The 72,089-nt window shown below is 36.3% G+C and overlaps 2 protein-coding genes across 2 annotated transcripts; both read left to right on the forward strand.

The window, feature by feature from the left end:
* The first annotated feature begins 9,754 nt into the window (after window positions 1–9,754).
* Window positions 9,755–14,750, forward strand: LOC130070985 (cytochrome P450 2K1-like). The gene is made up of 9 exons (XM_056235588.1): window positions 9,755–9,994; window positions 10,069–10,231; window positions 12,381–12,530; window positions 12,618–12,778; window positions 12,875–13,054; window positions 13,623–13,764; window positions 13,886–14,070; window positions 14,149–14,290; window positions 14,538–14,750. Exons 1-9 carry the CDS (start codon window positions 9,791–9,793, stop codon window positions 14,723–14,725), a joined length of 1,515 nt encoding a protein of 504 aa, XP_056091563.1. The 5' UTR covers window positions 9,755–9,790; the 3' UTR covers window positions 14,726–14,750.
* Window positions 14,751–21,169: 6,419 nt separating this feature from the next.
* Window positions 21,170–53,433, forward strand: LOC130070987 (cytochrome P450 2K1-like). The gene is made up of 9 exons (XM_056235590.1): window positions 21,170–21,369; window positions 44,073–44,235; window positions 44,966–45,115; window positions 45,258–45,418; window positions 45,523–45,702; window positions 45,789–45,930; window positions 46,932–47,116; window positions 47,279–47,420; window positions 53,192–53,433. The coding sequence occupies exons 1-9, from the start codon at window positions 21,172–21,174 to the stop codon at window positions 53,377–53,379; spliced, it is 1,509 nt and encodes a 502-aa protein (XP_056091565.1). The 5' UTR covers window positions 21,170–21,171; the 3' UTR covers window positions 53,380–53,433.
* The last annotated feature ends 18,656 nt before the right edge of the window (window positions 53,434–72,089 follow it).

Here is a 72,089-nt window from a genome sequence, read left to right on the forward strand (position 1 = left end):
GGTGATGAACAGAATATTCAATTAGGAAAAGTAAATCACATAGACAATTCAGATCATAATTTATTCATACCGCAATGCATGATGGGAGCTATTAATGAGTTGTGATTGGTGGCAACAATGATTATTATTGTCACCACGGTTGAGATTCACAGGCTGATTATTAATGTCTGCGTTTCTAAATAAATGCATTTGAAAGTGATTTGATCAGAACAATTTTTAATTAAATGGTTTGGAATTTAAGAAACATACGATTATCATATGCCGTAGGACCACTAAACTGTTGCTATCAAATTAAACAAGATCATCTGAATGAGTTTCATTTTTCAGATCACAGCATGATTATGTCAAAACATAACCAACACTATCAGATCACACTTGTTTTTGTTCATTTGACTGTTAGAAATCAATAACAGCAGACAAACAAAATTTAAACTCAAAGTATAAGGATCAAGAGCCCAACTAAAGCAAACACTGATCGCCATAACGGTGGCTTACAATTTTAGATTTTCTCCTTCAGTGATTCTGCTTGTTAACATCAGGTGTCTTCAATAATGCTCAATGATCACTAAATTAATCACTTAATTATCTCATTAACTTTAACACTCATATCTGCATCATATCTTCCATCTGAAAGCAGGTGAAGGCGATTTACTACTAATCAAAGAACCGGCTTTACTGAAGAGACGCGCATAACAATATCGTGCGATATATCGCCCAGCCCTAGTCTAAACCTCTGTCACCTTTTAATAAGACCTTCTGTAGAAGTCTGACAGAAATAAAGTCTGTCTGGTTAGTATTAAGTGAAGCTGGTAATGCTGTTTGTGGAGTTGTTTAATCCTCTGCTGAGATCTTTTGCTAAGATTTAATGTCTTTTATCTTGATTTCATCTTTTTTTCTGTTCTTCTTGTTCCTCTTTCCTTCAGTGATTCTGATTGTTAACAGCAGGTGTTCATCAGGGTCTCAATTAACTTAGAGAAAATTTACTGAATTATTCCCTCAGTCAATTGGACTATATTAGAGAACTAATGTAGGGAATAGTGAATGAGGGTATAGGGTGTGATTGGGAACACAGCCTCTGAGTGTCGACTTTAAGCGCTGGTAATTCACAGTATATTCCTGTAGGCTACTTTCTCGAAAATGACAAATATCACCACGAATGCATTTTTTTCTACGGTATATTACTGTTTTAATGGAAAACAGCATGTTACTGTAAAATTTGGCTGTTTTTTTACAGCAATTTTTTACAGTGCACCTTAGTTTTTCTGGCTTTCTTTGCAACAAATTATGTGTTTTGGTAAACACTGTTACAAAGACCACAAACTCACGTTAAAAGCCAAGTCAAACTGCCCAACTAGGAAACACTGTTCACCTTAATTGTGACCAAACAGAAGAACTTCTGCAGAGATCTTGAGTGATTTTTTTGTCTTATTTTATTTGCTGTTGATTTCAGGCTGTGTGGCTTTAAGTCAGTTGTAGTAGTCTCATTTTCTGAGAGTGCAACCATGACGTTGTTGAACCAACATCACATTGGTAGCTTTGATTCAATGCAATTTTCCATTGATTTTTGGCTGACATTTAAAAAAAAAAAATCAACATTAATTGCAGGTGCAAAAGTGATGTTAATTCAATGCAGTTAACGTTGACACATTAACATTGATTTAAAATTGTTTTGATGGTGGCTTGCTATCTGGGTAGTTTAATTAGGGCATTTAACCCTCTGGGGACGGATTGGGCGGTACCGCCCAAAATGGCATACCTTTACAAATGTGTAATTATCTTAAAAACTATTAATGATAGAGAGCTGCGGTCTTGTTTACCGTCTTCCTCAGATTCCGCTGAAAACAGTGATACCCGGCTTTGTAAATATACACACTTCCTTGTTGCGCAATACCACTATGTAAAAGGCCAATGAAATCGATGTTGTTTGGCAGATTCCGCGAACAACAACCAATGGAAAAATTGCCGATGGAGAAATATTTTTCTTACCCAATCAGAGGAAGGTTACCATGACCTTTCTAGCAAATCAGAGGACTCTGTAGCTTTGCAAGGGGTGATAATATAGTTAGGGATATGACGCAAACAGCGTTGAATGGAGAGAAGGAGAGAGAGAGCGAACGGAGGCTTACGGAGCGGATTATCAGAGATTTATATGAGAGAGAGAGAGACAGAACAATTATAATATATATTTATATACACATACATACAATTATAGCATTATTTATTGTTTTAGCACTTTTATGATGGCAAGCAGTAAACGATTTACGGTGGAACAAGCTCTGGAACATTTACTGGAGAGTGACGAGGAGAAAGCATTGCTTAGAAAATTCTAAGCATTCCTAAGAAAAACGCATGGGACTATTTGTAAATAAAGTTACATTTTTCATTGTTCTTTACACATTTTATTTAACAATTACACATGTCTGTCAAGCAAAGGCTTTGACAAATATAATTTTTGTTCAAAAACTGTTCACTATTTGTGTGTGATGTGTGATTTTCAGAAATAAATGAGAAAAATCTAATTTCCGTTTTTGAAATTCTCTAATTTATAGTACATTTTTCACTCATACTTCCTTTATAAACACATTACATGCATGCTTATGTTATCTTAGGGTCTTCTGAATCCATAGATACCAAACACATAGTGATCCATCTCCATTACATATGGTTTATAAGCCCAAATGTAAAAATAGAGAAAACGGACCAAAAAGGACTTAGTCCCCAGAGGGTTAAGTAGATTTTATAAACATGCCTTACATTACCGATGTGCATCTTGAGACAAAACAATGACAGTGACACATTTTAAGATGTGTCAGTGCAAGTAGCTTTCAGTTAAAACAGCTCAAACATGCATTTTAGTCTGCGACTAGGCTTAAGCCTTGTCTCTGAAACTGGGGGACAGTGTTGAAGGACAATGCCCTTCAGACTAAATTCTAAATAGGGCCTTTTCTCTTTTCCCTTATTGCTTAATTACTACATGTGCCAAGTAGATTTTTACTGGCAAGCTTACTGTGTTTAAAAATGACAAAATATAGGTCACCTAGTTCTCAAAATCACTAGGGTAAGAGTCGGTGGTAATGTTTGAGCAGGGAGACAGTCGTCATGCCAGACGGAATTTATGCACAAAAAAGAGCTGATGCCAATAGATAGATAAACAGTGAGAAAAACAGATAAACAGATTCTGTGCTCATTCAAAGGTCACTGTTCCCACTAGGCTAATAGTTATGGGTAATGTGAGACCAGTTATGGCTGATGCCAGTGGATAGATATGGATGGATAGATAGATTCAATAGCCATTTATGGCTTTAATCTTTTCTCTCTTGCAGCTGTCAAAACAATATGGGTCAGTTTACACAGTGCACTTGGGCCCCAAAAAAAGTGGTTATATTGTCAGGATACAAGACCATCAAACATGCACTAGTGAACCTTTCCGAGGAGTTTGGAGACCGAGATATTACAACCATTTTCCATGATTTCAACCATGGACATGGTAAGGTTCACACTGTATTTTTAGTTTAATTGTAGGTTATGATTTACGGTAATCTTGTAATTACACTTTTTTTTTTTTAAATGGCGGGTGTTGGTGTTTCGTGTGTGTTCGGCCAATCAGCATACACTAACGTCACTGGTAGTTTCCTACAGTGCTATTTTAGACCCTACTCTGAAGTAGGAGCTAAATTAGTTCCTCCAAAAGGAGTTCCTAGTACTAAAATTGTTCCTAGTTCCTGCGGTGCGAACACACCAAACTTTCCAGGTACTTTCGCCAATAGTTCTAGGAACTATGAAAAGGTTCCTCCAGTGCGAAAGCCCCATAGTGAGATGATTATTTTAGGGGCTTTTGCACCGGGTAGTTCTAGGAACTTAGTTCTAGGAACTAACCACCAGGATGGTTCCCCGAGAACTAATGGTTCCCCTAGGAACGTTTTCTGGTTGCATTCGCACCGCCAGTAGGAACTCTGAAGTGACTTAAGCCGCGCTTGTTATTGTGACTTTTATTTTGACTGCGCGGCGGACCTTTATTTTGATGGCGCTGAGAAACGCCAGAGCCTGAGCAAACAAACAATGCTTGCATTCTCCGTGTTCATTAGTATACGATCTGTCTAACAGTCCTGTCCCAGCTAGCAGGGAACGTTCTCAGAACATTGGCTAACATTCCCTATTTGGTTAATGTTTTTAACGTTTTAACTGTAACATTATGAGGATGTTTTGGGAAAGCTGTTGAGATAAAAGATTATATAATGTTCCATAATAACAAAGGAGGAACATTATCAAATCAACGTTCGCAAAATGTTTTGAGGATATCATTGAGGCCTGAGATGACGGAGTGTATTTTATAAAACGTTCTTGTAATGTGACGTGTTAAAGCAAGAATGTTATCCTACACAGCAAAAACTCCAGTGTTAAATTAACTCTCCTGGGAGTTTATTTGACTCCACACTCAAAGAGTTAAAGTGTTCAAATATGAGTGTTAAATGAACACTGAAGAGTGTTAAAATTAATTTGATAATTATGTTATTAATTGTGTGATGATTGACCATTATTGAAGACACCTGATGTTAACAAGCAGAATCACTAATGGAGAAAATCTAATTTTAAGTCACCATTATGGTGATCAGTGTTTGTTTTACTTGGGCTGTTGACCCTTAAATTATTAACTTTAGATTTTGTTTGGCTGTTATAACTGAGTTGTAACTGCCACATGAACAAAGAGAATGGTGTTCAGGTGGTGATGGTTATGTTTAGCCATATTCATCAATGGACTTGAATCACTAAACATCATTTACATTTAGCAGATGCTTTTACCCAAAGTGATATACAACAGAGGACAGCTAGAAATGTTTTGTTCTAAAAACGTTCTGGGAACATTACCAAGAAGTTCTAATAATGTTTTCAGCGGGTAGTTTTATTTTGGTTCCCAGAATGTTTTCCTAAAAGGAACACAGCAAAAACTCCAGTGATAAAAGTTAATGAGATAATTAAGTGATTAATTGAGTGATGATTGAGCATTATTGAAGACACCTGATGTTAACAAGCAGAATCACTGAAGGAGAAAATCACTATTTTTAAGCCACCATTATGGTGATCAGTGTGTGCTTTAGTTGGGCTCTTGACCCTTACATTTTTAACTTTAGATTTTGTTTGATTGTTGTAACTGAGTTATAACTGCCAGATAAACAAAGAGAAAAGGTGATCTGAAATTGTTGGTTATGTTTTGACATAATCATAATTTTACCTGAATCACAAAACTAATTTAGAGCCTAATCTCTGACTTATATTTATATTGTCGATTGCAGCATCACATTGATGCTACAGCATAAGAGCCAGAATTTTCAATATATTCCAAAGGATTCCTTAAAACTTGTTCTGATTAAAATTTAAAAAAAAAATTGTGTAAGTACAAACAGACATCAAGCATGAGTGTATGATTCTCAACAACGGTGACAAATGAAATATTTAATTAGGAAAAGGACAGTTCAGATAATAATTTATTCATACTGCAATGCATGATGGGAGCCATGAATTATTTTTGATTGGTGGCACCCAGAATGCACTGCAACATGGTTTATTATCGTCACCACTGTTGAGATTCACAGGCTGAATCTTGATGTCTGTGTGTCTTAATAAAACAAATCTAAATCTTTTGAACAGAAATATTAATAATATATAGGGTTCTATAGAAAATGCTACAAATTGTATGCTGTAGAATCACCAGGCTGCTTGAAATCAACAAGGTAAACCTAATTGTATAAATTGTAGTCCTCTGTTGTATATCACTTTGGGTAAAAGCATCTGCTAAATGTAAATGATGTTTAGTGATTCAAGTCCATTGATGAATATGGCTAAACATAACCATCACCACCTGAACACCATTCTCTTTGTTCATGTGGCAGTTACAACTCAGTTATAACAGCCAAACAAAATCTAAAGTTAATAATTTAAGGGTCAACAGCCCAAGTAAAACAAACACTGATCACCATAATGGTGACTTAAAATTAGATTTTCTCCATTAGTGATTCTGCTTGTTAACATCAGGTGTCTTCAATAATGGTCAATCATCACACAATTAATAACATAATTATCAAATTAATTTTAACACTCTTCAGTGTTCATTTAACACTCATATTTGAACACTTTAACTCTTTGAGTGTGGAGTCAAATAAACTCCCAGGAGAGTTAATTTAACACTGGAGTTTTTGCTGTGTAGGATAACATTCTTGCTTTAACACGTCACATTACAAGAACGTTTTATAAAATACACTCCGTCATCTCAGGCCTCAATGATATCCTCAAAACATTTTGCGAACGTTGATTTGATAATGTTCCTCCTTTGTTATTATGGAACATTATATAATCTTTTATCTCAACAGCTTTCCCAAAACATCCTCATAATGTTACAGTTAAAACGTTAAAAACATTAACCAAATAGGGAATGTTAGCCAATGTTCTGAGAACGTTCCCTGCTAGCTGGGAGCTGTATTGGCTCAATTACAAACTTTTCTGTCAAACAATTCAATCAATGAAGTTTTTCAATCTGGCTTTAAAGTTTTACATAACACCGAATCTGCTCTTTTAAAAGTCTTAAATGATATATATCTTATCACAGATTCTGGTAAACCTTTGGCTCTGGTCCTCTTAGATCAGGGGTGGGGAACGTTGATCCTGGAGGGCCATTGTCCTGCAGAGTTTAGCTCGAACCCTAATTAAACACACCTGAAGCTAATCAAGGTCTTCAGGATTGCTAAAGTTACAGGCAGGTGAGTGTTTTTTTCAGGGTTGGAGCTAAACTCTGCAGGACAATGGCCCTCCAGGATCAACGTTCCCCACCCGTCTTAGATCTAAGTGCTGCTTTTGACTTAGTTGACCACAACATTCTTTTGTCACGCCTGGAGTCTTGTGTAGGACTTTGTGGGTCTGTCTTACAGTGGTTTCACTCTTATCTGTCAGATAGATGTTTTACTGTACAGTTAGGACAATATTCATCCTCCAATAAGCATTGGTTGTGGTGTCCCTCAGGGATCAATCCTTGGGCCGGTGTTATTTTCTTTATATTTGCTCCCTCTGGCTGCTATTTTTAAAAAACATGGTGTCTCGTTTCATTTTTATGCTGACTATACCCAACTTTACCTTCCCTTGCAACGCAATAATGAATCTTCTCTTCAGCCGCTGTTAGATTGCCTGAATGATCTTAAGTCATGGCTGTCAAACAATTTTCTACACTTAAATGAAAACAAATCGGAGTTTATGTTGTTCGGCCCCAATGAAAACTGTGTTTTTGACTTTGATCTTGGCCCTCTCACCCCGTACAAAACAAAGTGTGCCAGAAATCTGGGCTTCCTATTTGACTCTAGTTTAAAATTTGATAAACAGATTTGTGCTGTTGTTAAGTCATGCTTTTATCAACTGCGCCTTCTCAGTAAAGTAAAGTCCATTCTATCAAGAAGTAATTTAGAAATAGCTATTCATGCGTTCGTTACTTCTAGGCTTGACTACTGTAATTCTTTGTATTATGGCATTTCTCAGGCATCAATCTCCCGTCTGCAGATGGTTCAAAACGCAGCTTCTCGACTGCTTGAAGGGAAGCGTAAGTTCGATCACATAACTCCTATTTTAATGTCTCTGCACTGGCTTCCGGTTAAGTATAGGATAGAGTTCAAAATTTTATTATTCGTCTACAAAGCTTTTAACAATATAGCACCGCAATACCTATCTGATCTCTTGGTACCATACCCCATCTAGAAACCTGAGATCCATTGACCATGGCCTTCTAACTGTCCCTAAAGTAAAATTTAAAAAAACGTGGTGACCGCGCCTTTGTCACTGCTGGACCGAGGCTGTGGAACAGCCTTCCTCTGTCGATTAGGCACGCTCCATCTATCTCCACTTTTAAAACTCAGCTTAAGACTTATTTGTTCTCTTTAGCTTTTAACACTATATAGCTACCTTCTGTTTAAAAATGAATTTTTATTGATTACCTATTTTTGTTTGTATTCATAAATGCTAGGTCTGTGTGTCTTTTATTCAGTGTAAAGCACTTTGGTCAACCTTGGTTGTGTCGTAAATGTGCTCTATAAATAAATGATTGATTGATTGATTGATTGATTGATTGATGCGATATGGCTCAGCTTGTCAGTTTACTACGGCTCTTTGTACACAGCAAAAACACCAGTCTTAAAATAACACTCCTGGGAGTGTATATGAGTCCACACTCAAGATTGTTAAAGTTAATGAGATAATTAAGTGATTAATTGAGTGATGATTGAGCATCTAAAGAAGGAGAAAATCTAAAATTGTAAGCCACCGTTATGGCGATCATTGTTTGCTTTAGTTGGGCTCTTGACCCTTAGGTCAATAACTTTAGATTTTGTTTGGCTGTTGTATTTGAGTTATAACTGCCAGATCAACAAAGAAAAAAATGATCTGATTATGTCGGTTATATTATGACAATCATCATTTGATCAACAAAGAAAAAAAATGATCTGATTATGTCGGTTATATTATGAAAATCATCATTTGATCTTTACGTTTGTGATTTATGCTGTTGATTACAGCATAACTGTGATTCTGCATACATTTCCAGAACCTTCGATGTAATGTAAAGGATTTCTTAAGAGTTGTTTAAAAAAAAAAATTATTTCTTTTAGGCACACACAGACGTCAAGATTCAGTCAATGCATCTCAACAATGGTGACGAGCAGAATATTCAATTAGGAAAAGTAAATTACATAGACAATTCAGATCATAATTTATTCATACCGCAATGCATGATGGGAGCCATTAATGAGTTGTGATTGGTGTCACCATTGTTGAGATTCACAGGCTGATTATTGATGTCTGTGTTTCTAAATAAATTCATTTGAAACTGTTTTGATCAGAATAATGTTTATTAAATATTTTGGTTTATAAGAAAAATACTGATAATAATATACTGTAGAATCACAAAGCTGTTACTAATGATTTAAACCAAACTATCTCAATAAGTTTCATTTTTCAGATCACAGCATGATTATGCCAAAACATAACCAACACTATCAGAACACACTTTTCTGTGTTCATTTGACTGTTATAAATCAATAACAGAAGACAAAGAAAATTTAAAGATGAAAGTATAAGGGTCAGAGTCCAACTAAACCAAACACTGATCGCCATAACGGTGGCTTACAATTTGTGATTTTCTCCTTCAGTGATTCTGCTTGTTAACATCAGGTGTCTTCAATAATGCTCAATCATCACTAAATTAATCACTTAATTATCTCATTACCTTTAACACTCTTTAGTGTTAATTTAACACTCATATCTGCATCATATCTTCCATCTGAAAGCAGGTGAAGGTGATTTACTACTAATCAAGGAACCGGCTTTACTGAAGAGATGCGCATAACATATCATGCGATATATCGCCCAGCCCTACTTTTAAGTGTTAATTTAACACCAGGGATTTTGCTGTGTACCAATAAGAGTATGCCTAGCCCAGTAAATCACAATATCTTTCTATATATAATACAAATCAAAAATGTTATTTGAATTAGCTCTGATGTTGAAGGCTAGTGTTTTAAATAATGTATATTATTCTTTAACACTTGCTGCTTCTGTGGCTTTAGTACTTGAATGTATTGTTCATTTATTCATTGAAGGGTATCATGTATCTGTATGCTGTAGCAACCATAACAGCTCTGTATTCTCATGGCTACCTTGTTTTGAATGATAAATTCTCCATGGATTAATTTGAGGTTCCTCCCATATGTATGCATCACAAGGGTTTGGATGCAGCAGAACGTTTGTGCAGCCTTGAAACATGGTTGTTGTTGAATCTATGCTGAGTCTTTCCACCACAGTTACATTACTGGGTGCTTTTCTTTTGTTACTGGTTTTATATCGACTTTCCTGTGACTCGAGATCTCAGAAAGAGGGGAAAGAGCCACCGGGACCCAAACCTCTGCCGCTGCTGGGGAACCTGCTGACCCTTGACCTCAAGAGACCCTTTGACACCCTTTGTGAGGTGAGAACTTGACATAGACACATTTCAACAATAATAGCAACATTTTAACAGATGTTTTTTTCTGTGTCCTCCAGCTGTCCAGAAACTACGGGAATGTTTTCCAAGTGTTTTTGGGTCCTAAAAAAGTTGTGGTACTAGCTGGACATAAAACCGTCAAAGAAGCTCTCGTGAACTACGCAGAAGAGTTTGGGGAGCGAGATATTACACCTGCTTTTAGGATAATTACCGATGGTCATGGTAAGAAAAACTGATTGCTGTGTTTGCATTTAAATCAGTTCTTAATTTACCATCCAAGGGTCAGACTTATTAACAGCTTGCGGCAGCGCAATCCCCTTTTTTGGCATTAAAAAAATACTGTCAGGATTAACTAAAGACACACAGTGAAAAATTTGCGCTGAAAATGCGTGGGCACAGTTATTTTTGCAGCTGACCTTATTGCATATCCATTTGTAGGAGTATTTAAATGAATCATGCAAGATGATTTACTAAAGTTTGAACTAGTCAATTTACTGATTGTGCCATTTTTTACCACCCAAAAATAGCATGTCTTTAACCATTTGCACTGCTCTTGGTAGATTGCGTTGGTCATTATGGAAATGATCCGGCTGTGTCTGTATTCTTCAATGTGTGCGTCATCAGTAGATTACATGCAGAACTTTCCACTCCCATCTGTGCTTTTTTGGAATTGCGTTCTCATGCTAATTTGCCCTGTTTAGTAAATCTGGCCCCAAGTGTGTTGAGTTCTGTACTGTTTGTTATGTAGCATAAATGAAAGCTGTGCAGGCTCCTCATTGTGTTGGTTAGTTTTTAGGGGCCAAGCACCAAAGGTGATCGTTGGCGTTCGTATTTTTCTTCTTCCACTCTGGAAGTCTATGGTAGCACATAGAACTGCTTGTGGGAAAGTTAAGAAATTTGGCACACAAATAGAGGACAGTCTGTACTGTCACCATAGCAAGTTTGGTGTCTCAAACTCAATCCCTCTAGCGCCACCAACTGTCCAAATTTGCACTCATGTTTATGCTACTAACATTGAACAGTAAGGGCTAGAAACAAAATCCGCAATTTAAAATTTTCCGAAACATTTTGGCACAATTTTGGCGCAGTGCCTCCTAGTGGTATGAAAGTAGATATGAAGATATGAAGTATATATGAAAAATGCTCATATTTTTGTTTATAACTTCTGAACTCTTTGGCCAAAACTCTCTTTAGATTAGGTGCAGCATGAATCAGCAGCAATTTTCCCAGCATATTCCAAAAAATGCTAATAACTTTTGATTGCATTAGCCTATTGTAATGAAATCAGACCCAATGATTCCGTGGGTCATGCGAGAACATAAATGCCAATTTTGCCATATTGGCAAACTTCCTGTCTGCCATTTAGATTTTTTTTTTTCAAAACCTACTTTTTCAAACTCTTCTTAGACCGTTTGTCTGATTTCCTCCACATTCTAGTCAGATCATCTTCAGATTGTGCCAACATTTTTTTTATAGATTTCGGGTCGATAGACAAAACCGTTTTCGTATATGTAATGCCAAACCAGCAGAGGGAGCTGCTATTTAACCAGAGACCATTCTTATACTTATTGCAAAATATTGCCAGTTTACCTGCCTTGCCAAGCGTAATTTCCTGTTGATCCTGCCTGTCTACTGTGTATGATTCTGCCTGGTTATCTGTTTTTGGATTTTCTGGATTATCCCCTTTGTTTTTGTTGCCTGATCGGACTGATGTTTTTGCTTGGACCTTTTGCCTGCCTACTCACTCTTGCCTTTTGGAATTCCCCTTTGTATGTTGAAAGATCTAACTGCTACCTTGGTTTTGACCCTCTGCCTGCCTTATCGTATTTGTTTGTGGAAACTGTCTTCAATAAACTTCCGCACATGGATTCTCACTCAGCCTCAGCGTCCTCGTTACAGTATAACGCATCAACAAATTTATGGCATGATGCCAAAATGACTCAAAACGGCTGTATCTCTGCAATGCTTTGGCACTTTGACACCAAACTTGGGATGTGTTATTGCCACCTTATTCTGACCACACAATAATTTAGTCACAGCACCACCTATTGGTCAAACGTGATAAACCATTAAATAAAATGATTGTACTTGTGATTTTTCAGCCATTTTGCCTAAAATGGTCTTAATATGTCTTTAATTGCTCATTGTTGTAGTTGGTCTGATGCTCCCAGCCATGTTGGCATGACTTATCGTGTTCATTGCTCTTGGTCCTGATAATTGCCTCTTTGTAGCTATATTCTGCTTATTGTTGCTCTACTTCCATTGGAGTTTAGTGCAGCCAAATGCATAGAAAGAAAATGTCTGGTTGGGAATTTCCCAGACTTTCTAATTTCTAGACTTGTGAAGGGTTGGTTCTTTCTGTGTTGATCAGGAATCCTCTTTTCCAATGGAGAGAACTGGAGAGAGATGCGACGCTTCGCTCTCAGTAACCTGCGGGACTTCGGGATGGGCAAGAGAGGAAGTGAAGAGAAAATCATAGAGGAAATTCAGTATCTGAAAGGAGAGTTTGATAAGTTTGAAGGTACACGCTGAAACACATTTAAAGACATCTGCAATCATGCTCTTAGTTTAAAGGATTCGTTGAGAGACATTTGTTTTCTCTTCACAGGGAAACCCTTCGACACAACACAGCCTGTGAACTACGCTGTGTCAAACATCATCTCATCTATTGTGTACGGCAGCAGATTTGAATACACAGACCCTCAATTCACAGAAATGGTCGACAGGGCAAATGAAAATGTTCGAGTTAGTGGATCGGCCTCTATGATGGTATGGAAATATGTTTTACTATATGTTTTTGGTGACTTCATTTTTTTATTTTTTTATCATTAATACATGCATTTTTTTCTCTGTGTTTACTTGCAGCTTTATAATATATTTCCGTGGTTGGGTCCATTCATCAACAACAAAAGGATTATTGTAAGAAATGTGTTGAAAAATAAAGCAGAAATGACGAGGTTGATCACTGGACTGCTGGAGACTCTGAATCCACACGACCGCAGAGGGTTTGTCGACTCCTTTCTCATCCGCAAACAGAGCGACGAGGTACAGAAATCACCTTGTTCCATAGAAATACAGCAGGAACTAAAAAGTAATCATCAGCTTGTTTATAAAACTATAAACTATAAAAATAATAATAGTTTATAAAACAAATTTTTTTATTTTTTTTATTATCGAACTTAGCTATTAAATTAAATATGAATATATTTGGGAACACTAAGATTCCAGATTTTTTACCATTAGTTAACTACATTATTTATCATAAACTAACAATGAAAAATACTTCTAAAGCATTTAATTAATCGTAGATGTTGTTTTCCATATTCACTCTGTTAAAATTAAAAGATAACTGCTGATATTATTTAATAGACCCAAGTTAACACGATGGTTCTTCAAAGTTTGCACGCCTGTAACTCAAGAAATATTAAAGATATCTTAATATCTTTCACCTTTCGTTCTTAAACTACACCTAAATGATTTTCACTATTTTCTAATTTATTTAGTTTTGAATGTATTTTGAATGTATTATAATCAATCAAGAACTTTGTAATATTTTTTCCTTAGTATTTTATAAAAAGTATAAATCTGGGCTTTGTGGATTTGTACTTATCAGCAATCCTGCAAGAAGGACACATACTTTCACCAGGAGAATCTTCTTTTGACGGTGGGAAATCTGTTTGCTGCTGGTACTGACACAACAGGAACGACTCTGCGCTGGGGTTTGATGCTCATGGCCAAATACCCTCATATACAGGGTAAAAACACAGTAGTTTGAAGTGTTTGTTCCCATGCTGATATTTATTTGTGAAGTGTTTTTTTTTTCACATCAGCTGAATTAATTTGATTCGTAAAACACAAAAATATGCCATAATGCAGATCGAGTTCATGAGGAGATTGACCGAGTGATCGGTGGATGTCAGCCAGTGGTGGAAAATAGAAAGAAATTACCGTATACAGACGCTGTGATTCATGAAACGCAGAGACTGGCCAACATAGTGCCAATGAATCTCCCTCATAAGACCAGCAGTGATGTTCACTTCAATGGATACTTCATCAAGAAGGTCAGGCAGAAGAATACATATTTAGGCTAGAAACGAGACCATGTGCATCTTGAACATTGTCTTTTCTCCATTTTCTAGGGTACCACTGTAGTTCCTCTGCTGACGTCTGTTTTGAAGGATCCAAGCGAATGGGAGAAACCGAAGAGCTTTTACCCAGAACACTTCCTAGATGAGAAGGGCCAGTTTGTCAAGAGAGATGCTTTCATGCCCTTTTCTGCAGGTATACGCTCAACTCTAAACACCCAGTGTTTTGAAGAAATAAACATTTGATTTGGAATTAAAAACAGTCTCTTTCTTTCTTTCTTTCTTTCTTTCTTTCTTTCTTTCTTTCTTTCTTTCTTTCTTTCTTTCTTTCTTTCTTTCTTTCTTTCTCTCTCTCTCTCTCTCTCTCTCTCTCTCTCTCTCTCTCTCTCTCTCTCTCTCTCTCTCTCTCTCTCTCTCTCTCTCTCTCTCTCTCTCTCTCTCAGGCCGAAGGGCTTGTTTGGGAGAGAGTTTGGCCCGAATGGAGCTCTTCCTGTTCTTCACTTCCCTCCTTCAGAGCTACAGCTTCACAACTCCACCTGGAGTGTCTGGAGATGATCTGGATCTCAAAGGAATAGTCGGAATCACGTTGAATCCGTCCCCTCACAAGCTGTGTGCGATCAGACGCTCCTGACACTGGACAATCAAAACAGAAACAAGATATTTTACATCATTTTAAATAAGAACTGGTATATGATTTTACTTGTTCTGAGTAAATTAAAAAATTGAAGTATGCGAATAACTCCACAAACCTGATGAGAAATGTGTAAAATCACTTCTGACTTTTGCATTGCATGAAACTCGATCCTTGAGAAGCAGGTGCATGTTTAGTGTTTGTTCATTTTTTAATGTTAAAATTTTATAGTAAAACATTTGTAATAAAAATGTATGTTGTTTTTGTCATAGCGTTCAGTTTTCTTGTTTTCATTCATGACATGTTCCCTTTATTCTGGTTTCCCGCCACTCGTCAGTCACCACGGACACTACCTTCATCGGTAACACTTTATTTCGATAGTCCACTTTAGACATTCTATTAACTATAAGTAACTTTGCAGCTAGATGTCAACTAACTGTCATTAGAGGATTAGTAGACTGTCTGCTTAATATTTTCTAACACTTTATTTTGTTGGTCTTCCAACAGATATTCTACTGACTATAAGTAACTTGGCAACTACAAGTCAACTTATTCTCCTAACCCGAACCCTAACGCCTATCCATAACCTTACAGTCTACTGACAGTTTACTACAGTCTACTAATACTGTAATGAGAGTTAGTTGACATTTAGTTGCAAAGTTACTTATAGTTAGTAGAATGTCTAAAGTGGACTATCGAAATAAAGAGCAACCCATTCATCACAGCTGTTCGTCGTTTAGCTGTTTCATCACATGTGTTCTTTTGAGTTGTCCGGTATTGTTTGTGCATAGCACACTGTCACACGTTAAGTATCTTATTCTGTGTTGTTTAAATAAACCCTGTGTTAATACCTCATCTTCTTCTTCATCTTCCTTGGATTATCGCGTTACAGAATACTAGACCAAAAACAGTACAAGAGCGCAATTTATTGCAGCGGCTCAGGAGAGCCATGATTTTTCCTCTTTTGTCAAGAACTTTTGTTGTTTCGCCGTCTCCAGCCCCCTCGACGATGAGACCCTGAAGACATTGTTATGGATTGGGGCAACCTTCCACCACCCTATCGACCTCCAAGACACCAATGGATTGGCCTGGAGGGAGACTGTCATTAGATGCTTGCTTGGAGATCGTTGTGTCCCGATCCAGGACAAAGCCAGACCCAGAGCCCGATTTACCACCTTCGACCGCAGAGAACTTGTGTGTGCCCCCAGCAGACGGAGAACTACCACCCGCCGTGACGCGTCAGCCAGAGCCCGAGGAGATGAAGACAGAGCTGACCCTTGCCCCAGAAGAGGAGCTCCAGCATGAGTCTTACCAGGGGTGTGACCCCGCGATACCAGCGGGCAAGGGAATCGTAACTACGGAGAATGAGGACTGGCTGATCAACTTCGAGGAAGAAATATCAACTCTCACCCTATCCCACCCGGTACCTTCATCATCGCTGGTTTTGGAAATTACCAATGACTGTGTGAACTATGATTTCGTCATTGCATCGAAAATGTTGTGCTATTAAAAATTTTCTGAATTGTTGTGTGGCACCGCGAAGCTCAGCCAGTCCTCCAGCCCCACCGCTGGCGGATGCCTGCAGCCCTGTGGCGTCTTCGAGGAGTCCCTGTGACGTCGAGCTCCGCCTCCGGCCTCTGTTCTCTTTGCTCCATCTCGGCCTGTCGGCTCCGTCTTGGCTCCTCCCTCCTTCGGCTCCACCGGAGACCCTCGGCCTTGCGGTTCCACCTGGTTCCCTCATCCACACCTGCAAAACAATCGCTGTTTTCTTGGTCAATTGGGTCATTTACGTGAATCGCATAGAACCGAGAGTTTTTTTTTTTTGGGGGGGGGGGGGGTAATTATTGGATAATTCTTATAATTGACATTTCTCTGGGCCAATCGGAATCTTAGCACTTTTTCTCTTGGCCAATCGGAATCTTAGTACTTGCATCAGAATCTTGAAGCACACAGCGTCAGCTGAGCTCGCCATTGGATGAGACACCTGGCTACCACGTGAGTCTGATGGAAACTCATAACGTGAAGGAATCTTATGTGAAATTCGAGGTAAGTCAAGCTTTTTGGAGCAAAAACAACAGCTATTTGTTTGCTTGATTCTATTAACGTTAGCTACCGCTTTTTTATGTGATATAATTTACAATAATATTATATTGTCGTCATACCTACACTGTAAAAAAAAAAATCCTAATTTTACAGAAAATAACTGTGATTTTTTGACGATCATTTTCTTTCATTTTAAATTGTACTCAAAACACTGTAAAATTACAAATAATATCTGTAAAATAAAAATTCAGCTGTTATTTTAGGTATTGTGACATTAATGACAAATTGCAGTAATTCACATTTTTTATACAGGAAATTGATTGTATTTTTCATACAGTATTTTTTCTGTTTTCTTAAATTACATAAAAATGTATGTAAAATTACAAATATAATCTGTAATTAAACAGTAACAAAACAGTTAAATGATAAAACGGTCAAATGACTGGCAGACCCCCAAAAACTGTAACATTAAAGTAAAAAATCCTAAATTAAATAAACTGAAAAACACTGTGATAATTCAGGATATACCTGTAAAATAACAATCATATACCTTCAGTGAAAAAAAAATCGTAAAAAAAGGGTCAAATGACTGACTACGGCTGCCAAACAAAAACCATAAAATTAAAGTAAAATCTTATAATTCAAATAAAACAAAAAAACACTGTTATTTCACAGGTATTTCCTGCATTATTATGATCATATACCTTCATTGTAAAAAAAATCGTAAAAAAAAGGGTCAAATGACTGGCAGCTATGGCTGCCAAACAAAAACCATATAATTAAAGTAAAATATCCTAATTTAAATAAAGTGCAAAAAACTTTAATAGAAATGTGATGTCACCATGATTGAGATCAGTGTTTGCTTTAGTAGGGCTCATGACTCTTGTGTTTCAACATTATATTTTCTCTGGCTGCCTTAACTGTGTTTTGATGCACATTTATTATGGCAATATTTGCAAGAGAAAATATAAGATGATTTTATAGTCATCATATGATGATCTGATTCATTGGTATGACAGTCAAATCTCTATTAGCTGTGAATACATTATATGTAGATAGACTTTAGTGTAATACAAAGGCAATTATTATCATACTTTTTTCACATGATTTGTTGAAATATTGTGGGATCAGTATTATTGCAATCTCAAAAAAAAAATACATATATATTCTACATACATTTTTTTGAGTTGGTTTATTTTGTTAGGAGTATAGAGACATCAAGAATCAACATATGAATCTCAACAATGGTGACAATCAACAAAGCCTTTTTGTGACTTTATAATAGGTCAGATTTTTTTTATTGTCACCATTGTTGAGATTCATATGCTAATTCTTGATGTCTGAGTGAGTCTGTATGATCCTGTCAAAACATTGTTTGCATAATGACTTCATAAAATCTTATATAACAGCATTGTAGGATATTCTATAGCAATACTGCCATTCAAAATTAACAATTAACATTTTACAACTTAATCAGTCATTAAAAAGTCATACCAATCAGGTGGTTTCAATACAGCAGACAACTGCTTGATGAATATTATCACTATTAAGTGACCAACATCGTCTGATCTGAGTTTCTCTTGATTTCCTACACTAACAAATATGCATCAAAGACACACAGTTAAAGCAGCCAGAGAAAAACTAACGTCAATATCTGAAGGGTCAAGAGCCCAACTAAAGCCAACACTGACCTCTATCATGGTGACATCAAACTTTATTATTTTCAATAAAATATCAACTTCTAAACCTCTGTTATTTCTCAATAAGAATGTTAGTATGAAAAAAGGATTGTAATAAGTGAAGATGCTGAGATTTTGACAGATCTGTTAGTGTTTAATGTTCTGTTGGGATGTAAAGTGTTTCTGTATGGTGTGTTTTGTGTCTGTCACCATTGTGTTGAAGAGTAGAGCCTGTGATTCAGTCCAGGATGAGCAGAGTAACACTGATGAAATGCTGTGTGTTGCTTTATTTAACCGACAGTAACTGTGTAGTTGCTGATGACGTATAATCACAGTAAATCATGCATGTAGTTTATAGCAAGATATTTACTTTTTACAGTGAATATGTTTTTTGGTAAAAATTCAGTAAATATATATATATATATGTGAAATAACTGTGTTTCTGTTAAAAAGCTTAATGAAGAATTCTGCAATAGTATTTATTATTTAAATTAGGATATTTTACATTCATTTTATGTTTTTTTGTATGGCAGCCATTGCTGACAGTCATTTGACCTTTTTTTCACAGTGAAGGTGTTTGATCATAATAATTTAGGAAATAACTGTAAAATAACAGTGTTTTTCTGTAAAACATTTAAGGACAAAGTTTGGAAAAGTTTTTTGCACTCAATTTAAATTAGGATATTTTACTTTATTTTTACGGTTTTTGTTTGGCAGCCGTAGCTGCCAGTCATTGACCGTTTTTTTACGATTTTATTTTTTACAGTGTATGAATTACTAGCCTGGATGCCAGCCCGAACCCCGCCCACAACATTTTTGGTCGGGAAATTCGGTCTGGACTTGATCCGTTGAGGAGTAATTATGATCGGTTCAGAATTAGTTGGGCCAATCAAATTGCCAGGGCGGGCTTTATACGATGATGGACAGATGATCTGCTGTTACGTAATCATCACGTTATCAAAGAGCGCTTGGGTTGAACTGGTTTCCCTCAAAGTTGACTGCAGCTGGAGAATTGAGATGTATAGATTCCGCTATTGCGTCTGTTGTAAAAGAAATCGACAGCGAATTCATTTTAAAAGACGAACAGAGAACTGCAATCAAGGCATTTGTCGATCGGAAAGATGTGTTTGCCGTCCTTCCTACGGGATTCGGCAAAAGTTTAATTTATCAGCTGGCTCCGATGGTCTCTAAGAAGATGGGACGCAATGAAAACCCTGTCGTTGTGGTTTCTCCTTTGGTCGCACTCATGGAGGACCAAGTAAAAGAAGCAACACTCATTATTTTACTACTTCTTCTAGCGTGCGTGTTGTTGAGTTCTGTTGACAACTTTGCGTAGCTCATAAAAAAACACTTACTGCGTTGTTCTGATTGGTTGTAGGTCTATCCAATTGAGTGCAGAGTTTTTTTTTTTTTCCTGGTTCGGTTAAGACACGCCTCATAATCAAAGCCCTATGGAGCAGTATCAGACTCACATTCTGACTAGAATATGAGTATGACAAAGTCAGGCTAATGAATTACGTTAAGCTATGCTAAAAGTGGTACCGCCAGACCCGGAGATCGGCTGAATGGTTTCCAAAACGGTAAAAAACAATTGTTTTACTCGAGGGGAGGTGGAAAATGAGCTTAATTCCCCAAATGGTGGAATATCCCTGTAACGTTAGCTAGGCTTATCGTTAGCTGGGTGCTCTGCCCTGAGTTCCGAGATATACGGCTACTACTCTAATTCTGAGCTACCCTGAATATTAGGCTGTCGTGAGCGCTCACGCGTTAGGCAGTCATTCATGATGTGGGTAAGTTAAATGTGAGTGTACACAACAGCTGATGCGAGAGTAAGTGTAAAGTGTAACTCTTTAAGCCTCAAGGATGTTTTGACATTGATTTTTGATAAGTATGCTGATTTTTGTTAATTCACGCTCAGAAATGTGTCATTTGCATATTAAAATCACAAAAAATCAAGCTGGGGGCAGCTTCATCACAGCTGTTCGTCATTTATTTAATCGTCACTGTGTATTTAGTTCATGACATCTGCTGTTCTGCTGAGTTGTCCGGGTATTGTTTGTGCATAGCACACTGTCTGGCACTGCATTGTTTAAATAAACCCTGTTAATACCTAATTTTCTTCTTCTTCTTCCTTGGATTACAGCCTTACAGTTTTCACACAAAATGAACCTCTCTTAACAAAATTACTTAAGAAGCACAACTATGTAAGATAAGATTCAAAGTTAAGTTTGAAATAAAAAAAGACAAACTTCAAGATATGTTTTTTGAAAATAAACTTTTTGCTTCATATATTTTTGTTTCTCACTTATCTCATCTATGCAATTTTTTTTAGTTTTGACATAACTAAGCCATGCTAACCAGCCTGCTGAAAATTAACCTGTTTAGTGATAGATCAATATTTATCATTGTTTCTGATATGCTGGAACAAAACGCAATGTCTTGCAAGATGAAATGCTGTTAATCTTTGCAATTTGCCAGATCTAAAGCAATTATTCCACATAAATGACAACATATTTGATGTACAAAAGCTTTGTAAATGATTCTTGTTTTTTCTGTACCTATTAGTTCAATAATAAAAAATAGTATACTTGAAAAAATATAACTGTTGCTTTAACTGTAATCTACTGTGCATTTACACCATGATTTACACCAACAACATTGGATTGTGTCCTAGTTTTTAAGTCTCCACCTTCAAGACCAGACGTAGCCACTCCCTCTGTCAACATGGCTTTCATGGAAGCATTTCTTCAGGTTTCCAGCACAGGAACATTAATATGTTGCTTGCTTCTGCTCTTGGTTGTTTATCTCCTATTCTTCAGGTCTCAGAGAGATGAAAATGAACCTCCAGGGCCAAAACCATTGCCACTTTTGGGAAATCTGCTAATGTTGGATATCAACAAACCACACTTGAGCCTATGTGAGGTAAGTATGAATGGTATCAGCCCTATTGGGCAACCGCTTCAGCTTTGTTTCCAGTGTTCAATCAGCAGAGAGCCTCGAAGTGTTGATAAACTGGCCTGGTGAGTTTTTACGGAGAACAATTGCCCAATGGGGCGGCAGTGGCTCAGTGGTTCATGTAGGTTGTCTACAAACCGGAAGGTTGGTGGTTCAATCCCTGGTTCCACCTGACCAAGTGTCGAGGTGTCCATGAGCAAGACACCAAACCCTAGCTGCTCCCGACGAGCTGGATGGCGCCTTGCATGGCTGACACCGCCGTCGGTGTATGAGTGAGTGAGTGAGTGAGTGAGTGAATGGGTGAATGGGTGAATGTGAGGCAAATTGTAAAGCGCTTTGGTGGCCATTGGGTCTGTGAAAGCGCTATATAAATACAGTCCATTTACCATTTATATATATATTTATAACAATTCTGTTTTTTTCCACAGAGAAAAAATTCAATAGATTAGTTAGTTAGTTAATTAGTTAAAGTTTATTTCGGTCAACTTCAAAAGAAAAGGCAAAAAAGAAAAACAATTTACAAACATTCATGGAAACATAAATTAAATTACAATGTAAACAATTGTAAGAAAAAATAAAGTGGACGTCGAAGATCTCAAAAATGAAGTTTATTACAGCATAGCAGTGGCAAGGCACACGAAGCACCTTGGGTTCACCGGCGTCAGAATGAACCCCGAAATAATCTCAGCTCAAACATTTTATACAGTATTCCATTCGTCTTCCCCCTCAGCATGTAAATGAAGTACAAGAGTCAGCCCATTTCCACAGTCCTGATCTTATCAACATAACAGTCTCATTCACATCTTGATGATAATCCAATCAGCCCAACTGATTCTTTTAACTTACAATAGGGAGAACAGGACTGGCAGAACTCTCATGCTTAACAGGGGACATCATCATCACAACTCCAAAGTGCAAAACACAATGTACATCACTTCTATGTAGAACGGTCAAATGTTAAGGTGATAACTTTTATTTGAACTCCCTGTAATCAAGATGGTTCTTGATTGCCTGCTGTCGCCCCCATGCTATAGGTGATAACCGTGACTCTGTGCATATTACTGAGATTGGAATGAATTGTCTCTATGATAAATAAGCTCTTTTAGTGAAGGAACATTTACATATATATATTGGAGTGGAAGTTGGATCGGAGCAGACTATAATTTCTTACAGTCCCCCCTTTGATGCTCTTGGCCCATAAGAAGCATCACATCCACTCCCTTTTCATAGATAACACCTCCCTTCCCTGGTGGGCAGGTGCCCAGTGGCGGTGCACTCAAAAAAATGATATGTTGGCTTTACTTAACTTTTTTTTGTAAACAGGTTCCACCGGTTCCACATAACTATGTTTCGTTAAACAAACATAATATGTTCATGTAACTTCAACATCATGGAATTTGGTCATTTTAAGCGACCCAATTAAACTCTGAGCTAATGAGTTAATTAAGTGAATAATTGAGTGATGATTGAGCATTATTGAAGACACCTGATGTTAACAAGCAGAATCTCTGAAGGAGAAAACCGGAATGTTTAAGTCACCATTATGGAGATAAGTATTCGTTTTAGTTGGGCGCTTGACCATTAACTTATTAACTTTAGATTTTGTTTGGTTGCTGTACATGAGTTATAACAGCCGGATGAACAATAAACAAAGGTCATCTGTTGGTGTTGGTTGTGTTTTAACATAATCATTATTTTATATTCATTTGACCTGAGTTACTGAACTTATATTAAACCGAATTTCTGAGTTAAGTTTACGGATAATAGCAGCACTGTCATTGTACAGCATACTATTTTTTTTACTTTTCAATGAAATTCAAATGATCAAATCAATAAATAAAAAAGAAACTTCCTAAAAAATATTTTCAGTAGACACACACAGACATCAAGAATCAGCCTGTAAATCTCACCGATGGTGACAATTATAAAGCATGTTGTTGTGCATTCTGGGTGCCACCAATCAAAACTCATTCATGGCTCCCATCATGCATTGCTGCATGAATAAATAATGAGCTTATGATCTGTTTGTCACCATTGCTGAGATTCATATGCTGATTCTTGATGTCTGTGTGTGCCTATTCTAAATATTTTTTGGAAAGTTTATTTTTTATTTCTTGATTTGGTCATTTGAATTTCATTGAAAAATCAAAAAATAGTATGCTCTACAATGACAGTGCTGTTATTATCCATAAGGTAAACTTAACTCAGAAATTCGGTTTAATATAAGTTCAGTGACTCAGGTCAAATGATTGTGAAATAATTATTATGTTAAAACACAACCAATACCATCAGATGACCTTTGTTTATTGTTCATCCGGCTGTTGTAACTCATGCACAGCAACCAAACAAAATCTAAAGTTAATAAGTTAATGGTCAAGAGCCCAACTAAAACACACACTTATCTCCATAATGGTGACTTAAACATTCCGGTTTTCTCCTTCAGAGATTCTGCTTGTTAACATCAGGTGTCTTCAATAATGCTCAATCATCACTCGGTTATTCACTTAATTAACTCATTAGCTCAGAGTTTAATTGGGTCGCTTAAAATGACCAAATTCCATGATGTTGAAGTTACATGAACTTATTATGTTTGTTTAACGAAACATAGTTATGTGGAACCGGTGGAACCTGTTTACAAAAAAAAGTTAAGTAAAGCCAACATATCATTTTTTTGAGTGTGAAGCCCTGGCTTAGGTTGTCCCCCTATGGCCATCGGAGAATCTTACCCGTCGTTGGGTCGACACCTCATGCACACTGGTTACAGCTCTACTTCACTTGAGCAGAACTATCATAGTTTGCGTTGTTAAGAAATTATTATTATTTTTTTTTTTTTTAGGGTTTGAAAGAGGTAATCAAGAACCATCACATCCAACGGGAATGTCCAATATTCAGTTCAGTTCAACTGAAGTTCAATTCAGTTCAGAGTTCAGAGTTCAATTCAGTTCAGTTCAGGACAGACTGCTGTCCAATATTGATCATAGAATTATCTTCAATCTGACGTTTCAACATGGAACACGTACAGCATAACAATGCACTGACCGATTATAAAAATGATACACAAACAGCAGTTTTAAAGGTCATGCATTTGTTATTTGCATAACTCAAACAATCAATAGACAGTATAATGTGTGTGTGTGTGTGTGTGGTTTTTCATTTTGTCATGTGTTTTGTGTCCATTTTCTCAGTGTGGACATCCTTTATCCACTTGTTTTTCCTCTATGTGGAAAGACTGCTGTCCGTAGTCTCTGCAATGGTTTGTTTCTGAAATCTCCTCTTATTTCTCTTCTCATTGTCCATTCTTTTCCACTTGGATCATAAGTCCTTCTAGAAGAAGCAGTCACTGCACTGTAAAAAATATTTTAGCAATTTAGTTATTTCAACTTATTTTTTTGAGTAGAGATAACTAGATTGTCCAGACAACAAGAAATTTTAAGTTTTCTTGTTCTCAACTAGACTGAAAGTTGAATGAACAAATCAAATTGTTATTTTAACTAAAAAATGTATGTTTAAACAACTGCACTAGATTTTCTGTTGAATTAACAAATATACTTGTTATTTTAACTTATAAATGTAAGTTGAAACAACTTCACTACATTTTCTGCAGGTTTTACTTCAATTATACTCTAATGCTTTGATATTAAACTAAAGTTAATTTATCTATCTATCTTGCTGTCTGGTAGACTGTATGGTCTTAAAACCTAAACTTCAAGCTTTTAAAACCGCTTCAAAAATAAATCCTCAACTTCAACAATGTTTTTACAATATGAGCACAGATTCATTAAATTACACAAAAAAAATTCTAGCCGCTTTAGTTTTTATTCATGGTCAGATTTAATCCATAATGGGCGGATTTGAGCGATTCGTTAAAATGAACCGCTCAAGATGATTCGCTGAATCATTTTTTTCTCTGAGAATTTTCGAGAGAAGCCAGTGGAAACATTTTCCATGTTGGACCTTACATGTGTCTTCAGAAGAAATACACTGATACAGAGTAAGTGTGACATTTTATATTGTGAAAGTGATTGTTACGAGTTTTTAGTTCGTAATAAGCGTTTATAGTCTTGTGTTAACAAATAATATAAAAATAAATCATTCATTAAATTCATAAGTGCAAATGAACATTAGTAAAATAAATTTTTTCAGAATTATTCACAGCAAAAACTCCAGTGTTAAATTAACTCTCCTGGGAGTGTATATGGCTTGTTAAAGTTGGGAGTGTTAAAGTTAAAGAGCTAATTAAGTGATCCATTGATGATTGACCATTATTGAAGACACCTGATGTTAACAAGCAGAATCACCAAAGGAGAAAATCTATTTTACAAGCCACCATTATGGCGATTAGTGTTTGCTTTAGTTGGTCTCGTGAGCCTTAAACTGTTAACATTATATTTTGTTTTGGTTGTTGTACTTGAGTTATAACTGCCAGATGATCGAAGAGAAAAGATGATCTGACGGTGTTGGTTATGTTTTGACATAATCATCACTTGACTTGCATCACAAAACTCATTTAGAGCCTAATCTCTGACTTTAAATGTATAATGTTGATTACAACATCACAGTGATTCTACAGTACAAAATCTAGAAATTTCTACACAATCCAAAAGATTTCTTAAAAGTTGTTTTAATAAAAAAAAAAGAAAACATTTTGTGCCTAAAAAAACTTTTTTTTTTTTAGGCACAGACATAAAGAATCAGTGTATTAATCTCAACAATGGTGACAAACTGAATATTTAATTAGAAAAAGGATATTACTAAGACATTTCAGATCATAATTTATTCATACCGCAATGTATGATGGGAGCCATGAGTGAGTTTTGATTGGTGGCACCCAAAATACACTGCAACATGCTTTATTATTGTCACCATTGTTGAGATTCACAGGCTGATTATTGATGTCAGTGTGTCTAAATAAAATGATTTTTCAGAGTGTTTTGATCAGAAAAACTTTTAAGAAATATTTGGACTATATTGAAAATGCTGAAAAACGTTTGCTATAGAATCACAAAAAAATTTTCAAGTGATGATTATGTCAAAATATATCCAACACCATCGGAATCACCTTTTCTCTTTGATCATCTGCCAGTTATAACTCAGAAACAACTCCCAAATAAAATCTAATGTCAACAGTTTAAGGGTCACGAGCCCAACTAAAGCAAACACTCATCACCATAATGGTGGCTTAAAATTTGATTTTCAAAAAACCACTTTAGTTGGCTGAACTTATTGGATGTAGTTTAGAAAACTTAACTTTAGTTGGCCGAACTTAGATTCAAAGTTTACTTAACTAAATTAAATCAGTTCATTGTACTTTATAATTTGTCAGGTAAACCTTTTCAAATTTGTCAGGTACACTTTTCGAAATAAGTTAGTTAAACTAAAAAACAACCATGCAAAAAGATAACACAAAATAATGAGTTCCGTCAACAAACATTTTTTTACAGTGTGGTGTTGTTCGAGTCTGTGCCTCTTCAGTTCCAGTTCCATCCATCCCATGGTGGGTCTCAGGGTCTTGCAGATCTGTAAATCTCTGTATTCTGTTCTTTTTCTTGAGAAAATCCCCTGGCTCCACTGGTTCTACTTCCTTCTCGTCCTTCAAACGACCATGCCATCTTTCTCCAGGAGGTTACACGTTTCAGACAAAACATCTCGATGCTTATCTGAAACAATTATCAAAAGAAGAGGTTGCCCCCCTTTCCCCCACAATCATCTTTTCACATTCAAATATCAAAGTCACAGAAGTTTAATCTCAAAACATCAAACATCTGTAATGTTTTTTAAAAATTATTTCTAAACATAATGCCATCAAAACATTTATTATAAATTACAACTACATAGCAATGCTAATAAAACATGTTTACAACTACATAGCAATGCTAATAAAACATGTTCCATAAATTATAAAGAATCACCCCCCTTTTGATAGTAAACCCTTTTCTAAAATGTGTTACTATCATAAAACTAATTCTAATTTGCATCAGCATCTGCTTGTGAATGAGCTACAGTCTTGTTGCTCATGCGGTGATATGTTTGACAAGGTGTGAAACGCTTCTTTATTTCCTTGCAACAGTTCCAACTGGGTTTCTAAATTGCCTATTTTCTTAAGCAAACCACGATAGCCCATCTTTCTTTTGTGTGAAAAGTGACACTGTCTTGCCTTGTGCCCCATCATTCCACAAGCAAAACAAACAACTTCCTGATCTTCCTTTCTTTTCTCCAAACAGTGCCTTGCAATGTGACCATCCTTTCCACATGCATGACAGCCAAAGCTTTGAAGAGGTCTCTCATTGTCTTGACAATGTCTAGCAATGTGACCAGCTTTTCCACATGCATAGCAAAGAATAACACCTTCTGAATTTATTCTTGCAAATCTCCTTGGTCTATGATGGAAACCATTAGACAATGTACACTGTAAAACCTAACAGTTGTTTGGACTAAATTAAATTGAGTTTACTGGCCTCAAATATTACCGAAAGCTATGTGGACACAAAGACTGAAACATAACTCAAACGTTTTGAGTTATGGAACATTCTTGATCCCAGAATGATAATTGAATGATAATTGTATAGTTAAGTTACTAATTAAGAGATGATTGAGCATTAGTGATGAACACCTGCTGTTATTAAGCAGAATCACTGAAGGAAAGAGAAACAAGGTTTAAGGTCACCATGATGGAGATCAGCGTTTGCTTTAGTTGGTCTCTTGACGCTTGACATTTGCACATATGCTTTTCTTTGGCTGCTGTAATTCATTTTTTATAAACACATGTGTTATGGCAGAGTGGTCAAGGAAAAGTATGATAAGGTGATGTTGGTTAAGGAATGATGATGATGATCATCATTTAGTGACTTGGCTGACTGATCTCAATCAGAGTCTAAGCTCTGATTAAAGGGGTAAAATTCTTAGTTTAATTCTAAACTGTGATGCATAAGAGAACACCATGTTATAGATCATGTGGAGGATTTTACAGATGGTTTGCACACAAAAAAAAAACAAAAAAAATATTGCATTACAATGCATAACACAGACATCAAGAATCAGGATATGAATCTCAAGAATGGTGACCATTTGAAAAAACAATTCATGCTGCAATGCATGCTGGGTACTACCATAATACACAACGCATACACGGCTTCCAGCATTCATTGCAGCATGAATCGTTTTTGAAAGGTCACCACTGTTGAGATTCATATACTGATTCTTGATGTCTAAGTCAGCATGATACCAAAGAGGTTTTTAAAATCTGATTGTCACAACATTTGGCCTTACAGCAGAATCACAGTAACTTATTAAGAGTAATACAAGTAATGCATCACCTTTTTAACCAGAGATTAGTACAGACATCAGATAATCAAGATACTAAATGATGATTCATAATTTCATAAATCATTGTCAAAACACAACCACATGCTCACATTGGCTTTTGTGCCATAACAAATGCGTGTCATAAACACTCAGTTACAGCAGCCAGAGGACCAACTGGTGTTATAAAGACAAGGGTCAAGAGCCCAACTAAAGCAAACACTGACCACTATCATGGTGTCTTTAAATAAAACTCAATAAATCATCTTCATCTAGACCTCTGTACATTCACAATAAAAACTTCTGTAGACGCATGATAAAACTCAAACTGGTTGGTAATAAGTGAAGCTGGTAATGCTGTTTGTGGAGATGTTCAATTATCCTCTGCTGAGATGTTTAGAGGTTTAAACATATTATCTTCAGTTGATTTCATTGAATATTGTGGTTGGAAGTCAGTTGTAGTTCTTGTGTTCATCTTTCCTTCAGTGATTCTGCTGATTAACAGCAGGTGTTCATCTCTAATACTCAACCATCACTTAATTAATCACTTAACCAATCACTTAACTAATCACCTAATTAATCACTCAACTGAAAAAAATCAGAGTACTCATAACTTTTGTGTTTTTATAAACTTAAAAGAATTTATGTAATCAGTTACATCAAATGTAATGAGTTAGCTTAACTCATTGGATTTGACTTTGTGTGTGATGGTGTGAGCTAGCAGTAACTGAAGGTGCTCTAAGTTAATTTAAAGTTTGTCATTTCACTGTTTTTACTCAATAAAGTGAAGTTTAAGCTTTATTTAGTATTTAAATGCAGTGTAAAGTTTAATTGTGTATTCAGAATTATTATTGTTTTAGTGACTCAATGAAAATAAGTTCAGAGCACTCATAACTATTGTTTTTATAAAAACTTAAATTGTTTTAGGTAATCAGTTACCTCAAATGAAATGAGTCAGCTGAACATGTTGGGTTTTACAGTGTAGTAGAACATTCTCTCCCGCCAAAGGCAGCAACTGGATGTCTAGATTTGACAGTTTTCATTTGACTATTTGCATTAGCATTATTGTTATAAAACTGTGTCATTTTACCAATAATGTCATTATATTCAGAGAGTGGTGTCACAAGCATTGTCACAGCAGACCGGGTGAGTGGGTCACATTTGTTAATCAAGGCAGACTTGAAACTGACATCATTCTTAGTAATATCAGGATTCCCACTGAAAGTTTTAAACCTCTCCAATAATCGTTCTGAAAATGCTGCTGGATGCTCCCCTTTTCTCATGTGCATCTCAGATATTTTATCCCAATTAACTGACATCACACCTAAGACTTCAAGCAGTGCCTTTTTCCTCTCTGACTTATTAGCAGTTCTGTTCTTTACTTTTTGATTTAGGGCTCCAGACAAAGTGTCAGGCAAACACATTCTTAACAATACGCATGCATCACTATCTGTAAACTGGTACACTTCAGCATATCCCTCCAAGTTTTTCAGAAAATCTAATGGGTCGTGTTTGGCAGGGTCAAATTTCCCAATATTCTTGATCACAGCTTCTAATTCATTTGGATTAAAACCTCTGACTACAGTAGAAGTCATTGGTTCTTCCCCTTCTTCACTATCCCGCATAGTCGTTGTAGCATGGACTGGTGCCATGGGAAACCTAACTGTACAGTCAGAGTATTGGCTGTTTAACGACTGAGAATCCTGTTCCCAACCCTCAGCACTGTTCTCTTTCAAATCTGGCATCTCTGAAACTGGGTTACACAATGTGACACCTAATAATGTCTTACTACAGTTTTTCTCAGTTGTGCCACTCTTTATCATAAACTGATAAGCTGCCTTTGCTTCCTCCAAATGGTTGGACAATGTTTCCACAGATGATTTAAGCAAACTATTGTTAGTTCTCAGAAGAGCAATCTCATTCTGCATCTTGACCTTTTCTTCTTTCCATATCATGTCACTAGCCAGGTAATTTTTGGTAGAAATTACCCCAACACTGAGTCGCTCATTTTCAGCCTCTAACTCATCTACTCTCCTCCTAGTTACTTTGTATGAAGCAAAAAGTGCTTGAAGCGCATTAGCAATTTTCCCATTTTTGTTCTTAGGCATTTTGGGATCATTTTCAAACTTAGAGATAGCCCACTTGTACGGTTTATCAACAATATTCTCTATTCCGTCAAACATTCCCTGAGAACCGTGTTTAGCGATGTATTTAACAATAATTTCTTCCATTTTCAAAAGTCTTATCGGGCTTTAGAGTATCTCGTGATCTAATAGTTATTCACAAAGTCTCATTTTAAATAACTACACGTTATCTAGTTCCTTTAAGATATCCGTCTAATTATTCACAGCTTCAGTAGGCCTACTTCCGACGCAAATTAACAAAATAGCCACACTACCTGAGGCTTTTAAACTTAACCATGGCCACAATCCATTTGACCTTAAATTTCACTCCACAAAACAGTTAAAAAAAAAAAAAAAACACTGTACAAAACCACACTACGTCGGGTTTTATGTTATTTTCTTAAAACAGTTTACTTATCCACAGTACTTCGGGCTTAAACAATATCAAATTTAAAACACTGCCACAGTACGTCGGGCAAAACCACACTACTTCGGGTTCTTGTTTTAAATTTCACAGAGCCACGTTGTCAGACTCACTAATCTACACTATAAAACACAATCGTTGTGAAATAATTCTGTGACCACACTGCGTCGGGTCTTATTCAATTACTTTAGAATTTCCTCAGAATTATTACAACTTCACAATCGGTTTCAAGTTGGCTGCATACACTTTTGTTTCGGTTACTTTAGAAACAACTGATCTAATATAACTCTGCCACCACACTACTTTGGGTTAATTCACTTACTTTAGAATCTTAACAGAATTATAAGAGACAAACACCACGTTTCAGTTACTTTAGAAACTTTACACTTAAGCACTTTGTTTCAATTACTTTAGAAACAACAATTCCAATACAACTATGCCACCACACTGCTTCGGGCTGATTCAGTTCCGTTAGAATCTTGAACAAAATTGTACAGAATAGGCTTAACAACTCCTCCTATAACACGCAATAGTTGTGAAATAATTCTGTGACCACACTGCGTCGGGTCTATTCAATTACTTTAGAATTTCCTCAGAATTATAACAACTTCACCCGCAGTTTCAAATACGTTAGAACATACACATTTGTTTCAGTTACTTTAGAAACAACCAATCTAATATAACTCTGCCACCACACTACTTCGGGTTGATTCACTTACTTTACGCCTGTGAAGAGACGACTCAACGCCTGCGAAGAGACGACTCAACGCCGGCGATATGTTATCCCCTAAATATTACATGATTAACTAAATGTATTTTTTCCAGGTACTCTCTGATATGGACTTACTGTAAAGCTTCTTTAAAACCCTATGATTGTTAGCCAGAGGAGAACTGGCCCCTGACTAGCCTGGGTTCTCCCAAGGTTTTTTTCTCCATCCAATCTGATGGAGTTTTGGTTCCTTGCCACTGTCGCCTTGCTTTTGGCTTGCTCAGTTGGGGATATTTAATATTCAACAATATTATTGAACTGTGTTGTACTACTTTCATGTTATCACTGTGAAGCTGCTTTGATGCAATCTGTATTGTGAAAAGCGCTATATAAATAAATGTGACTTGACTTGACTTTAGAATCTTAACAGAATTATAAGAGACCAACACAAAGTTTCAGTTACTTTAGAAACTTTACACTTAAGCACTTTGTTTCAATTACTTTAGAAACAACAATTCCAATACAACTCTGCCGCCGCACTGCTTCGGGCTGATTCAGTTCCGTTAGAATCTTAAACAAAATCGTACGGAATAGGCTTAACAACTCCTCCCGCTAATACTGAATAAACCAAATTCTCTTCTGTCCTTAAAATTTTCCTTTTCTAGATTTTTTTAAACGAGAGATTTCCTGACAAAAACAGCATAAATTAAAGAAAACAGATTTCTTACCTTTCCCCACTTTTTTGTTGGAAATTCCTCGATGGGTTGGCTCGCCAGTGTAAGAAAAAATAAAGTGGACGTCGAAGATCTCAAAAATGAAGTTTATTACAGCATAGCAGTGGCAAGGCACACGAAGCACCTTGGGTTCACCGGCGTCAGAATGAACCCCGAAATAATCTCAGCTCAAACATTTTATACAGTATTCCATTCGTCTTCCCCCTCAGCATGTAAATGAAGTACAAGAGTCAGCCCATTTCCACAGTCCTGATCTTATCAACATAACAGTCTCATTCACATCTTGATGATAATCCAATCAGCCCAACTGATTCTTTTAACTTACAATAGGGAGAACAGGACTGGCAGAACTCTCATGCTTAACAGGGGACATCATCATCACAACTCCAAAGTGCAAAACACAATGTACATCACTTCTATGTAGAACGGTCAAATGTTAAGGTGATAACTTTTATTTGAACTCCCTGTAATCAAGATGGTTCTTGATTGCCTGCTGTCGCCCCCATGCTATAGGTGATAACCGTGACTCTGTGCATATTACTGAGATTGGAATGAATTGTCTCTATGATAAATAAGCTCTTTTAGTGAAGGAACATTTACATATATATATTGGAGTGGAAGTTGGATCGGAGCAGACTATAATTTCTTACACAATAGTAAAAAAAAAAAATTCTCACAGAAATGACAATTCTGTCTTCATTTACTCACCTTCATGTTGCTCCAAACACTTATGACTTTTCTTTTCTTCTGTGGAACACAAAATAACATATTTTGATGAGCCAAACATCAGTGGACGCTATTAACTCCCACTGTATGGACAAAACATATCTTCTCTTGTTCCACAGAATAAAGTCAAATAATGTTTGGAATTTATTTCTCCTTTAAATGCCTGTCCCTTTACAGAACAAAAATATATGGGAATATACTGCAAAATATAATGCGACATATTACATAATACATTTCCATATATGGGAAACTAGTGCATATATTTTTCAATATACTGCAATATGCTATTATATTATACTACAATATTATAATATGCTACATACTATTATATGCATTGACCATATATGGCTATATATTAATACATATAACATATTTATAAATTAAGACAAAAATAACATTACATGAACTATTCACAAAGTTTTATCCTTTATTGTGTACATATATTGCACATACATGTTCCCATATAAATGTGAACATATGTTCACACATATATTACACACATTCACAGAATAAGTTACAGCAGATTTCTAGTTCCCAGCATGCTTTGCTTCTGACTGTTAAGGGAGAGCAAATGTTAAAATTAAGTGTTATTTAACGTGTTTTGCTCAATATTAAAGCTGCAGTCCGTACACTGTTAACCCTTGCTGTAAAAAAAAAAGGCCAAATTCTGACAATATCATACCATTTTCCAATAAAACAGTATTATACCGTAGTAATTTACCGTAGAAAACAAAACTAGCCTACAGGAATATACTGTGAATTAACAGCACTCAAAGTCGGCGCTGTTTTCCCAATCACACCCTATACCCACATTCACTATTCCCTACATTAATTCTCTAATATGGTTGAATGAAAAGAAGTGAGTGAATTGAGACACTGATGAACACCTGATAAGCAGAATCACTGAAGGAGAGAGACAAACAAGAACAGAAAAAAAGAGAAACACAAAAACTACAACTGACTTCCAGCAACACTGAGTGTGAAACCGGTTTACAAACCAGTTTACGATTATTTCATTATTTCAGACATGTACAAAAGTTCTTGTTGAGAATGAACAGAGATTTAGTTAATAATAAAGTTTGTTGTCACCATAATGGAGATCAGTATTTGCTTTAGTTGGTCTATTGTCCCTGTACTTCTTACTATTCATCTCTCTCTGGCTGCTGTAACAGTGAGTTTATAAAGCACATGTATTATGGCAAGAAAAAGTCAAGAGGAAGTTGATTTGGTGTTTTTGGCTTTTGTGATGATGTCACAGTCATCCTGGACATGTTTGATTTTCAGATTTTTCTTGTATATATTCTTTGAAATCATGGGTATTTCATAACATATATATGTTGTTATTTCATAACAGCATCAGCATTGCGTGACTACATTTAATGTGTATCAGGGCTACCTGTAGTTCAGTACTCCGTAACTGTATGAATTAAGCGAACAAGTGCGCTACTGTTACATAACCGTTGAAATGTCTTACCTGTCCAGCAGAAAAAAAGCCGTCTCTGCGTTCGTTTTGAACCCCTTCAAAACACGGATTTCACGCCACCTTTCAAAAGCCCTTTCGATCAGGGGCGTAGCCATCATTTCAAAAGTGAGGGGGACAGAATGTCAAGTGTAATACCCTTTTTTTTTTTTACTTTTGTTGACAGGTTAATTGGCTTAATGTGCTATTTATTTTTAAAGCAATAAAACAGAAAGAAAGAAATGCAGATGTTCAGTACTTTATATTGCACATGCAGGGTTTTTCCTGGCTTAAAACGAGGCGGAGGTGGTACAATCCTGATAATGTATTTTAATTAGATAATAACATTTGTATTTTTCGTAGACCATCATACAGCCTACTGTGATTCCCACAGTATTTTTGTAGGTGAATCTCGGTACTTCTAGGGGGGTCCGGGGGCAACCCCCCCCCCCCCCCCCCCCCCACCCCCCCGTAAGAAAATTTTGTACATTTTAAAGATAAATTTAATTAATCTGGTGCACTTTGAGTCCCCCGAATCCACTGTTAAAAATAAATAATCCACTCGTCAACCGCCCAAACATATGATATTCTCTGATTTAGATATCTGATCATCGCATTACAATTATTCAAATTGTCAGTGTTACTGTTAAGCATGATAATATGGTTAAATATCACACTGAAGTAGGCTGATTTAAAAATAACATTTACTTAAAATAAAAGTTCTTCTTTTGGCAAAATAACATTTCCTTAATAGCCTAAAGTCTGTCTTACTAAACTAAAACTTTCCAATTGAAAACCTTCAAACGTCAAGCTTTTAAAAATACTTCAAACTTTCTAGTTAGGCTTTTTCAAACTTTTTTATCTAATTGTAAAGTGACCGAATTATGGTAAACATCAAGTCTATCACAGCAAAATCCCCAGTGTTAAATTAACACTCTGAGTGTGGACTCATATAAACACTGAAGCAGTGTTAAAGTTAACACTGAAGCAGTGTTAAAGTTAATGAGATAATTAAGTGAATAATTGAGTGATGATTGAGCATCATTGAAGACACCTGATGATAACAAGCAGAATCACTGAAGGAGAAAACCGTAATTTTAAGTCACCATTATGGTGATCAGTATTTGCTTTAGTTGGGCTCTTGACCCTTTAATCAATAACTTCAGATTTTGTTTGGCTGCTGTACGTGAGTTATAACAGCCAGATGAACATATAGAAAAGGTGATCTGATGGTGTTGGTTGTGTTTTAACATAATCATTATTTCACAATCATTTGACCTGAATCACTGAACTCATATATAGGCCAATTTCTGAGTTAGGTTTACTTTATTAATTATAGCAGCACTGTCCTTGTATGGCATCATACTTTTAGCCTTTTCAATGAAACCAAATGATCAAAAAAAAAAAAAAACATCAAAAATGATTTAGGTTGGTGCACACAGACATCAAGATTTAGCATATGAATCTCAGCAATGGTGACAAACAGATCACTTCTGAACATAAGCTCATTATTTATTCATGCAGCAATGCATGATTGGAGCCATGAATGAGTTTTTATTGGTGGCACCCAGAATGCACAACAACATGCTTTAATAATTGTCACCATTGTTGAGATTCACAGGCTGATTCTTGATGTCTTTGTGTCTAAAAACTGTATCAAATAAATGATTTTTTTTTTTATTTGAGACGTTTATAAAATAAATTTCTGTGGATTACTTTGTAAAAGTTTAAAACACTATGCTGTGCAAGAATAGTGCTGCTATAATTGATAAACTAAACCTAATTTGGGCTCTTTATGAGTTCAGTAATTCAGGTCAAATGATTGTGAAATAATGATTATGTTAAAACACAACCAACACCATCAGATCACCTTTTCTATATGTTCATCTGGCTGTTATAACTCACGTACAGCAGCCAAACAAAATCTAAAGTTAATGATTAAAGGGTCAAGAGCCCAACAAAAGCAAACACTGATCACCACAATGGTGACTTAAAATGACGGTTTTCTCCTTCAGTGATTCTGCTTGTTATCATCAGGTGTCTTCAATGATGCTCAATCATCCCTCACTTATTCACTTAATTATCTCATTAACCTTAACACTGCTTCAGTGTTAACTTTAACACTTCTTCAGTGTTTATATGAGTCCACACTCAGAGTGTTAATTTAACACTGGGGATTTTGCTGTGTACACATGTTACTGCCTGATTCAAGCAGGCTGTTAATGCATGAACATACAAATTCAGCATTACCAATCACCATGTTTATTCTAATTTGAAGGGCTTTGATAACATATCTGTGAAAATAAAAGACATTACGAATAAAAAAAGATTGAAAATAGTGCACGTTTGTGCGGATAATCCGGGTATAGTGAATATTTTCAATTTACAACAAAACTTGTTAATTATTCAACAAGAGAAATAGGCAGAGTTATTCATCATTGTGCAACACAATTCGGATACCACATGACAACTTACAGTGCTTGACTTTTTCGTGAAAAAGGAGTGAAGAGGTTTTTTTTGCCGTTTTGAACTCTATGAAACTGATGGATTCATAGACAGTAAAAGAATGGATTCGGCGCGGGTGACTGTGTCTGATTACCATGGAAGCGTGAAAGTCACGTATGTAGATAGACTATCCTTTCTTTGGATTTTAAATCTCGATGTAGGGCAGGCTATACACACCCGCGAAAACCTCAGCTTGTCATAGACACATTTGCCCTATGAAAAAGTGCAGGGGACGAATTTACATTTTATAAAAAGTGGGGGGGACACGTGTCCCCCGTGTAATCTACGCCCATGCTTTCGATATTTATCCTTGTTTTCGCATGGGCCCAGTTGCAGTCTCTTTTTTTCTGTAGCCACTCTTTTGCATTTTACAACGGGTGAATCTCTAGTTGTTGCTGGTAATTGTCGTTTGAACCTTTCTGAATCCGCCATCAAATTGATAAGTTTAATTATATCAAGTGCTGTGAGAAAAGGCTATAAATCTCCACCTGCAACATCCTCACACGCAATATAGCCTACAAGCTGAGACTCCTTCTTTATGTGTACAGATGTGACATAATTACGCAAAGACATACTCGAATTTCCCGCGGAAATCCACCAGTACCACTGGAATTAAAAACATTATCACAAGCTTACCGTTTTGAATTTTGAACATGTTTTGAACATGTTCAAAGTTTTGAACACTGGCTAGTTATGTACTTGCTCAAAAATTTATTTTGGATAATTTTTAACCCAAAAAAGTTACGGACTGCAGCTTTAATATAGGGGGAGATATGTTGGTGTTTAATGTGCTATTATTTTTTAATTTAAAAGGTTTTCTGGTATGTGTGAGTTTTTGGGGTCATCATTGTGCTGAAGAGTAGAGCCTGTGGTTCGGTTGACGATTGGGCAAAACACTATTAAGCAGAGATGGGAGTAAGTCACAGATGTTCAAGTCTCAAGTCCCTACCATCAAGCAGAGATGGAAAGTCCAGGGGTCAGAAAGTAAAAGTCCTGCCATATTTTTATTCCACCCATGAACTCACACAGCAAAAACTCCAGTTTTAAATTAACTTTCCTAAGAGTTCATTTGGCCCCAGACTCAAGAGTGTTAAAGTGTTAAAATGAGTGTTAAATTAACACTCTATAGTGTTAAAGTTAATGAGCTAATTAAGTGATTGATTGAGTAATGATTGACCGTTATTGAAGACACCTGATGCTAACAAGCAGAATCAACAAAGGAGAAAAATCGAATTTAGTCACCATTATGGTGATCGGTATTTGCTTTAGTTGGGCTCTTGATCCTTAAACTATTAACGTTAGATTTAGTTTGGCTGCTATAATTGAGTTATAACTGCCAGATAAACAACATGAAAAGCTGATCAGGTGGTGTTGGTTATGTTTTGACATAGTCATCATTTGACCTGAATCACTGAACCCATTTAACCTGTTAACCGTCACCAGTGCGTGGGCGCTCTGAAGCGTTTTTTTTTTTAAATAGTTCAAAGTTACTATCATATTTTATGTGATTAACTTGACAAACTATACATCATTAAAACGATATAAGACTCAAGTTTCAGTATTTGACCACTATTGTATTCTGTGAAACTTATAGTGACAGTTATGTCTTAATTTGTGTCAGGAGTTATGAAATAAAAAAATGAGTCGTTACCTTTAATATGAATTATGAGCGTCAGCTGCTCTCATTCAGAAAAAAACTCCCGTGCGATCGTCATGACAGCGATTCACAAAACAACGTCCCTCAGGGCTTTTAGCTCAAACATGTGCAGATTTGGAGAAATATTGATAGATTCTCATAGGTTTACATCAGACTTCTATAGACAGGAATAATATTTATTGAATTTATACCCAAATGCGTCGATGTAATCATTTTGAGCGCTGTATACTCTGATGTACAGTTGTGTTATCCATTCATACTGAGAGTCTGGGGCGCTGTTTCCACAGTAAAGTCCATATATGGATCACATGAAGAAGAGCCATAATCATGTGACATTCAGGAAGTCCTGACACGTAAACAAAGCTATCCGAGATCGCTGTAAAGTGCAGATAAAGATGTTTTGAAGACAATAAACATGATTGCAATGATATTTGATTTACCTGTGTTCTTCGAGTCATGTCAGGTATTTTCATAATAATAGATTATATGTATAATGTAATGCTAATCGAGATAGACTTTCAAATTGTGCAGAATACAATAAAATAATATATTTTCTATCTGATTTTTTTATCTGAAGCCAAATCAGATTACAGAAAGTTATTTAAAACACTCGACTTGCGCTATAAAGTAAGTTGGAGCACAAACATAGTTTTATTCTCATAAATTGTCGTGTATTGATGGTGTGCTAAGCTAACATGCTAGCTAGTACTGAGCACCTGCTACCTAACTTCGATGTAATTTTTATGATTTTTTTTCTAAATAAGAATGCTTACTGAAATGTTTCGTTTTTCAAAAAGGGCATTTGATACAGTTTCACTGTGAAGTGAGAACTTTTATAAAATAAATGAGGGATTGAAACAGTGTGAATTGCTAGTCGTTAGTGATTATAATGCAGACAAAAGAAAAGCATATTTAGAGCAATAAACAGGCTGGAGAGGTGTGAATATGTGCAGGGGAGCCTGAGACTGAATGGGACTCGTTTTTGCATCACAAAACAATAGAGGCAATAGACTGAATAGATGCTTATAAGATGACAATAAACACCAGTCTAATCAAAATAAAGTCATATGACATGATCTTGAAAAACATTGAACTAAATACAGAGTTTTAGACTTATCATCTTCAGATTTTAAATATAACATGGTTAGACATGTGGCTTTAGCTGCAGTGCATTTCTAGATTGCTACAATGCCAACTTCAATTTTATTTTCATGAAGATGTTTCATAAAAATAAATGTATAATAACTTTACAAAACTTTGAAGCTATTTATAACTATTTTTTTTCATTATGACAATAATTAATTCTACATTTACAATAAACTTCCAGGTGTCAGCTTTCAAATGAGATCTTACTTGTGCTTTTAGTACAAAGGGTTCATGAACTGTATCTGTTTCAGTTTGGGAATGCCATATCTGGGGATTTTTCAAAAATGGGCTTGAAGCTTAACAGAAGGAGCCAGGTTTACCTTGATAAGTACATCAGCCTGTGATTCTACAGTATACCATTTTCAATTTAATCCAAAATATTTCTTAAAAGTTGTTCTGATCAAAAGACTTTGAAAAAAAGATTTTATTTTAAACACACAGACATCAAGAATCAGCCTGTGATTCTCAACAATGGTGACAATAATGAAGCATGTTGCAGTGCATTCTGGGTGCCACCAATCAAAACTCATTCATGGCTCCCATCATGCATTGCAGTATGAATAAATTATGATCTTAATTGTCTTAGTAATTTCCTTTTCCTAATTGAATATCCTTTTGTCACCATTGTTGAGATTCATACACTGAATATTGATGTCTGTGTGCCTTAAACAAATATTTTTTTTTATTTTTATTAGACCAACTTTTAAGAAATCATTTGGATTATATTGAATAATATGGATCTTATGCTGTAGAATAACTTTAATGCTGTAATGACCAATATACATTTAGGTCAGAGATTAGACTCTAAATGAGTGATTCAGGTCAAATGATGATTATGTTAAAACATAACCAACACTACCTGATGAACGTTTCTCTTTCATCATCTGGCAATTATAACTCAAATATAGCAGCCAAACTGAATCTAATGTAAATAGTTTAAGGATCAAGAGCCCAACTAAAGCAAATACCAATCACCATAATGGGGACTAAAATGTGATTTTTCTCCTTTGTTGATTCTGCTTTTTAACATCAGGTGTCTTCAATAATGGTCAATCGTAACTCAATCAATCACTTAATTAGCTCATTAACTTTACCACTATTGAGTGTAAATTTAACACTTATTTTAACTCTTTAACGCTCTTGAGAATAGAATCTTTATTGTCATTATACATGTTCTGTACAACGAAATTAGATGCAATCTAATCAGTGCAACAAATACAAATATTTATAAATAAATAAACTAAAATTTCTAAAAAGATAAAAGTAATAAAACACATCAAGTCACACATACCCAACAGTTCAATGCACGATACATCCTCATAATACTGTATTCAAATCGTGTTTAGTGCTGCTATTGCTTTTGGATAAAAACTATTTTTTAATCTATTTGTTCGCGTCTTCATTGTCCTGTACCGTCTACCTGAGGGCAGCAGTTCGAACAGGGAATGTCCGGGGTGTGATGGATCCTTAATTATATTCTGTGCTTTTTTGAGACAGCGAGAACTATAAAGATCCTTCAGGGAAGGGAGAGTGCAGCCAATAATCTTCTGGGAGGTGGTAACGACCCTCTGAAGCGCTTTCCTCTCGGTCTCTGTGCAGCTTGTAAACCATACACAGATACAGTAAGTCAGTATGCTCTGAATGGAGCAGCGGTAGAAGGACAACAGCACCTTTTGATTGAGATGGTGCTTCTTAAGAATCCTCAGTAAGTAGAGTCTCTGCTGTGCCTTCTTAACCAATACTGTGGTGTTGGCGCTCCAGGTTAGGTTCTCCTCTATGTGCACGCCCAAGAACCGGAAATCCGTGACCCTCTCCACACATTCCCCCCCGATGAAAAGGGGCGGAGTATAGACTTTATTCTTTCTGAAATCTATCATTAAAGGGATACTCCACCAGTTTTTCTTATTAAACTATGTTATTCCCTTAACTAAGACGAGTTGATACATACCTCTCTCGTCTCAGTGCGTGCACTATATCGCTCTGTATTGCCGCAAAACTATGTTAGCACTTAGCTTAGCCCATGCATTAAATATGGGCCAAGCAGAGAAGCGACCAAACACTTCCAAGTTTTCCCTATGTAAACACAGTTACTCGAGTAGTGTAACTTGACCTGGGCTGGTGACACAAAATAAACCGTTGCGCTTTTCTAAGCGTTTAAAATTGATGACTATATTGTATGGCGGAATACCTTAACAAGTGCTTTTGAGCACTTCGACTTGGCGCAATAATATCTTCACTCGTGAAAAGTCCCCTTACCGGCTCCCGCTTCCTCTCCCCCTCCCTCTGACATTTCCGTCAATACAATAGCCGGAAAAGGTAAACAATGTCCAGGTGGGAGGAGCCATTTCTTCTTCACTTGTAAGCAACTCTGATCATAACTCGTCGCACATGATCAACGCTCCTCCCACCTGGACATTGTTTACCTTTTCCGGCTACAGCACGGGACTGCAGCGCGAGACTACAGCTTGCCGTCTAAAAGACTATTTAGGTGAGTTGAAACAATGGCTAAGTTGCTAAACGCATCTTGTTCACATGTAGGGTCCCTGTTCATGTTGGACAGACATTTTAATTGCATTTTGTGTCTGTTAAGAGGCTCAAAAACGCTCTTTATGTCGATGCCCCCATAGCTGCCGTTTTAGCTGGGTGGGAGCTCTGGGCATTCGCGGTCGCAGCTCCGCGTAGCAAGCACCAATCCGGTTCGTTTTTTTTCCTATAGTCAGTACTCACAAAGGTCTAACGATCAAGATTCACTTAAAAATTGCCCGGAGTTCTCCTTTAACATTGGAGTTTTTGCTGTGTGAGCTCATGGGTGGAATAAAAATATGGCAGGACTTTTACTTTCTGACCCCTGGACTCTCCACCTCTGCTTGATGGTAGGGACTTGAGACTTGAACATCTGTGACTTACTCCCATCTCTGCTATTAAGACAATAATTATTATATTATACAAGTAAAGGCTGTGCACTCCTCAGCACAGTGATAGGCTATTGGCTAAACACTTTAGTATATGCAGGTGTGCTTTTATTATTGTGATCTATCCTGAAAATATAAAACATTTATAATGAAATTAATAAAAAATATAAGAAATATATTACATTATATATTTCTCTATGTGTTCATGATGCATGAGTAAATATATCTGCAATTCTGTCAGGAGCACTATCGTCAAATACTATTGACAATTAGCATATAGTTTGGATTGGCGGTATGGTTCTGTTATGGGCGAGAACTCCCTGCGCATCCATGCAGCCTAGCATGGATAAGAGCAGGGAGAGCAGCGATAACCCCTCTTAGGGTAAACAGAACAGAACCAACATGAATGCAGATATAATTAATTCAAGATTTTAAAGTACAACATAATTCGAGAATTTATTCTGATTCAAGGGGAATCAGAATGCCAAATCCTGACTGGGCGAGAGGAGGAGCTGGGGATGGAGGAGGGTAATTAGCTCCTGAGAAACGCGATAGCTGCTGATAATACTGAAGGAGCTTATAAATGTATACAGCATCGTATTCCTAAAGGTAGACATGGATCAGCTGAGAGTCAGCTGATGCGAGCTTGACTAACATGACCTGCCAGAACTGACGCTACGCTTGATTATATTACATGCAGTACCATATCTGACCACATACACATCTATTTATCATGAAGTGTATTACTGAATATAAAATTACATACATGATGATATTAGTAAATATATTGTCACATATTTTTCAATATGAAAAGCGGCAATTCCTTATGTTTTATTCAATATATTGTAATATATTAACACAATATATTATTCTGTATATTTTCAAATATACTTTTAAACCATTTAATATATTGATCATTCATATAGGGGAAATATATTTTCTTTTCGTAAGGGGTAACATCTCTTTCAATCTGCAGATGGCAAAGCAGTTTGGTCCAGTTTTCACAGTCTACTTTGGTCCAAAGAAAGTGGTTGTGCTAGCCGGCTACAAAACAGTGAAGCAAGCACTTGTTAATTATGCAGACGAATTTGGGGACCGAGAAATCACGCCACTGTTCCATGATTTCACTAAAGGTCATGGTAAGAGCAGCCCAGTCTCCTGACAATATACTTAAAGGTTTCTTTATACTTATTAACTTACAAATGAGTTACATACAGATTTTGGACACTTTTGGACATTTAAGTCACATAAAATCTGAATTTCACTGCATTAGATACAAAAAAATCAAGAGGCATGTGCTCAAATAACGCTTGAGTGTTTCTCAGAAGGAACTTTTTAAAAAATGTTTTAACCAACTGGTCTCTTTTCATGGATGTATGAAGTCTCTTCAGAAAGTGAAAGTGTCCAAAACTTGTCTATATTTTCAACAATGTATTTATATTTTGAATGTATATTTTGAAACCTAACAACGATCTTCATTTGTGATTTTTTTTCGCTGAAAAGTACTATATACCTGTGTGTGTGTATATATATATATATATATATATATATATATATATATATATATATATATTTATATAAATTCTTCTTTCTTTAAATGCCATTTTGTTACATAATGCAAACACAATTACACATTTTTAATTGTGGCTTAAGTATAAAGACTTTTTATGGTCACTGTATATTATTTACATGTATGCATTTGGCAGACACTTTCATCCAAAATGACTTGCACTGCTTTCAATGTCTTGATTCCTATCAGTTCATGCATTTCCTGGGAATCGAACCGATGACCTTGGTTTCACTCGACTGTTTGGGCTACAAGTATATGATTACTGTTAGATTAATTTCAGAAATTAAACATCTTTGTAGGAATTATATTTGCCAATGGAGAGAGCTGGAAAGAGATGAGACGGTTTGCTCTCACCAATTTACGAGACTTCGGGATGGGGAAGAGACAAATTGAGGAGAAAATCATGGAGGAAACATGCCATTTACAAGATGAATTTGAGAAGTTTGAAGGTAAAGTAATCAAATAATCAATGCTTCTAAAGAGACATATTGCCTGTAATGCAAAGTTTCAAAAGTCATCAAGAAAATTACTAGTACTACAGAAATATAGCCATGGTCATCAAGTTAAACACCTCGGCCTGTTCTTTTATAGGAAAACCTTTTGAAACCACACAGTTGATGAACTACGCTGCCTCAAGTGTCATTTCTGCCATTGTGTATGGCCGTAGATTCGAGTATACAGACCCTCACCTACGGAGAATGGTGGATCGAGCCAATGAGAGCGTCAGACTGGGTGGAACGGCGTCCGTGCAGGTTTACATATGATTTGAATATAACCTGTGAGAATTAATTAGTTTATAATGGTATACACTATTGAATTATGGTGAAATAAACATCTCTTGATTTTGGTTCTCCAGCTCTACAACATGTTCCCTTTCTTGGGTCCATGGCTCAAGAATTGGAGACACCTCATGAAAAACCTTGAGCTTGATATCAAAGAGATATCAGAGCTGGTGAGCAGTTTACGTCAATCACTGAACCCACAGGACCTCAGAGGCGTTGTCGATTCGTTCCTCATCCGCAAGCAGACTGCAGAAGTATGGTCAATATAACGCAGCTTAAAATTTGAATGATCATCTTGTTTTTTTTACTTCTTTAAATCTCTAACGTACCATTTGATCAGGAATCTGGAGAGAAGAACTCACTCTTCCACAAGCAGAACATAATTTACACAGTCGGCAACCTGTTCATCGCTGGTACGGACACTACTAGTACAACAGTGCGCTGGAGCTTGCTGCTTATGGCCAAATATCCACATATACAGGGTATGATAGAAATATTGCAATTGGCTGGAATGTTTTCCTAAAACATTACTCTGTATATTCTGGGTTTACAAGTTAAAATCAGCTCAACAGCATTTGAGGCATTATGTTGATTACCAAGGGAAAACAGTGAGGCACGTACATACAGTGGAAATTAATGAGGCAATTCTATAAATGTTAAAACACTTTACTCAATAGTATAGCCACAAGATGCGAACAAAACTGCCCAACTAAAGCAAACATTGATCACCATAATGGTGATATCAAATCAAACTATTATTTTCAATAAAACATCGACATCTAAACTTGTGTTAATTCTCAATAAGAACTTCTGTAGACGTCTGACAGAAATAAAGTCAGTCTGGTTAGTAATAAGTGAAGCTGGTAATGCTGTTTGTGTAGTTGTTTAATCCTCCTCTGCTGAGATCTTCAGAGATTTAATGTCTTCTTTTTATCTTCAGTTGATTGCATCTAAGGCTGTGGCTGGAAGTCAATTGTAGCCTGTGTTTCAGTGTGGTGTTTATTCCAACCAAAATTTGACGTCTGCCAACATTGGAGCTTGAGTGAAACAAACGTTCGGTTTAGACCTCGACCCAATTTTCATTTTCAACCAAAATTTGACATCTGACTGACGTTGGAGTAAGAATGTTAGGAGATAATGTTCTAACAATGTTATCTAAACATTTTTGTTATCCTATACCTTCCAGAAGAATATTCTGGGAACAAATATAAAACTTGCCACTGAAAACATTACTGTCTTGCGCTTCAAGTTTTTAAACTCATATTTACTTTTTATTAAAAAAGAAGAAAGGAGTGAAAATTAATTTAAATGATAATCCACATTATGCCATAAATGTTGAAGACTGAGCTGAACTTGTACTGAACCAGAATATTGCCTTTATCAAACAGTCACAATATATATATATATTTTAATTATCAGGCATGACATTTCTGTTTTAACTGGGTAGTGTTTTACTTGTTAAATATACTTTGGACGTTTGCAGATCGCGTTCAAGCGGAGATTGATCAGATGATTGGTGGACGGCAACCGGTTACAGAGGACAGGAAGAACTTACCGTATACAGATGCTGTGATCCATGAAACCCAGAGACTAGCCAACATTGTACCAATGAGTATCCCTCATATGACCAGCTGCGACGTTCACTTCAATGGATACTTCATCAAGAAGGTCAGCATACTATAAATTAATACAAAATACAGAAAGTAGACTATCTGTTTTGTTTTTGTACCATGCTACACATGGTAGTACCGTCACATTCCTTGCAGTAATCTACATTGTAAACACCATATCATATCAAAAAATAAAGATGTGATATTTTTCCTTGTGCAGGGCACATGCATATTTCCTCTTCTAATGTCTGTATTGTGGGATGAAGATGAATGGGAAACACCCCACACCTTTAACCCTGAACACTTCCTGGACGAGCGTGGTCGATTTGTCAAGAGAGACGCCTTCCTGCCCTTCTCTGCAGGTATACTTTCCTTCACGTAGGGCTTTGATTATCTTCTTTATTCATGATACTTTTTTAAATGGTTTCAAGTGAAAGTTAATTTTCTCTCTCTCTCTCTCTCTCTCTCTCTCTGTGCGCATGTGCGGGCGTTTGTTGAGCGGAGTGAGTGGTGTGGTGAGTGTGTGGTCTTTTTTTTTTGTGCCCGTTGTGGCTTTAAAAGACTTTTCCCCCCTCTTACTTTTTTGTGTTTTTTGTTGTTTTGTTTGTTGTTTGTTGTGAAGTACTGAGCGCCTGTCTTAACCAGTGTTTTGCACTGGGAAGCATGGCGGCTCAAGGTGTTCTCGATTCACTCACGCGGCGCCACGGTGTGAAGGTGGTGGCTGCGGGGAGTGTGGAGGAGTGTAGTGTTGCGGTCGGTGATGTTGTTGGTCATGAATGTGTGTTAGCGGCGTCTAAGATGAATAACTCAATTGTATTGTTTTTGAATACAGTCGAGAAAGCGAATGAAGTTGTAGGAAAGGGAATAAACATCCGTGGGTTATTTACTCCAGTACTACCTCTTTCTACTCCCGCTAAAAAGGTCACAATTTCAAATATACCTCCTTTTATTAAAGATGAGATGTTGATGAAGGAATTGTCACGCTTTGGCAAATTGATTGCTCCCATAAAAAAGATCGCTATAGGATGTAAATCGGGGTTGGTGAAACATGTAGTGTCGTTCAGGCGTTTCACGTTTATGATTCTGAACGGAAATAGAACTGATCTTGAGGTAAATTTTAAATTTAAAGTGGATGATTTTGATTACACCGTTTTTGTAACTACAGAGACGATGAGGTGTTTTGGTTGTGGAAAGTCTGGTCATTTGATCCGCGGGTGCCCGGAAAACAGCGCTCAGAGCAGTGGGCAGAATGATGGTGCAAAAGGTAACGTTAACGCTGAGCAGAATAAAGACGGAGAAGTCGCCAGTACCTCCAACAAAGCGCCGATTTCTAGTGGTCCAAAAGTAGTGTCGGTAGAAAAAAATGTTGAACCTGTTCTAACTAGAGAAAGTGTGGAAATTGATGAAAGAAACGCCAACATTTCTGAAATTGTAACCTGTGAGAGTGTTGAAAGCAACAGTATTGAGTGTGGAGAAGCTCTTGATAACACACAAATGAGCTTAAATCAGTTCTCTGATACTGAGTCACAAGTGGAGAGTGTAATTCAAAATGAGGACACTTTAATGGATATGGATCAGGTTGTTTTTAAAACACCTCTGAAGAGGAAGAAAAATGACAAGAGCATGGTTTTGAAACAGGCTAGGAAGGATCAAGAAGGGAGTAAAGTGGACAATGAAAGCAGTGAGGGTGAGTGCTCTGACTCTAGTGGCTCCGTTTGTTCACAATCCAGTTGGTCATGTCTTGAATATGGAGTGGATGAGATCAAGAAATTCTTGAAGGTGACCAAAAATATGAGAGGAGTGAAAGTTGAGGAATATTTTCCAGATTTCAGAAGACTTCTGGAAAATATTAAGAGTTCAATGAGTGAAGGAAGATTTACAGATAAAGAAGTATATCGTTTGAAAAAAATTGTCACAAAAATTCAACTCCAATTGAATAATGATGATGAGATGGTTTAGTATTTATGCTCTTATTGGATGTATTGCTTTCTGTGCTGTAGTTTCTCTTTCATTTTTAATTATGAGTGACATTCGTATTGCATCTCTAAATGTGAATGGGGCTAGAGATTGCAGAAAGAGAGCTCAGATTTATGAAGTAGCGAAACAGAATAAAACTGATGTCCTGTTTTTACAGGAGACACATAGTGATGTGGAAATTTCTGTTGAATGGGCTAAGGAATGGGGTGGTCTTCTTTTTCTGAGCCACAATACTTCACTCAGTGGAGGAGTTGCAGTTTTGTTTAATAAAAATTTTGCTCCCTCATCTTGTTCAGTAGAGGAGATTGTAAAAGGTAGATTGTTAAAGATAAAAGCTCATTTTGAAGATCATGTTTTTGTTTTTATTTGTGTATATGCACCAACCTCACAGACAGAAAGAATGTTGTTTTTAGATCAATTGAATACAGTAGTAGAAAAATGTGATAATGAAGATTTTTTGGTTGTGGGAGGAGATTTTAATTGTGTCGAAAGAAATATAGATAGGAATCATGTAGAACCACATATGGCTTCACGCCGAAAACTGATACAAATGATAGAGGGGAATGAGCTTGGTGATGTATGGAGAAATTTTAATCATGATGCTAAACAATACACATGGACGCATGCTCGTGAAAATGTGTTGTCAATGGCGCGATTGGATAGGTTTTATGTCTTCAAACATCATCTTAGTTTTTTTGTAAATGGCTCAATTCTTCCAGTAGGCTTCTCTGATCACAGTTTGGTTGTGTGTAGAATGATTGTTAGTTCTGTTAAATTAAGTAGTTCTTATTGGCATTTTAATGTGACTTTGTTGTCAGATTTACAGTTTAAAGATGTTTTTAGGTTTTATTGGGAGTCTTTTAAAGAACAAAAAGATCAATTTTCCTCTTTACAGGAATGGTGGGACATTGGGAAAGTAAACATTAAGCAATTATGTCAACAATATACTCTAAATGTCACAAGAGTTTTAACTCAGTCTATAAAGAAGTTAGAAGAGGAAATTATAGAAATTCAAGTTTTAATTCAAGAAACAGGAAATCAAGACCATTTAGATTCTCTTTTCATGAAAAAAACAGCATTGTCTGAATTCTATAAAAGAAAGGCACAAGGGGCATTGGTCAGATCACGCTTCCAGGATGTGGAGCAGATGGATGTTCCATCAAAGTTTTTTTTCGGATTAGAAAAAAAGAACGGTCAAAGACGTTATATTCAGAATTTAAGGTCTGAAGCTGGGGTTCTGTTATCAGACCCAGTCGAAATGAGAGAAAGAGCTGTTACATTTTATAAAAATCTCTATAGCTCTGATCTTAGGAAAGATCAAGATGTTGATGGTTTCTTTTTTGAAGATCTGCCAAAATTATCAGAAAGTGCCAATGCAAAACTTAGTGAAGGTATAACTTTAATTGAACTGTATGAAGCTCTCCAGAGTACGCAAAACGGGAAGGTTCCAGGGGTAGATGGGATTCCTTTTGAATTCTATAAAGCATACTGGGGCATTATAGGAGAAGACTTGCTTGCAGTTCTTCGTGATAGTTTGCTCTGTGGTTTTTTACCACGTAGTAGTCGGAGAGCAGTTCTTACACTCCTCCCAAAGAAAGGAGATTTGAGTGATATTAAAAATTGGAGACCAGTGTCTTTACTGTGCTCTGACTATAAAATTCTGTCTAAAGTATTGGCGATTAGATTAGGGAAAGCTTTAGATGACATAATTAGTCCTGACCAATCCTATTGTGTGCCTGGAAGATCTATATTTGATAACATTTTTTTAATCCGAGATTTGTTGGATCTTTCAAAGAGTTGTGGTGTTAATTTTGGCTTGATTTCCATTGATCAGGAAAAGGCTTTTGACCGCGTAGAGCATGATTATTTATGGAAGACTCTTGATGCCTTTGGTTTTAACTTGGTTTTTAAAGATTATATTAAAGTATTATATAATGACATTGAGAGTATGTTGAAATTTAATGGTGGCTTGTGTTTTCCTTTTAAAGTTCAGCGTGGAGTGAGGCAGGGGTGTTCATTATCAGGCATGCTCTATACATTAGCAATAGAACCACTTTTGCAAAGATTGAGAAGGGTTCTAAATGGCCTCACATTGATGAACTGTGAACGTTCTTTTGTTTTATCAGCTTATGCTGATGATGTTGTTGTAATTGTAAAAGAGCAAAATGATGTAAACCTTTTAATGAAAACTTTGGATGAGTTTGAAATGATATCAGCTGCAAAAGTGAATTGGTCAAAGAGTGAAGCTGTTTTGGTGGGAGAGCGGATAACAGTGCCCCCCAAACTCCCTGGTGGTCTGATATGGAAAAAAGATGGGTTAAAGTACTTGGGAGTTTATTTGGGGGATGAGTCTTTTCAATTAAAAAATTGGGAAGGAATGATTGAGAAAATAAAGGGCCGCTTGGATAAATGGAAGTGGATTAAGAAAATATTGTCCTATAGGGGTCGAACCCTTATTATTAATAACCTTGTTGCTTCATCTCTTTGGCATCGACTGATTTGTGTTGACCCACCACTACTTTTTCTTGCTAAGATACAATCGATGTTGATAGATTTTTTCTGGGATAAGATGCACTGGGTGATCCATAACATCTTGTACTTACCAAAGGAAGAAGGTGGACAAGGGCTTGTGCATCTACAAAGTCGGACAGCAACTTTTCGTGCACAGTTCATACAACGTTTCCTGACAGGCCCAGAGTCTGTAAGTTGGAGACCAGTGGCAAGTGCTATCTTAAAAACTGCTGCAGGTTTAACTCTGGACAAATCTTTATTTTTATTGGATCCAGAAACTTTAAATGTGGAGAATTTCCCAGTTTTTTATCGGAATCTTTTTAAAGTATGGAGTCTTTTTAAACTCCAAAGGATAAACAATCCCACATCATTGTATTGGCTTTTGGAAGAGCCTTTGCTTTATGGTGCAAGACTGGACATTACTAATGCATCAGTGTCACTGACAGAAGCCTTTGTAAAGGCTAAAGTGGTGACTCTTCGTCAATTGATGAGTCTGGCAGGACCAGATTTTATTGAAGTGGATGCGGTGGCAATAAAACTGGGGATTAGATCCACTCGACTGGTTGAAAAACTGTTACGAAAGATACAGATTATCCTTACAGAGGAAGAGACCGATTTACTCAAGAGACATTGTGAGGGAGAAATTACTCCCAATGATAAAGATTGTTTTCCAAGGTTGATGGTTTCACCTAAATTAGAGGAGGAAGGTGGAATTTTTTTGGAATCAGAAAAAGTAGTGGTCATGGACTTTGAAGATGTAAATGGTAAGAGGTTGTACAAGTCATGTGTGAAATGTTTTAATAAAAAAGCATTAAATGGGAAAAATGATACACCTTGGCGAACTGTGTTAGGTTTGGAGGAAGTTTTTAAGCCAAATTGGAGAACGTTTTACAAGCCACCATTAAATAAGAAAATTGGAGATTTGCAGTGGAGGATTTTACATTGTATTATTGCTGTAAATGCCTTTATATCTGTGTTGAATCCTGAGGTAGGCCATGAATGCCCATTTTGCCCACAAAGGGAGACTGTTTTTCATGTTTTTATGAGTTGTCATAGACTTAAACCTTTATTTGAGTTTTTACAAAATTTGTTTAGGTCTTTTGATGAAGAATTTTCAATGCAAGCTTTTATTTTTGGGGTAAAATATACAAAAAGAAGAAAGAGAGAGTGTCAGTTGTTAAATTTTGTTTTGGGCAAAAGTAAAATGGCAATATACATGAGTCGGAAAGAAAAAATTGAAAAAAATCAAGATTTTGATCTGGTGTCTATGTTTGGTGCCATGGTGAAGTCAAGAATTTTGATTGATTTTAGGTTTTATAAAGCTACTTCATGTCTTGCCATGTTTGAGGATGTTTGGTGTTATGGAGGGGCTTTGTGCTCTGTTGTAGATGAAAATCTTTGTTTTAGGCAATTTATGTAATGTATTTTAAGTAGGTTGTTTTTAATGTTTTGAAAAAAGAAAAGAAAATTTGTAATAAAGGTGTTTTCAAATTCTAATTTCTCTCTCTCTCTCTCTCTCTCTCTCTCTCTCTCTCTCTCTCTCTCTCTCTCTCTCTCTCTCTCTCTCTCTCTCTCTCTCTCTCTCTCTCTCTCTCTCTCTCTCTCTCTCTCTCTCTCTCTCTCTCTCTCTCTCTCTCTCTCTCAGGCCGCAGGGCTTGTCCTGGAGAGAGTTTGGCCAGGATGGAGCTCTTCCTGTTCTTCACTTCCCTCCTTCAGCATTTCCGCTTCACTCCTCCTCCTGGAGTGTCTGAAGATGATCTGGATCTCACACCAGCGGTGGGCTTCACCCTGAACCCAGCCTCACACAAACTGTGCGCAGTGAAACGCTTGTGAAATCTGTTCAATTTTTTTTACAGTACAGTTGATAGTTTTCAATCAGAAACAGCACTTGCTATTCTTTATGTTCAAACATCACAAATCTCAGGAATCACAAATTTTCCGCATTCACAAAGCGTTGAACAACCGCCGTATGTAAGTCACAATACTGAAGACAAGATATGTTGTTACTGTGTGACTTTTAAAATCAGTGTGCCGATTATTTCATTTTAAAGAACTTTTTATGCAAAAAAGGTTCTAATACATTTATTACATGATTGCATAATACTTTAATGTTTATTGGTTTATTTAATATTATATAGCGGGGTAATATTATATAACAGTTGTTAAACCCCGGAGGGTGCGTTTTATATCTTGTGCAATAGTGAGGATTGAAGGAGTGTTGGTGCTCTTGTGCTTCTGTTGTGAGAGTGCTGGAGAGAGTGGAGTGAAGACTGCAAACTTCAGCCAGACAGCAGGGAGTTAGCTTGACCAGCAGAGAGTTGTATCAAGGCTTCCAGGTTCCTTCTCATTAATCCCTCTCTGAAAGAGAAAAGGGTAAACAGACGTTAGTGAATGTCTTGGTGATCAAAAACTCGACTGGTCTTTCTTCGTTTCTGAATGTAAAAAAAAAAAAAAAAACCTTTTCCAAAAAAGGAGGGTTTTGTCAGGTTCAGGTCACTTCTGGCTGCAAATTTGTTTTCAAAATCCGTTTTAAGTAGACACACAGACCGTTTGGTTGTTTTGGTTTATGAGGAGCTGTGATTTCTGTTAGGAATGTGACCTCTAGACAGACGTCAGCTGGCGTGCTGTGAACTGTTTTCAGCTCCACCCTTCATGTTTTCAGCTTGTAGAGACACAATGACCTGAAACATTTCTTCACACATGTTTTAATTAGTTTTTTGTTTGTTTGTGAAGACACGGTTGTGGTGGAGATCTCTGTGACTATGGCTTTAGTGGAAACGCTTCTCATGCATTTGTCCAGCTTTACTTGCTGCTGTTCTGCTGTTTTCTGTTGTCTATCTATTCTCCATCACCTCCAGCTCTCCAGAAGATCCTCCAGGACCCAAACCACTGCCACTGCACTGTAAAAAAAAAAAGTTTTTTCACAGAAATATACTGTATTATTTTACAGATATTTTCTGTTTTTTTAACATTACGTGTAAATATCATTAAAATACAGAAAAAAACTTTTATTAAAAACATTAACCATAAAATAAAAGTAATAATCTGTAAATTCATATAAGGAGAAATTATAGTTTTTTTACAGGATTATTCTTTTGTTTAATTGGCTTGAATGTTAAATTACATTAAATTCTATGTAAAAAGACAAACAAATCACTTATTTAAAATTAAGACAACTATGTGTTTTTTTACTGTGAAACCTTAAATTTAAGGTAAATACATGTAAAAAAACAATCGTAAAAAAACGGTAAAAAGTCTGGCAGCAAAGTTGCCAAACACTTACCGTCAAATTACAGTAAAAAACCTTAAGTTATTCTACGGAATAATTCTGTTTTTTAAAATACAGATATTTACTGTAAACATTTTCTGTATTTTTACAGTTCCACTGCTGTAGAATTAAAAGAAAATCTCATTAATAAAATGTCTGTAGAACATTAAACAAATGAATAAATCTGCAAATAAACTGGAAATTATTGCAGAAATACCTTACAATTATACAATTAAAGAAGTCTTCTGTTTTTACACAGTATTCTTTGGTAAATTCATAACATTATCAATTACATCCACAAGAACTCCCTGTCAAAGTACAGATTTTTAGATGTAAAACACGTACTTTTCACATTAATGTATAGGTTTACTTTGAATAAACATACTTTTATAGTAATTAAACGCAACTATCCAATATAACTACATACTTTTAATTCAAGGAGTTCACTTTATATAAACATTGTTTTATAGTAAATAAAAGCAACTATCCAATCTACATTACTTTAACCTTAATGTATAGGGTTAGGGTTAGGTTAGCACCTCACACCTATCAAATACAGGGTAAATGTAAAACTTCCAAGTCCCCTGCCACCAATGCAGATATTTTTCAGAAGCAAAGATAAACTTTGTTGGCCACATCAGCTTAAGATTCAACAAGTGCAGATACAAGAGTGATAGATAAAAAATCTATAATAAAAAATAAAAAAACAGCTATGTAGGCTATACCTTTCATGCAGATATGCTGTAAATAAAAATTGAACATAATAATTACTGTGTGTTATACTACAGAAACAGATCTAAAAATATTGCCTTGAAAGATGGATGAATACAGCAAGAGATATTGTTGCACAGTGTAACTAAATATACAGTTATTGTACATGAAATAATTGAGCTTAAGTTTAATATAAAATTAAATCAAGAATAGTCAGTGATTGTTTATGCATCCTATATCCAGTGTTTCTACTGTCAGGTACCACTGACTCAGTGTTTACAATTCTGAAGTGTTCTGTAACAATTTCATAAGTGGCAGAGAAAAAATTGAGTGGCAACATTTTCAGACCCCACCCCGTGCACTAGCTGCTGCTCTCTGGTGCTGCAGCCTCAAGTCTCGGATCATCATGCTTTGGGACAGTTTTTCCGCAAGACAACCAGGCTCAAGAATGCTGGACACTAACCTCCTAATGCCTGTCTGCCTGTTGGTGTGAAAGGACTCTTGAATCTTGTGTGCTGATATGTCCTCTTTTGGCTTGGCTTTTAAGGGTGACATTGTCTGTTTGAAATGCTGCCCTGACAGTGATTTTCTGACCATATACTATATTGACACGTATCTCATATGCTTATTTGAGAAGAAAATATGTGATTCAATTTAAAAGTAAAGGCTGTAAATCCACTTTAAAAACGTTGAAGCATTAAGACACAAAGTCAATCTATATTCAACAAAATTCAAGGCCCTCACTGCAGTGAAATCATTAGGCCACTCCACAATTTTCTCGGTTGATGGGAACAAACCGCCACACTATGAATAAAGCTTTACAATGGGGTGCTATATATTTTTAATTTACAATAGGTGAGCAATGTGTGAAAGACAAGGAATTTATTCTGGGGCTCGAGTTCAACCAAGGCTCTTGTAGCATAAACTTGAGCTTTGATAAACTGGGGGTAAAGGAATTGAAGACATTAAAATGGTTGAAACATTACACAACGTAAACAAACATCCTAATTGTTTTTCTAGTCTCTGTGCTTTAGATATCAAGAAAGTGCGCGCAGATTCAAATAATTTAATGTTGTACAATCATTGGACGAATCATATGCCAGAGGTAATCTCGACCAATGATGTTGTTTGACTTTGGGAGGGGGATACGTCATAACTTAGCGCGAAGCAGTAGAGAGCCTGCCCTGGATAAAGTATGGAGCATTTCCACGATATCGGCATTCAGCTTTCACTAAAGGTAGATTAATATACCCAGTCGGCACATGACCGACCTTCAACGTTGAAATATGATTGAAATAATGCCAGTCATTGAAACAACGTTTAATGCTAAATGGTTGGAAAAAGGTTAACAAAAACACTTTCTAAATCAACGTTTAATTTTTTACAAGATCTGTACGTTGAAACAATGTAATGTTTTCAACAACATACATAAATATCTGCCTTTTAACATATTATTATGATAATTCATTAGCATTTAATGATTTTTCTTATTTTCATAACAGTTCTTCAATGTATATGTTAAAATATAAGTATTATCATTAACAATAATAGTTTCACCCTCAACAGGGCAGTGCAGCAGAAACCTTTTGCTTTATGTGATTTTGTGTGAATTTACAATTTTGTATGCTTGCCAATTTTGTCTGCTTGCCTTACAGTGTACATTGCATTATTACATATTCATACACTGTCATGTCATTTGACCAATTAATTAAATAATAATACAGACTGCAACTCGCGCAAACTATTGCTATTGTTATTGGTTGTTTCTCCGTTTTACTTTGAGCATGATTGGTTAATCTGTCTGTCTTCCAGGAAACTGTCCAATGAGAATGTGCGCGGCTCTGCGCGCCTATTTTAAGTTTGAAAATACGTCCGTTACTCTCGGTTGGTGTGAGCAGCTGCTGTTTGCGTTGATTACTCGGTCAGACCTGGATTATTTTATATCTGCCTGTTGAATTCTAAAATTTTGAGCGAATTTTAGTTGCTATGTCAATGAAGAACAAAAGCTGGAATATGAACAGACAGAGGAGTACGTGGTCTGTTGGCGATATCAGGTAAGAAAACATTTTTTAGTCCTTAACAGTCTAACGTTTACTGCTTCACTATTAACGTAAGTTAGCTGCTAGCGATATTAGCACGTATTTCAATGTGTTAGTACCATCTAACATTGCTGTGTTTTGTTGTTGGTAAATTAACATGAGGTAAAAAAAGCGTGGGAATGAGTAAAGTGATAAAACCGTCATTTCTTCGTTAGAAGTATGTTTACATAACCTCTTCAAACACTGATAACATATTGAAAAGATATTTGTTTACTTTATTTTTTATTTTTTAGATCAAGCATTGGAATAAGATGTTTATCGGGGTAGAACACCCAACAGAAAGACCCATTCACCAACTAACGTTACAGTAAGTCAGTTTTACCCACGTACTGTTCGAAAACCTACACTGGGATAGTATTAAGTGTGATGTGATTTTCATACTGTTACTGATGGAAAGTCTGAGTAACTTTCTGTCCTTTTGTCTTTCTTCTGCTGAAGTGGCACACTGAAAGGGGAGATTCGTGTCACCTTCATCAGTCCTTTCTTTAATCACTGGAAACCATTAGCAGCTAAGGGAAAGACCCTCAGATGCAGGTAAAATTATTTGATGGGGTTAGGGTTATTTGATTTTGGTGTATCAACTGGCATTTTTTTTGTGTGTGCTTCCCTTTCTATGATAACGTTAACGTTACACATTTCTGACGGGATTGCCATGCTTTATGTGTATGTTTACATTTTAAATCATGTAATAACTAACAGTCTCAAAGATGACATTACTCAAAGATAACATTTTTACAATTTAAATAAATTTCATATACATAATATATATATATATATATATATATATATATATATATGTTTCCTCACAATGTCAAATGTGCTTGTTAAGTGCGGCAGCTTTTATACATTTTACAATTTTAATATGCAAGTTAACATTATGTCGAGTCAGCAGGGCTAAGGTTAAAACTCGCCGTGTTACATTATGTATTAACCTTATAAAAGTCTGTCTAGCTTTAGCAAATGTGACATTATGCTGGTCCTAATAAAGTTAAACCGTTATTAACGTTAGCCCTGAATGTGAAACATGCATCAGCCATCATAACATTAACGTTAAATACCTTTGGTTGACTAACATGAATTTAATAACGTTAGCTGTTAACTTAAAGGGTTAGTTCACCCAAAAATGAAAATTCTGTCAGTAATTACTCACCCTCATGTTGTTCCAACCCCGTAAGACCTTCGTTCATCTTCGGAACACGAATCAAGATATTTTTGACTATACTAGTCCATACTTGTCCATAGGCTTCTTCAGGGATTGAACTTGCCGGCCTCGAAAAGTTATTAAAGACATCGTTAAAATAGTCCAAGTGACTACAGTGGCTCAATCTTAAGTTTATCAAGCGACGAGAATACTTTTTGTGCACAAAAACAAACAAAAATAACGACTTTATTTCAACTATTCATTTCCTTCTCTGTGGGCCTCTAATCAGTTAACGTAGTGTGATTCCGTAGAGCTACGTCACACGTAGGCTCACTATTGGCCGACGCTGGTCATGTGCGTGATGTGTGTGACGTACAACAACAGAAGCTTACGCTATTACACTAGTGAACTGACTCGAGGCCCACAGAGAAGGAAATAAATAGTTGAAATAAAGTCGTTATTTTTGTTGTTGTTTTGCGCACAAAAAGTATTCTCGTCGCTTGATAAACTTAAGATTGAGCCACTGTAGTCACTTGGACTATTTTAACGATGTCTTTAACAACTTTTCGAGGCCGGTAAGTTCAATCCCTGAAGAAGCCTATGGAGGAGTGAGACAGCTCTCAGATTTCATCAAAAATATCTTAATTCGTATTCCGAAGATGAACGAAGGTCTTATGGGGTTGAACAACATGAGGGTGAGTAAATACTGACAGAATTTTCATTTTTGGGTGAACTATCCCTTTAACGTTACATCTTACAAGTTACTGTTGCCTCTTGCAAACACGTAACAGTAGGGGGGTGAAGGTTATTATATAACCGTGAGACCGACGGTTATAGTTGAACACCGTCATTAGAACTCTATAACCGCCAAAACCGTTATTAAAATATTTTTTACAAACATTTTTTATCATAGAGAATGTTTAAATACTATTATCAGCTTACGAGGGAAACAGGTGGAGAGTTAGTGGTGCTTCGGAGGCTGCTACTGCTGGAGATGATTCGGGAGAGGTCTGTGCACCTTTACCGATCAGACGGAATTCACCTTTACACGTAGTAAAGCCTTGTTTATACTCGACGCGTCCGTTTCTTTTACTGTCTATGGTCTGCGCGCACCTTGCAAAAATGACGCGTTGGGTGCGCAAGACCCCATTTCGCTTGGCTGTGTGCACAGGGTTTTTTGTAACAGTGCGCACGGCGCCGCATCCGAGGATGAACGACTTCATTGCAAAGTTTTCTTTTTTTGTTAAGGTTTTGTTTACTGTGCAATGAACGTGCTTTATTTTAAATAAATCACACGTTTTTTTTTTTTTTTTCTTAAGGATTTGTTTCCTGTGTGTGATTCATTTAATGGAAAGCACATTCACTTCTAGTCGTCTTGCTGTTAATTTTAAATAAACGTAGAGCAAGTAGCTAATCAGTGTCTGCTCGTTTATTCAAACTAAGTTGTCCTATAACAGACGAACGTCGCAACGCATACAGTTCAATTTTCATTCAAGCTCCAAACTGCAATTATTGTTAAGGGGCAACCTAATGGCTCTGCTCTGGCGATTTTTACAAGCATGATACATCTCATCTATTTTTCAGGACAATGCCTGGTGAGAGCCACTACAGAGGATCATAGCCATCGTTGGAATTTTGAAAGGACGTGGGTGAATATCAATCTGCCAAATGAAGTTTTTTAGCATGCACATTCACATCTGTATATTAAAACTGATTATATATTAACTTTGTTCTTAGTTCAGAAGCTAAGTTCTTTCCAGTAACAAAGAAAGAACTTTTTGACTGAAGGGCTTGACAGTATTTTATGTGCATTTTAAAGTAAACCCCATGCCGTAATGGAAAAAGTATGTACATATATTGGACAGTTGCTTGTAATTGCTATCAAATATTGTTTACATAAAATAAACATGTGTATTTTTACATATATTGGAGAAATGCTTGTAATTACTGTCTATTAATGTGTATAGAAAGTGAACCCATACATTGAGTAAATGTCATGTTGATATATTGGAAAGTTGATTTTAATTAGTATAAAGCAATGTTTATATAAAGTATACCTCATACATTGATGTTAAAAGTATATAGAAGGTAAAGCCCCATACATTAAAGGTACAAATATGTAGAAATATTGGAGAGTTGCCTGTAATTATTGTCAAATAATGTTTATATAAGGTAAACCCCCTTATTTAAATGGTAAACATGTAGAAATATTGGAGTTGCTTGTTATTACGGTCAAATAATCTTTATATAAAGTAGCACACTGTATTTAAATGGTACAAATATGTAGAAATATTGGAGAGTTGCTTGTTATTACTGTCAAATAATGTTTATATAAAGTAAACCTGCATACATTAATGGTAAAAGCTTGTAAATTTATTGGAGATGTGTCTGTAATTACTGTCAAATAATGTTTTAATAAAGCAATAACGGTTAAAAATATGTTTCTGAAACTTAATATCACAAGATCTTGGTTTTTTTGTACAGGATAAAACCAATATTTAACAGGAATTTACTGTAAATAGATTTAATAATGACATAAAATAAAAGTTTAAATCGATCAATATACTGGTATTAGGCTTTAAATTAGGGTATCTGAAGGTAATTATACAACATTTTCTGTGTGTTTTACATAGAAAAGTCTTTACTTTGACAAGGAGTTCTTGTAGATGGATTGGATTATCCTAAAAATATACCAAATAATACTGTATTAAAACAGAAGTCTTTGTTTTAATTATGTAATTTTAAGGTATTTCTGCAATATTTGTACGTTTTTATACAGATTTATACATTAGTTTAACATTCAACAGACATTTTTTTTATGAGATTTTTTTTTCTTTCTACAGCAGTTTGAATGTAAAAATACAGAAAATGTTTACGGTAAATATCTGTTTTCAAAAAACAACATTTTTCTGTAAAATAATTTAAGTTTTTTTACTGTAATTTGACGGTAAGTGGTTGGCAACTTTGCTGCCAGACTTTTTACCGTTATTTTACGGAAATTTTTTTTACAGTGTACACAACAACATAATTGAAACCCTTGGAGATGATGATGATAAGGAAGACACAGTTGAGTGGAATGAAGGTGATGAACTTGGACAAACAGATGAAGACCAAGCAATTGTGATGACATGGAATCTGAACGAGAACATCATACTGGTAAATGTGGTCCTAATATACCAAATGTCTCAGTATAGATGTGAAAAAAGGAAATATTCAGACTAACAACATTAAATGGGAGTTATAAAATAACCTTAAAACTACAATGTATATCTCAATTATAATAGAAAATAAATCTAGGGGGCTTTTAAGGTCACAATACATACAATGTCCCCAGCTTTGTGCTTCTCACTCATCACTAGGCAACTGTTACATTATCTACAGTGACACTTTATGTTTTTGTAACAATGTGTCTCACTTTTATGTTTTGCATGTTTATTGATCCTCCAGAATGCAGAGCTGAATGAAGCTGAAACTGAGGCATCACCACTCTCAAGTAATCCTGTGCTGCTGGTAAGAGAGTCAAAATGTTGCATGTCATGTGGAAGCCCTTTACATAATAGATAATCAGTCCCAATATACCTGCACTGTCAATTCAAAATACACAGAATTGCATATTTTTGTAAGATTTTACTTTTGTTTGTTTCGATTTTTTGTGTGTATATTACACAATAAGGAACAAATAATATACAAAGACTCTATAGATCATATACACAAGAACAAACGGTAACACTTTACAATAAGTTTCATTAGTTAACATTAGTTAACTACCTTAGTTAACATGATCTAAGAATTAACAATAATTCTATAGCATTTAATCTTAGTTAATATTAATTTCAAAATTTACTAATACATTATTAAAATTAAAGGTTGTATTTGTTAACATTAGTTAAAGCACTGCACTGTAAAAAATAAAATCGTAAAAAAACGGTCAATGACTGGCAGCTACGGCTGCCAAACAAAAACCGTAAAAATAAAGTAAAATATCCTAATTTAAATTGAGTGCAAAAAACTTTTCCAAACTTTGTCCTTAAATGTTTTACAGAAAAACACTGTTATTTTACAGTTATTTCCTGAATTATTATGATCAAATACCTTCACTGTGAAAAAAAGGTAAAATGACTGTCAGCAATGGCTGCCATACAAAAACCATAAAATGAATGTAAAATATCCTAATTTAAATAATAAATACTATTGCAGAAATCTTCATTAAGCTTTTTAACAGAAACACTGTTCTTTCACATATATATATTTACTGAATTTGTACTAAAAAACATATTCACTGTAAAAAGTAAATATCTTGCTATAAACTACACGCATGATTTACTGATTATATGTCATCAGCAACTACACAGTTACTGTTTGTTAAATAAAGCAACACACAACATTTCATCAGTGTTTCTCTGCTCATCCTGGACTGAAGCTCAGGCTCTACTCTTCAACACAATGGTGACACACAAAACACACCATACAGAAACACTTTACATCCCAGCAGAACATTAAACACTAACAGATCTCTCAAGATCTCAGCATCTTCACTTATTACAATCCAGACTTCTTTCATACTAACATTCCTATTGAGAAATAACAGAGGTTAAGAAGTTGATATTTTATTGAAAATAATAAAGTTTGATGTCACCATGATAGAGGTCAGTGTTTGCTTTAGTTGAGCTCTTGACCCTTCATATATTAACATTAGTTTTTATCTTAACTGTGCATGTCTTTGATGCATATTTCTTATTGTAGGAAATCGAGAGAAACTCAGATCAGATGATGTTGGTCACTTAATAGTGATAATATTCATCAAGCAGTTGTCTGCTGTATTGATACCACCTGATTGGTATGACTTTTTAATGACTGAATAAGTTGTAAATTGTTAATTTAGAATGTCAGTATTGTTATAGAAGATCCTACAATGCTTTGATATAAGATTTTATGAAGTCATTATGCAAAAAATGTTTTGACAGGATCATACAGACTCACTCAGGCATCAAGAATTTGCGTATGAATCTCAACAATGGTGACAATGAAAAAAAAATTCTGACCTATTATAAAGTCACAAAAAGGCTTTGTTGATAGTCACCATTGTTGAGATTCATATGTTGATTCTTGATGTCTCCATACTCCTAACAAAATAAGCCAACTCAAAAAAATTATGTAGAATATATAAAAATTTTTAATTTGAGATTGCATTAATACTGATCCCACAATATTTCAACAAATCATGTGAAAAAAAGTATAACTTTGTATAACACTAAAGTCCATCTATATATAATGTATTCACAGCCAATAGAGATTTGACTGTCATATAAATGAATCAGATCATCATATCATGACTATAAAATCATCAATAAATGACCAAGATCAGCTTATATTTTCTCTTGCAATTATTGCCATAATAAATGTGCATCAAAACACAGTTAAAGCAACCAGAGAAAAAGTAATGTTGAAACTCAAGAGTCATGAGCCCAACTAAAGCAAACACTGATCTCAATCATGGTGACATCACATTTCTATTAAAGTTTTTGACACTTTATTTAAATTAGGATATTTTACTTTAATTATATGGTTTTTGTTTGGCAGCCGTAGCTGCCAGTCATTTGACCCTATTTTTACGATTTTTTTACAATGAAGGTATATGATCATAATAATGCAGGAAATACCTGTGAAATAACAGTGTTTTTTTGTTTTATTTGAATTAGAAGATTTTACTTTAATTTTATGGTTTTTGTTTGGCAGCCGTAGCTGCCAGTCATTTGACCCTTTTTTTACGATTTTTTTACAATAAAGGGATATGATCATAATAATGCAGGAAATACCTGTGAAATAACAGTGTTTTTTTGTTTTATTTGAATTAGAAGATTTTACTTTAATTTTATGGTTTTTGTTTGGCAGCCGTAGCTGCCAGTCATTTGACCCTTTTTTTACGATTTTTTTCTCCACTGAAGGTATATGATTGTTATTTTACAGGTATATCCTGAATTATCACAGTGTTTTTCAGTTTATTTAATTTAGGATTTTTTACTTTAATGTTACAGTTTTTTGGGGGCTGCCAGTCATTTGACCGTTTTATCATTGAACTGTTTTGTTACTGTTTAATTACAGATTATATTTGTAATTTTACATACATTTTTATGTAATTTAAGAAAACAGAAAAAATACTGTATGAAAAATACAATCAATTTCCTGTATAAAAAATGTGAATTACTGCAATTTGTCATTAATGTCACAATACCTAAAATAACAGCTGAATTTTTATTTGACAGATATTATTTGTAATTTTACAGTGTTTTGAGTACAATTTAAAATGAAAGAAAATGATCGTCAAAAAATCACAGTTATTTTCTGTAAAATTAGGATTTTTTTTTACAGTGTAGTGGAGGAATCTGATCCGTCAAGTCAATGAATTCATAGCCTCGTTGTACATCACAGAGCTCATGTGAATGCTGTGGACTCTTCGGTTGCTGCACACTTTGATTCCACAATTTATCAGTCTCCTCGTCACTTGAGGTGCTTGTGAGTCTTTGGATTGTGCATGTTCTTTTGGTAACATTTGGTGATGAAAGGGAGCTGTGTGAAGTGCTGGGTGTCTCTACTCCCATGGTCTCTAAAGTCAAACCACTCTGTGGAACATCCTCCATTTCTCTAGTTCTCTGAAGAACATGCAATAACATTAAATGATTAACTCAGCAATTCAGCTAAATTAGTGATATTAATAGCCACTCAGCTAAATTAACCACATTTACAACAATTCTGACACTGTATTTAAAAATGTGTGATTTTACTAACCTTCCTCTTGGTGTCTCTTTTAGATAAAAGTCCGTCATCCAATGAATGTGTGATTGAATCCTCAGAATCACTGTCACATCCATGCGATAACAGTTTTGCAGCAGGTCTCTCAGTATCACTGTCTAATCCAAGTGTTGAGTGTTCATTATATTCCTCTTTTTCTCCATCAGATAAAGATTCTATGTCTGTGAGACACACCTCCTGTTTAGTGCAAATGTAAAACCTCAACATTTTCAGTTTGGTTTGTTCATACAGATGTCCAACAGTGCTATCCATGGGAATTTGGTTTCTTTTAAAATCACAAACACGAAAAGTGAAGTCTGTTTCTGGACCTTTTGGTGACTGCCCATTTGGGAAAAAAAGGTTCTTTCCCATTTCCATGATTTGTAAGACAGTTGTCTTTTTTTCAACCGTCACATGTCTAGTGCCACCACCATTACCGGTCCTCACTTGTTGGTATCCATTATGGCAGAAGTGAAGCCATCCAATTTCAATTCTTCTGGAGGTTTTTTCTGCTGATGCATTTTTGTGTCTTGCCAATAAATTTTTTTCCTTAGGGAAGACACATGCTTTAACATTCAAAGTTTTAGCTGACTTTGATCCCAGTTTCCTTGCTTCAATTTTATTTCTCAAATTCTGTAACAGAGATTCTTTATCCGAACAGGCCGCTGTTTGTTGACAGAAGGAGAGGACAGCCAGTCGGTCACCATATGAATTAATATACTTTGCCATTTGCTCATCAGTCATGACAGAGAGCACAGACTTGTCGATCTGAAAGTGCAGAGAAGATCTAATTTTATAGATTGGTTCTTGAAAAAACATAAATGCACTCAGGAACTCATAATATGTTAACACAGTCTAGATTTTTTTTTTTTTTTTTTTTACAGCAAGTCACATGTCTTTATCTACATGCCATCCTGGTTCTAAAATGGGGCTCAATATTAACATTCAGGGTATAGTTAATCTAACTAACTTGTAGCTACTGGTGATTACAGTTGAGTGAATATGTTGGTACCCACCCCTGCAGACTCTACAACATATTTAGTATTTAAAAAATAAGAGGGATCACAAAAATTGTATTTAGTACTGCCCTGATAAAGCTATTTTACATGACATATGTTTACATCTATTCCACATACATAATAACAATGCCTAATAATTAATTAATTTGAACAAAATATAAACTGAATTATACCAATGAAAGGGTTCATAAGTTCACATCATCTTGGTGACTTTGATATGTTGCTTGTTGATGATCAATGACTGTTTGTATGCTCTGTAATAGTTGTACGTGTCACACCCCTACTTGTACCCGTCCACTGGCTACCTGAAGCTGCTTGCATCAAATTTAAAGCTTTTACATTGACCTTTAGGACTGTCACTAAAAGCACTCTCCTGCCCTCATGAACTCACAAAAAATACAGTCACTGATCATGTAGGAAGTCAGCCATCATAACCAGAGGAATGCACATTTTTTAACATGCTTATTTGTCTCATTTAAGTTATGGTGGAATAGATGCAAGTATGTTACATAATAGCTTTATCAGGACAGCCCTATAAAAAACATTGCAATTGTAATGATCCCTCTTATTTTTGCAGGGGAGTGCAAACAACTGTCCTATATGATACTATTATTACTAGTGACCTTAAGGTAGCCTACACCAATTTTGATTCAGCAACGAAGGTGAAATGAATTGGTCTGTGGTGATAATCTGACAGCCTCCTGGCTAGCAGTAATAATTCAAAAATAGCCTATATAGGCCTACATGCGGCTTTGGTTTTTAAGGATAATATTAAATGTTTACACTTGGATACATGTCAACACCTTTGGTTGCCTCGTTAAAATAGCTATCATTTAAAAATAAGCTAATAGGCCCATAGACCTTCCATTAAACATTACTCACCTTGTCCCTTTTCATGTGGATGATGTCCTCTTCTGGAACATCTCGTGACCTTAGAAACTGCTGAAGATCGTCCTCCATCGCAGACGCAGAGCTACAACAGTTAATTGTTACAGCTTTGTGCTGAGTGTGATCATGGAAGTTTGGCTTATTCTTCTATAAAAGTATAACATCTGTAAAGTGCGTACATCCAGATCACTCAAGTGATGCTGTGATACAAGCGCGAACCGCCGCGCAGAAGTCTCTCGCGAGAACACACTCACTCGCGAGAGAACACAACAGGTATCTTTACGAGGGAACGCAAATATCTTTGCGAGGGAACGCGAAACTTTTGCGTGGGAACGCAAATATCTTTGCGAGGGAACGCAAATATTTTTGCGAGGGAACGCAAAGTTTCTCGAGGGAACGCAAAAGTTTTGCGTGGGAACGCAAATATCTTTGCGAGGGAACGCAAATATCTTTGCGAGGGAACGCAAAGTTTCTCGGGGGAACGCAAAGTTTCTCGAGGGAACGCAAAAGTTTTGCGAGGGAACGCAAAAGATAAAAAAAAAAAAAAATTCTCCCATCCTAAATTTTTTCCACCACCACGTCCCTTTAGGGGCTCCGTAGGTTTCTTTAGTTATTTGAATTATTCCTAATTTGACTTATTTATATTAAGAATACTTTTCTCCTCTGGTCTGATTTAAATGTAACTTTTCAATTTCAACCTTTCAAATTATCTTTCAGTTCACTCTTATTACCCAAAAATAGAAATTATGAACACTTAATAGACAAATCAAAAGAAATAAATCACAATAAATTGAAACAAAATAACAATAAAGAAAATAAATCACCGTCCAATTATCTCAGTGTTCACAGAAATCTCAATGTGATATGAGATTTTATCTCAGTTCTCAGCTCCAGTTCAATGTTCCTTCACGAGATCCTTCTTCCGCAACTCAAGTTAACTCACAGTTCAATAGCAACAGGAAGAGAAAACCTGTACTCAATCCTACCACAATATTCACAGTTCGATTCGCAGTTCGATCCTTATTTGGGCATGGCTCGCCAGTTCCTGCTTGCACCAACTCTCGAACTTTCGCTGTGAAGCAGGGACATCTCACGTGCAGCTTCCTTGATTCTCGTTCAGCATCCAAACTCAGCAAATAGAAAATATCAGACAAAACCAAAAGAAAATCCAGAAAGGATATAAAAAGAAATGGAAAGCCCAAGGGGGGGAAGGGAAAAAACCCAACCAAGAGTACTCTAATATCAATTAGAAAAAGTTTGCGGCAGCTCTCTCAGCTTTAGGCCCGTACTTCAATGCACGTACAAAAGCTAGTTTCACTTTTACTCAAAATCAATCAATCACAGCATCAAGTTCTGTTTCTATTTCTCAAAATCTTTATGTTCTATATCTCTAAATCTCTCTAAACAAACTACTAGCTCGCTCAGTCTAATTCTTTCTCTTCTCAGATCGCGCTCAGTGCTTCTTTCTCGGTGCTTCTCTCGGAAAAAAAATGATCATTGGATCATCTCTCGACTCCGATGACTCCACCCACTAAGGCGGCCAACTCTGATTCGTCTATTAGGACCAATCATTGTCTCATTTAATCAAATCACTCTTCTCTAATTTATGTATTCTTGTTTTCTCTTTTCTTTACAGATATTTAATAAAATAACTGTTTATTCACATAAGTGTCAGTTTCTTTCTTTTCTATTTCAAATCATAAAACATCTTTAGTAACCTGGGTTACACCATCCCCTCTTGAATACATGCACGTCCCGCTGCATCTACACATTTTTGGGATTGAATCAAAACCACAGGTACATCAACAGAAGAAGCATTTACTTCCTCTAAGGCAGTACTGAATGCCACACTTAGACCTTGCAACAGAGATTGAATCACTACGGTAAGTGGGTTCCCTAACTGGGGATATTCAAGCCTTTTTGCAGGTTTTCGCTCTCTCTGCGAACGTCTGGGAATAGTTCCCTCTTCAAACTCTGTGTCGTTCTCTCGTTCACTTTGATCAAGTTCAACATCTCCAGCTTCAATCAAAACTGGACTCTCTTCATTTCTGTTCTCACCTTCACAACTAATTTCTGTTTCAGCTCCCTGGGAAGGAAACTCAGAACAGGGATCAATTTCTGCATCTTCTCTCACTGGAATCTCTAAATCAACACGAACAGGTTCTATCTCAACAGAAGGAGCTTCTGCTTCTCCAGATTCAGGTAAGTTCTCTCTCACAGGTTCATCCACAGTTAAGTCAACAGGGACGTTACAAGGATTTCGACAAGGCAATTGCTCGGGGCTCACCAAAACTCGGGTTTCAAAATCAATTGTATCCCTAAATGCAGGATTAATGAATCGATCAATGTCAGACTCATATTCACACTCAGATTCTGGCTCTTGTGAATCATTATCATCTGCACAGGCTCTAGTTCTGGGCCTGCGACCCCTTTGCTTAGGCTGTTTCTCATGTTGACTCGGCTGCAAAAATCCACAAGGTAACAACAAGTCACGATGTAATGTCCTGAGGGGACCACTCTGCCCAACTGGTCGGACAGTGTACACCGGTAAATCTCCCGCTCTCCTAACCACTTCTTGAACTCCTTGCTCCCACTTGTCTGCGAGCTTGTGCTTTCCTCGCAACCTAACATTGCGCACAAGAACTCTGTCACCCTCTTCCAAGGTTGAATCAACCACACGTTTATCAAACCTTCCCTTGTTGCGCTTTGCTATCTTAGCAGAATTCTTCTTAGCTATTTCATAGCTCTCTCGCAACCGTTCTTTCAAATGTTTAACGTACTGAGAGTGAGATTTAGCTGGAGATTCTGCTGGCAATCCAAAAGCTAAATCTACAGGCAAACGAGGAAGACGTCCAAACATAAGCTCGTAAGGAGCATACCCTGTTGTATCATTACGCGTACAATTGTATGCATGTACCAAGGGCTTTACAAACTCCTTCCACCTAGACTTCTTCTCATTCTCTAGCGTTCCCAACATCTGGAGAAGCGTCCGGTTAAAACGCTCTACCGGGTTACCCCTGGGGTGATAAGGCGTAGTACGAATCTTGTGAATACCCGCTACATGACACAACTCTTTTATTGTACGGGATTCAAAATCAGGTCCTTGGTCACTATGTAGCTTTTCGGGAAACCCATAATGTACCAGGAAATTTTCCCACAGACACTTCGCAACTGTACGAGCCGTTTGATTCTGGGTCGGTACTGCTACGGCGTATTTCGTGAAATGATCCGTAATAACCACTATGTTACTGGTATTACTGCGGTCTGGCTCTAATGACAAGAAGTCCATACAGACCAATTCCAAGGGTCTACTGGTTTGAATGTTAACCAGGGGAGCGGCTCTGTCTGGAGGTCTTTTTCTACGCACGCAACGTTCACACGTCTTGATCATCTTCTCCACGGCTTGGGACATTCTTGGCCAAAAGAATCTGGACCTCACTAAGTCTAAAGTCCTCTCAATACCTAAGTGCCCCATATCATCGTGAAGACTACGCAACACCATGTCTCTTAGTCCAACTGGCAACACTAACTGATAGTGAGAGACTCCGTTCTCTTGCTTCTTCCTATACAACACTCCGTTCTTCAACTCAAATCGACTCCATTTTCTCAACCACAATGCTAAATCAGATGGCTGACCCCTCAGGGTACCTGGCTTAGTTCCATTTCTCATCCACTCAACTATCACCTTGAGCTCTGGATCCTTCTCTTGCCCTTCTGCCAATGCTGCCTCCGAGAGATTGGGAAGAACCGGCAACCCATGCTCAGTCTCATGTTGCAACTCCTTCGGCAAAGCATTAACACAATGAGCGAGAGACTCAACTAATGTAATAGAAGGGCGTGTCAAACTGAGACTTTCAGGTGAACTAATCACCTGATGCCTTTCACATATAGCTTTCACTACATCAGCCATGAGAACATCAGACTTGTTTTCAGGATCTGCAAGGTGATGAAGTGTAAACTTCTCAATTCTTTCTCGTTCTTTCTGAGAGACCAAATCATCTAAAGGCTCACCATGTGGACGCCGGGAAAGACCGTCCGCATCCTGATTCTGGCTCCCAGCCCTATATTGGAGCTTGAAAGTGTAGGTCGACAAACTAGACAGCCAACGGTAGCTGGTAGCATCAAGTTTCGCAGATGTTAAAACGTACGTCAAAGGATTACTGTCTGTTACAACAGTGAAGTCTGTACCATACAAATAATCACTAAACTTAGCTGTGACAGCCCACTTCAATGCAAGAAATTCCAATTTATGGGCCGGATATTTCGCCTCACTTTTTGTCAATCCCCTACTGGCGAACGCTATCACTCGCATCTGCCCGTCCTGCTCCTGGTACAATGCCGCACCCAGCCCCGTAGTACTAGCATCAGTGTGAAGCGTATACGGAAGTCTGGGGTCAGCAAAGCCCAGGACAGGAGCAGAGGTCAACTTTGAAATGACATCATCAAACGCATTCTGACATGCATCAGTCCATCGATCACCAAACTGCTCTTTCGTGTTAAAATACTCGCCCCCCTCTCGTTTCCCACTGCAGCCCCTGCGAAGTGGAGGGTACCCCTCAGTGAGTCCCGTGAGAGGTTTGACTATTTTCGAGTAGTCACTCACGAACCTCCTATAGTACCCCGCGAAG

The sequence above is a fragment of the Rhinichthys klamathensis genome, unplaced genomic scaffold, assembly GCF_029890125.1.
Source record: "Rhinichthys klamathensis goyatoka isolate OS25496 unplaced genomic scaffold, OSU_Roscu_1.1 h1tg000423l_1, whole genome shotgun sequence".
Classification (NCBI taxonomy): domain Eukaryota; kingdom Metazoa; phylum Chordata; class Actinopteri; order Cypriniformes; family Leuciscidae; genus Rhinichthys; species Rhinichthys klamathensis.

Bases quoted from the DNA above. Each gene is read 5' to 3' on its own strand.
- LOC130070985 (XM_056235588.1), top strand. From the start codon at position 9,791: ATGGTTGTTGTTGAATCTATGCTGAGTCTTTCCACCACAGTTACATTA. The intron at 12,779-12,874 runs GTATGGAAATAT...GTTTACTTGCAG, and splicing joins GTGGATCGGCCTCTATGATG to CTTTATAATATATTTCCGTG. The intron at 13,765-13,885 runs GTAAAAACACAG...GCCATAATGCAG, and splicing joins CAAATACCCTCATATACAGG to ATCGAGTTCATGAGGAGATT.
- LOC130070987 (XM_056235590.1), top strand. From the start codon at position 21,172: ATGGCTTTCATGGAAGCATTTCTTCAGGTTTCCAGCACAGGAACATTA. The intron at 45,703-45,788 runs GTATGGTCAATA...CCATTTGATCAG, and splicing joins TCCGCAAGCAGACTGCAGAA to GAATCTGGAGAGAAGAACTC. The intron at 45,931-46,931 runs GTATGATAGAAA...GGACGTTTGCAG, and splicing joins CAAATATCCACATATACAGG to ATCGCGTTCAAGCGGAGATT.